Source organism: Bufo gargarizans, chromosome 1 (assembly GCF_014858855.1).
Source record: "Bufo gargarizans isolate SCDJY-AF-19 chromosome 1, ASM1485885v1, whole genome shotgun sequence".
NCBI classification, from domain to species: Eukaryota; Metazoa; Chordata; class Amphibia; order Anura; family Bufonidae; genus Bufo; species Bufo gargarizans.
This window is the reverse complement of record NC_058080.1, coordinates 731,409,264-731,481,352: the sequence shown is the minus strand read 5'-3', so window position 1 is coordinate 731,481,352 and position 72,089 is coordinate 731,409,264. Positions and strand designations below refer to the sequence as shown.

Genomic DNA, 72,089 nt, shown 5'->3' with positions numbered 1-72,089 from the left:
AAATGATTCAGATACTAATGTCGGCATCTCCCCTGAAAGTGCTAATTGAGAAAAATCAGAACACTGCAGACTATTGATGCAGAGAACACGTGTATTTTAATTGCAGCTAGGTTCTGCTTATTAAATGCCATCAGTCGCCACTAGAGGGAGCTCAGGAGATTGCAGCATGCTGTGCAAATATTAAACTGTATGATAACACATAGGTCATGATCATAGATCCGAAGTCGCTTCATTCAAAACTTTGTTTGAATGCTGTGCAGAGATCCGTCTCTGTACGGCATTTAAATGTTTAAGCTCCGGCGAGTTGAAATTCGTTATCACAAAGTCTTACGATTTTTAAATTTTAAAACCATTTTAAAACTGGGATCTGAAGTCGGCTTTGGTACTGGCTGGTACCTGCACCTTCCTCTGCACATCAGGTTGTTGAAGCAATCTGGCATGCAGCAGTGATGTCATCCCACTGAGTCATTTAAACATGCCTGACATTCTGGAAGTATATGGCAACTCCGCTTGCTAGTTCTTTCGGAAGCCACATCCTATGCTAGTCTCTTCATCAGCTCTGCTACGATAGCCACCATCAGCTCTTCTACATCTACTGTTCAGCCAGCAGCAGCTTTACTACATTTGCAGTTCGAAGTTCTGTCATAACATCAACTCTGCTACATCATCAGCCTCGCAAAATAATCAACTCCACTACATCTTCATCTTCAGCTACACCAACAGCTCTGTTACATCATCTGCTCTGCTACATCATCATCCTCGCAAAATAATCAACTCCACTACATCTTCATCTTCAGCTACACCATCAGCTCTGTTACATCATCTGCTCTGCTACATCATCTGCTACACTACGTCAACAGCTTGCTACATCCACCATTCTGCTATAGCATCTGCTATGCATCCTCATTAGCGCTGCTGCACCACCAACTCTGCTACAGCTACAGATCTACTTCACCATCGGCTATGCAACCTCGGTTCAGCTGCATCACTCTCCGACACCGGTGCATCCTGTCCATGCTGCATAAGACTTGCTCTTCCGGACCTGAGGCCTAGTGGATCATCTTTAGGACTCTTTCCAGAGGAACTGCATCATCAGCAAGAAAGGGGATGAGTAACTGGCCCAAAGATCGTGGAAAAAGCTTGCAGGGGGATCAAACTTATGGCCCTTCTGTCCTGGCTATCAAAGCCAGCAACCATAAAGAAGGGCCAATTTGATATCTAGTAGGGGACCTGTAAGGGGGTGGCCCTAAAGAGCACTGCTGAAGCACCTTCTGCCTTCTCCAACACCCTGTGGATAACAGAGAGGGCTCTGGTACCGATGGCATTAGTAACCACCAAGTACGATGCCTCAAAATCCTGTGTGTGTAATCGCCAAGCTCTGTGCCACCATAATGTGCATGACCAATAAGTTTGTGCCCCCTCTGAGAGGCTGTAACTTTATGCTCGGCGCCTCAATCTGAGTCAACCACTATTTAAGTTAACCTTTGCCGAGAGGGGTAAAGTGCAGCGGTCATAGGCCGGACCCATACGTTTCTTACCCTCCTACATGCCCCTCATGCGTCTCAGGTCTTGTTTCCCATCTTTGCCCTTTGCATTCACCTAATTCTTCTAGCTATTGTTCTAGTTCGGATACTACAACTCCCATGGGAGCCTGAGCATCTTTCATATTTGTTATTCATTATAAATCCATATTTGACCTTTCAAATGAAAAATGTAAACTTTGCATTAGCGTGAACCTCGTCGCCTTGATGTGTCTGATGGGACAGCGGGATCACCCCGAGGTGCTCGGCAAAATCTGCAAACACCCGTACCGGGGTCCCCGGTGCTAAAGGGGAACACAGTTTAATAAATGGAAAGGTTAGAGGCATTAGCGGCTCCATTGGGATCATCAGAGCTTAATCGTAATGTAAATTTACTACATTATGCGTATCACTCGCGTACACTGCCCATAGACATTTAGAGGGGTTTCTTCGAGATTAGTATGGTCTTTAACAGATCTGCTCATGCCATTGCTTACCTCATGTACAGCTTCCACGTGTTTTTTCCTTTTTCAATTTGGACTCTACTGACCCATTTTCACCATGTAGACCGATCCCTCTGGTGTGGTGTAGGCAGCACTTCCTGTTCCTGTATCCTACCAAACCCAGGATGCACTTCTCCTTTCTCTGCCACACCTCCAGCTCCGCCCCCAACAACACCCAGCTAGTTTATAACTCCTCCCACTCAGCTAGTTACATAGACACTTCCCTATCGCTACCATCACAGGAAATAAGAAGGAGCTGCATGGTCAGGTGACCACAGCCCGGATCGGCAGATAGGAGCAATAAAGGTAAAAGAAATGCATTACAAAATGATAGCGACCTTCATCAATGATTACCCCTTTAAAGTCACAACATCCTACGTCTTAAAATCCAATGTGAAAGGAGGCCTCCAACCTTTCCCCTATGGAAAGAGATGTTGCTTGAAGCTACTTCATTTTACTGAGCCTTATAGGGGTCGTCTCACTTCAGCAAATAGGATTTATTATGTAGAGAAAGTTAATACAAGCCACTTACTAATGTATTGTGATTGTCCATATTGCTTCCTTTGCTGGTTTCATTCATTTTTCCATCACATTATACATGGCTTGTTTCCATGGTTACGACCACCCTACAATCCAACAGTGGTGGTCGTGCTTGCACGCTATAGGAAAAAGCACTAGCCTATATGCAGTCCCACGATCCCGGCCACCAGAGAGGCGGGTGCTTTTCCTTATTGTGTGAAAACACGACCACCACTGATGGATTGCAGGGTGGTCGTAACCATGGAAACCAGCCGTGCATATCGTGATGGAAAAATGAATCCAGCCAGCAAAGAAGGCAATATGGACAATTACAATACATTAGTAAGTGCCTTGTATTAACTTGCTCTACATGATAAAAGCCGTTTGCTGAAGTCAGACAACCCCTTTAACGTTGTCGTGTCTAAAAAGGTTTTTTTAAGAGTATTTTTTTTACTGAGGGCCTATTCTCTGCTATACAGCTGATCGGTGGTTGTCCAATACCCAACGATCAGATACTCTCGGAAAACCCCTTTAAAGTAAAAATAGCAGAGAATGATTGTTGTGTGGTTGTGGTTGTACCTGTGAAGGTCCAATTCTTGATAACCCCTACTTGTCAGCGTTATGTCGGGTTTTTTACTAAACACAGATCCACAGCTTTCTGCAACTCCATCCAATTTAAATACGTGCGGCTAGGCTGCAATACCAAACATGAACAGTTGCAGCGCTGTTTTTTGGAAGAGAGCAGTCGTGTTTTTCAGATGCTTGACCCATTTCTTGCTATCACTGTTATAGGTCATCTAAAAAAGGGCAAACAAAAGATTAGCAGAGTTCCCCAAACATCCCATGTCCCTGGTTCTCCTAAAATTCATATTATACTGAAAAAGTATTAATCCCGGAAAAAGCACACCCGCTTTTATTACCTTGATCTATTAGCAGGACTTAAAAAAAAGTGTCGCCCCCTCTGGAGGACCCATGATTTATATAGACAACCCATTGATTTGAATGAGAACAGCTGTGTAATACTTCCTTTCTCCTGTGGTGGCAGTGCAGGGAAATTGAACACTTGCAGACGGGTTGCAGCATATGATGGCTGGGGATCTATGTTGAACTTTTTAAGAAATATCTGATTTTGATGTCAGAGGCTGGAATGCAGCAGAGTGGATTATGCGACATTGTATTTTTTTGGGTTATGGAGACTTACGTGTGAGTGAGTTCACTTTAACAGACTGAAGGCATGAGGGGCGATTCTTCCGCTTGGTCTATGTAAGCCGTAATTCAGCCATAATGGAGGACGCCCTAAGTATTTTCTAAGCTACAGATTGCAGGCCAGTGAGCTATGACGAGCCTGACGAGATAAGAGGCGCCTGCCGTTTTATCTTAAATACATTACCCCTCTGGTGCCGGCCTATTCCTGGTGAAGCGCGCTGTTATTAGATCACATCTCCTGCAAATGATTTCATTTGTAGTAAGGAAGAGGCCAAAGACTGAGATGTATCCCACCAGACCTAGACTGACAGAGCACATGGGATTCCTACCCAGGCTCCATTTTCTATGTAAACATTGTATTAAATATTTTTTAGCTTTTAGGCTACTTTCACACTAGCGTTTTTACTGGATCCGGCAGGGTTCAGCAAAAACGCTTCCATTACCGATAATATAACCGTCTCCATCCATTATGAACGGATCCGGTTGTATTATCTTTAACATACCCAAGACGGATCCGTCATGAACTCCGTTGAAAGTCAATGGGGAACGGATCAGTTTTTTATTGTGTCAGAGAAAACGGATCTGTCCGCATTGACTTGCATTGGGGGTCATGACGGATCCGTTTTGCTCCGCATTCCAGGATGGAAAGCAAACCGCAGCATGCTGCTCTCCGGTATGAGAATGGAACGGAATATGTTTTGGAGCATTCTGTTCTGTTCAGTTAAGTTTTGTCCCAATTGACAATGAATGGGGACAAAACGGAAGCGTTTTTCCAGTATTGAGCCCCTATGACGGATCTCAATACGGGAAAATATTAACGCTAGTGTGAAAGTAACCTTACTATTTGAATTTCTCTGGTTATATAGATGGATGACATTGGGAAATTTTATAGTTAACATCTGCTATAGGGTAGGCATAATGAACATAAAAATACCCATCTATAATACATATACTGTTACCTGTACTACATGTCCTGTACTGCTCTCTGCCTGTATTACATGTACTGTACTGCTCTCTGCCTGTACTACATGTACTGTACTGCTCTCTGCCTGTACTACATATACTGTACTGCACTCTGCCTGTACTACATGTACTGGACTGCTCTCTGCCTGTACTACATGTACTGTACTGCTCTCTTCCTGTACTACATGTACTGCTCTCTGCCTGTACTACATGTACTGTACTGCTCTCTTCCTGTACTACATGTACTGGACTGCTCTCTGCCTGTACTACATGTACTGTACTGCTCTCTTCCTGTACTACATATATTGTACTGCTCTCTGCCTGTACTACATATACTGTACTGCTCTCTGCCTGTACTACATGTACTGTACTGCTCTCTGCCTGTACTACATGTACTGTAATGCTCTCTACCTGTACTACATATACTGTACTGCTCTCTTCCTGTACTACATGTACTGTACTGCTCTCACCTGTGCTACATGTACTGTACTGCTCTCTTCCTGTACTACATATATTGTACTGCTCTCTGCCTGTACTACATGTACTGTAATGCTCTCTGCCTGTACTACATGTACTGTACTGCTTTCTACCTGTACTACATGTACTGTACTGCTCTCTTCCTGTACTACATGTACTGTACTGCTCTCTTCCTGTACTACATATACTGTACTGCTCTCTGCCTGTACTACATGTACTGTACTGCTCTCTTCCTGTACTACATGTACTGTACTGCTCTCTGCCTGTACTACATATACTGTACTGCTCTCTTCCTGTACTACATGTACTGTACTGCTCTCTTCCTGTACTACATGTACTGTACTGCTCTCTGCCTGTACTACATGTACTGTGCTGCTCTCTTCCTGTACTACATGTACTGTACTGCTCTCTGCCTGTACTACATGTACTGTACTGCTCTCTGCCTGTACTACATATACTGTACTGCTCTCTTCCTGTACTACATATACTGTACTGCTCTCTTCCTGTACTACATGTACTGTACTGCTCTCTTCCTGTACTACATGTACTGTACTGCTCTCTGCCTGTACTACATGTACTGTGCTGCTCTCTACCTGTACTACATGTACTGTACTGCTCTCTTCCTGTACTACATGTACTGTACTGCTCTCTGCCTGTACTACATATACTGTACTGCTCTCTTCCTGTACTACATGTACTGTACTGCTCTCTTCCTGTACTACATGTACTGTACTGCTCTCTTCCTGTACTACATGTACTGTACTGCTCTCTGCCTGTACTACATGTACTGTGCTGCTCTCTACCTGTACTACATGTACTGTACTGCTCTCTACCTGTACTACATATACTGTACTGCTCTCTACCTGTACTGTACTGCTCTCTGCCTGTACTACATGTACTGTACTGCTCTCTTCCTGTACTACATGTACTGTACTGCTCTCTACCTGTACTACATGTACTGTACTGCTCTCTCCTGTACTACATGTACTGTACTGCTCTCTACCTGTACTACATGTACTGTACTGCTCTCTCCTGTACTACATGTACTGTACTGCTCTCTGCCTGTACTACATGTACTGTACTGCTCTCTCCTGTACTACATGTACTGTACTGCTCTCTACCTGTACTACATGTACTGTACTGCTCTCTCCTGTACTACATGTACTGTACTGCTTTCTTCCTGTACTACATATACTGTACTGCTCTCTACCTGTACTACATGTACTGTACTGCTCTCTACGTGCACAGTATTGCACAGCCAATTAAATTATCCAATGTTAGGCTACTTTCACACTTGCGGCAGGACGGATCCGACAGGCTGTTCACCATGTCGGATCCGTCCTGCGTGCCGTCGGACCGCCGCTCCGTCCCCATTGACTATAATGGGGACGGGGGTTATAGTCAATGGGGAAGGAGCGGCGGTCCGGCGGCACGCAGGACGGATCCGACATGGTGAACAGCCTGTCGTAACTGTCCTGCCGCAAGTGTGAAAGTAGCCTTAGACATTCCCATCAGTCTTTACTTACCTCCCCACCACTCCCTGCTGGTGCCCCCGACTCTGGCGGTCATCAGATATATACACCCTATCACATCAAGCTTTCTACCATCAAGCAGTCTTATTCCAGAGCACTTCTGCTATGATTGATCCACGGGCTTTACTAGGACAAAGTGGAAGGATTTTCTGGTCTGAACTGAAGTCCATATTTTGTACTTACACAGAGAAAACCTCTCTATGTAAGTACAGTATGATGAATACAGATGAATGTTGGAGAAAAGAGCTCCACCATTACAAGCGTGACCTTCACTCCGACTACGCCATGAAGAAATCTGAGCCATTGAACTTTGGATTTGGAGCAGTGATTCCTCTTATCCTCCGTGAGCCTGCATACCTGACGGCAATCTGATTGAAGAGGAGCTGCCATTATCATCAGCAGTAGGTGGCCTCGAGAATAACATAACCTGATGTCTGGGAACTTCTGAGCCACTCATCACCACCTCACACGACTGGAGAGGATGACATAGGGTTGTCTAACCTGATTTTTCGAGATTTTCACTTTATTTTTTTTTATCTCATAGAGGAGTGTCTAAACTGGAAACAATTGCAGCAAACCCTCAGCTGTGAGTAGAATTAGCTCTGTACAGGTTTTCAGTGGCTACATGTAAATAGGAATAGTTCTATTCACCTAAAGCAAGCAAGGAACTTAAATCTTTATATACTGTGTAAAACATGGAGCACCTATACCACCTATGTTTAATTGCATGGGGTCCTACCAGTGGTGTACATAGAGAAGTAAGGACCCCATAGCAAGGATCAAACCAAGCCCCCCACACAGGACAGAAGGGGTTCTGCCTAAACCCTTTTCCATGACCCTTGTCCAATATTTCCACTGCCTCATTTGCTAATAGTTGTTCCTTTAGAGCAGGATGGGGAACCTTTTTGCTGCTGAGAGCCATTTGGATATTTGTAACATCGTTTGGGGGCCATACAAAATTCTCAACTTAATAATTTGACAGCTGTATTTGATCAAACATATAACTGACTTAGGGGTAAGTTACATAAATTGCGCTTCATTTAAAAAAATCTAAAGCTCTGTATTTTTGCAGGACAAAATGGCGTCTGCACTATATATATTACATGTAGTACAGGCGCCATTTTGTCCACACATCTAATTTGTAAGTTCAGAGTGTTACTTATTTAGTGATTTATTTGGCATTAATGGCAGAAAGCTCATCAGCTTTCACTCTCCCTGCCTCTTTCTTCGCAACTGTCCCTGCCTTTGTCCCTTTCTCAGCCACAGATCTGCCCCCCACCTCCATCAGCCTCAAATCAGCCTCCTATCAGACCCCCAGCCTACATCAGCCTCAGATCATACTCCCATCAGACCTCCCAGCCTCAGATAAGACACCAAATGCACTCTCCCTAGCTTCAGATCAGATTCCCATCAGACCCCCAGCCATAGATCAGCCCCCATCAGCCCCTCTCTAGCCTCAGATCAGCCCCATCAGACCCCCAGCCTCAGATGAGACCCCATCAGACCCCCAGCCTCAGATCAGACCCCCAGCCTCAGATGAGACCCCATCAGACCCCCAGCCTCAGATCAGACCCCCAGCCTCAGATCAGACCCCCAGCCTCAGATCAGACCCCCAGCCTCAGATCAGACCCCATCAGACCCCCAGCCTCAGATCAGACCCCATCAGACGCCCAGCCATAGATCAGCCCCCATCAGCCCCTCTCTAGCCTCAGATCAGCCCCATCAGACCCCCAGCCTCAGATGAGACCCCAATAGGTTCCCCAGCCTCAGCTCAGACCCCTATCAGACCCCCAGCCTCAGATCAGCCACCATCAGCCCCCCAGCCTTAGATCAGATCCCTATTAGACACTCCCCAGCCTCAGATTAGACCCTTCCCACCTTTCATTAGCCTCAGATCAGACATTTAAAATAAGTAAATAAATAAATAAACTTACCTCTCCAGCTCTGGACGGCGCTGCCCCTTGGCAGATTCACTTACCCTCCCTGGTCTTCTTCCTGCTGCGCTGTACTCTGACCTGACAGCGCACATCGTCCTGGCGCTGTATGTGTCAGGACACAGTGCAAGGCTGGAAGACCAGGCAAGGTAAGGACAGCCCAGGACCTTCCCAAACCTACCACATGCCATAATGAAAGCGATCATTAGCATTCTCACAATATGTTCTGGCAGGGGGCCTGGGGCCACATGAAATGATCCTGCGGTCCGCATACGGCCCTCGGGCCACAGGTTCCCCACCCCTGCTTTAGAGAGTAGAATCCTGACCAAGTTTTCACCTCCAGTAGAAGAGTAGATAATCCTAACTAAGACTGGGCCCCCTCTTGCCCTGGGACCCATAGCAGTCACATGGTCTGCCGCTATGGTAGTTACGCCCCTGGGTCCCACATTTGAGAACCTTTGCCAACAGTTTGTTCAAATCCCCTAGTGGAGGTAAAATAACAAGTAAATGTGTATCAAAAAAAGTATAAATATATAATTTATATATGTATATAAATATATTATATATAATTGTCAAAAAGTAGAAAGAAAAACAATAAATATTTTTATAAAAAATTTGCACATTAAAGTATGTAAAGACATTCGTAAAGACCAGAACTATAAAATGATTGTGTTATTTAACCCACATGGTAAATACTGTGAAGATACACAAAATAAAAAACAATGCCAGAATTTTTTTTGTTCAGCCTGCCACCCATAATACAGGAAAAAGAGAGGAAAAACTTTAACTCACACAAAGCCCTCACACTACTCCTTTGGAGAAAAAATTAAAAAGTTATAGGTCTCTGAATGAGGTGGTGCAAAAAGTTTTTATTTTTTTATTTTTTACTGTAGTAGAACCTAAAAACGTATTCATATTTGGTGTCACCGTAATCGTATTAACCCATAATATGGACTCCAGACTGATACATTGTAACAAACTAGCACAGTTGTATCCAGTCTAGACAATGCTCTGTGAGCTAAACAGCCCGGACTCCAGACTGATACATTGTAACAAACTAGCAGAGATGTGAGATGGGGACACAGCTCTCCTTGTCTGAACACGGTTTGTATAGATTAAATTAAATGATCTGGACTGACATTCTGCCGTTTGGCCACAAGATGCCGCTGTTCCTATACACAGCTAACAGACTGCATATATTTCCATATTCATGAGAGGGGGATTTAAACAGAGCCTGGAGAGGAAGAGAAAGGAAGCAGCCATATGAGAGGGAGCTGAGACTGAGGAACTGTGTCAGCAGAGGATCCGATGGCATCCAGGTTTGAAAGCATCCCTCAGTGACCAGAGCTGCAGCTAAGTGAAGCTGATCGTGTCCAAGACCCTGATCCTGACCAGAGGAAACATGATTGCTTCCAGGAACGCTGGAGGCAGAGCAGATCTGGGTCGGTAAGATCGTGCACGCACCTCATTACAGTGTTGGTGCCTAGAGACTGAGACTAGGCCTGTAGTTAGATAGGGTCTCTGTTTGTGTCAGGCCACAAGTGTTGCTATTGTTCATTGCAAGGACTCTATAATTTAAAGGGACATTTTACACTGGAGAGCTGATAAACTTCCCACAAACTCACGCTAGGCTGGCGTTTTGCTCAGGAGGAATACTCAGGCACGTGCTACAGGACCTGTTATGGGAGGGGGAATTCTGTAGAGCTTTGTAAGTTTGTAAGCTGTTGTGCTGCACCGCAGGCTAGCCCGCACCACGCACCCATACAGTTCTTCTTGTTTTTTTAGGGTAATAACAGGTAAGGTGTGGCAGTTTAGTTGTGCCCGCCAGTAGGTAAATTACCACGCTTTCCTCCTGCATCCATCGGAGGGCGCCGTGCTGTGCAGCACAAGGGTCTCATCCTTCGGGCTGGGTGTATGTTACCAACATTTGTGGTTGTGTTCATTACCTGTCACAGCCTCAGAGTTGTCCGCTGTGACACTTTGCCGTGCATGCTGGTTGCCGGGGGCAACGCCTTGTTGTTGCAGCATGTATGTGCTTTGCTCCCCTTCTCCTGGTTCCTCCCCTGTCCGATGCTGGAGGGGTTAACTTCCTGGCTGGGTGTGGCTACTTGGTTTTTATCACCTGTGGCTTCCAGGCTGGAGTCAGTTGTACTCCAGCCTTTGTTGGTGACGGATCCGTCTTGTTCATTTGGGATATAATACAACTGGATCCGTTCTGAATGGATGCAAACGGCTGTATTATATACTGGATGCGTTTTTGCTGGATCCGGCAGGGTCGGGCAAAAACGCTTCCGTTACTGATAATACAACCATCTACATCCGTTATGAACGGATCCGGTTGTATTATCTTTAACATTGCCAAGACGGATCAGTCATTAACTCCATTGAAAGTCAATGGGGGACGGATCAATTTTCTATTGTGGCAGATTGTGTCAGAGAAAACGGATCCGTCCCCATTGACTTGCATTGGGGGTCATGCCGTATCCGCCTTGCTCCGCATCCCAGTACGGAAAGCAAAATACAACATGTTGCGGTTTGCTCTCCGGTATGGGAACACAACTAAATGGTACAGAATGCATTTTATAGCATTACGTTCTGTTCAGTTCAGTTTTGTCCCCATTGACAATGAATGGGGACAAAACGGAAGCGTTTTTTTCTGGTATTGAGCCCCTATGACGGAACTCAAAACCGGAAAACTTAAACGCTAGTGTGAAAGTAGCCTTATCTAGACCGGATACAACTCTACTAGTTTGTTACAATGTATCGGTCTGGAGTCCGGGCTGTTTAGCTCACAGAGCATTGTCTAGACTGGATACAACTGTGCTAGTTTGTTACAATGTATCAGTCTGAAGTCCGGGCTGTTTAGCTCACAGAGCACTGACTAGACTGGATACAACTCTGCTAGTTTGTTACAATGTATCAGTCTGGAGTCCGGGCTGTTTAGCTCACAGAGCATTGCCTAGACTGGATACAACTCTGCTAGTTTGTTACAATGTATCAGTCTTGAGTCCAGGCTGTTTAGCTCACAGAGCATTGTCTAGACTGGATATAACTGTGCTAGTTTGCTACAATGTATCAGCCTGGAGTCCAGGCTGTTGAGCTCACAGAGCATTATCTAGACTGGATACAACTGTACTAGTTTGCTACAATGTATCAGTCTGGAGTCCGGGCTGTTTAGCGCACAGAGCATTATCTAGACTGGATACAACTGTGCTAGTTTGTTACAATGTATCAGCCTGGAGTCCAGGCTGTTTAGCTCACAGAGCATTATCTAGACTGGATACAACTGTCCTAGTTTGCTACAATGTATCAGTCTGGAGTCTGGGCTGTTTAGTGCACAGAGCATTATCTAGACTGGATACAACTGTACTAGTTTGCTACAATGTATCGGTCTGGAGTCCGGGCTGTTTAGCTCACAGAGCATTGTCTAGACTGGATACAACTGTGCTAGTTTGTTACAATGTATCAGTCTGAAGTCCGGGCTGTTTAGCTCACAGAGCACTGACTAGACTGGATACAACTCTGCTAGTTTGTTACAATGTATCAGTCTGGAGTCCGGGCTGTTTAGCTCACAGAACATTGTCTAGACTGGATATAACTGTGCTAGTTTGCTACAATGTATCGGTCTGGAGTCCGGGCTGTTTAGCTCACAGAGCATTGTCTAGACTGGATACAACTGTACTAGTTTGCTACAATGTATCAGTCTGGAGTCCGGGCTGTTTAGCGCACAGAGCATTATCTAGACTGGATACAACTGTGCTAGTTTGTTACAATGTATCAGTCTGGAGTCCAGGCTGTTTAGCGCACAGAGCATTATCTAGACTGGATACAACTGTGCTAGTTTGTTACAATGTATCAGTCTGGAGTCCAGGCTGTTTAGCGCACAGAGCATTGTCTAGACTGGATACAACTGTGCTAGTTTGTTACAATGTATCAGTCTGGAGTCCAGGCTGTTTAGCTCTCAGAGCATTGTCTAGACTGGATACAACTGCTGGTTTGTTACAATGTATCAGTCTGGAGTCCAGGCTGTTTAGCGCACAGAGCATTGTCTAGACTGGATACAACTACTAGTTTGTTACAATGTATCAGTCTGGAGTCCGAGCTGTTTAGCTCACAGAGCATTGTCTAGACTGGTTACAGTTGCATCCACTTCTCAGCGGAGAGCAGGACTGGCTATGGACAGGATTGCTGCCTCTGAATCAAAACAAGGGTGTTCTTATTCACTGACAGATATATAAAAAATGGTGAACAATTGAAACATAAAGTACTGTATATTAGAAAGTTGTAGAATTTTTCATTCACATGGAGATTTATTTAAAGGGGTTGTCCAAGATTTTGATATTGATGAACTATCCTCAGGATAAGGTCATCACTATCTGATCAGTGGGGGTCTGACACCTGCACCCCGCTGATCAGCTGTTTGAAGAGGCCGTGGCACTCTGGTGAACACCATGGCCTCTTCTTAGGTCAGTGACGTCACATTCATCAGTCACGTGGCCTACGCACAGCTCAGTCCTTAAGATAGGTCATCAGTATTAAACACATTCGGAAAATCGATTTAAAGGGGTTGTCCGACCTTAGAGCTTTAAACTCCTATGCTATGGACCTAAGCCCCTGAACATAAAAAAAAAAAAAGAAGACTCACCTGTCCATGGTCCTGCAGGGTTATTTTATTCCATTTTCCACTGGTAATGGTGGAGAAGTGTGGTTTTATTATGGGCAGGAGTCAGATCTTTCTCCGACACCAGGAACCCCTTTTCATATGTGAAGGCAGGGTGCACGGATTAAAATAGACTCACTTGTCACCGGTTCCAGCTCCGATTTCCCTTTCTCCTTTCCTACCGGTTTCCACTGCACAGTGGCCTCAGCGGTGGCAGCGGCCATGTGGCACCCCTGCATCCGCCATTGATTGGCCAGTAGTGGTGACTTGCATGTAGACGGGACATCACATATCTAGTCTAGAGGGGAACGGAAGTGGAGGAAAAAGGGACCTCGGAGGTGATCGGAACTAGAGGAAGATGGAGCTGGTGCTGGTGACAAGCGAGTCTTTCTAACCCCTGCACATATGAAAATGGGTCCTTGGTATTGGAGAACCCCTTTAGCTAACTTGCCCTACTGGAGACAGGGCAGAGGCTTGTGCTGCAGACCGTTGCCTTACAGCCAGGCACAGGATGGTGAGGCAGAGGGGCTGATCTCTTGCGACACAGAGAGAAGATTTCTTATACGTTTTCCTTTGTGACATTACAGAGAGTAAAGTAACTCTTTGTTACAATCCGCACAATATGTTGCGTTATGCACGGATTTATTTGAAGATTTCTTGCTCAGTAATGTCGCCATCTGTAGGATCTGCTTTTTTTTTTGCCTCCAGCCGCTCAGATTTCCTGACACAGTCCAAACACAGCTCGGTGAATTGGCCGGCGCGTGCCTTTGACTTAGTTCCAGGGAAGCAGAAATTGTGAATGAATGCATTTTAGTCAATGAATACATTTTCTAGGAAGCGAGAAGGACGTGATAATAGAAATCATCGGGGATACTGTATTCTGAAGAGGAGCCAAAGGCTCTGCTGCATAAGAAGCACTAGTATTACTAATGGGACATGGCAGGTGGGGGCCCCTCTTACAGATTTGGCAAGAGCTTGACTTTATGGACATCCTTCTCCAGTTCATGTCCACTAGCTGCGATATAAATATACTGTAGAGCGGCTGTCCCAAGATTCAACCTATCCGCAGGGTAGGTGATACATATCTGATCTGTTGGGGTCTGACTGCTGGGAGCCCCACTGATCACAAGAATGGGGTCCCCCCCCCCCATAGAAATGGTGTAGAGGATGAGCCTGCACACTACAGCTCCACTGACCTCTATGGGACTAATGGAGATATTCAAGTGCTGCGCTCGGCTTCTCTTCGCAGTGTGCATGCTTTCCCTTTAATACTTGCTATAGTTGCCTTTTTAAGTGGCTGCTATACAGTAAGTGCCAGGGGTGAAACTACCGAGGTAGCAGCTATAGTGGCTGCTCTGGTGCCCATAGTAGCAAGGGGGCTTGGGCAGTCAGGCCTGGGCCTCCTCAGTCAGTACACACAGAAATGTGCATGTGGCCCTAATGGATGACAGACACAAAAGCCTGATTGGGCCCAAGCCCATCCATTATGGTCTAGGCCTTATTCCCTGGCCTGTGCTCTCCTCAGCAGACGGCACGATGCAGTGACATCATCGTACTTGCTGCACTGATTACAAGAGCAAACATCCTCCGGCCTGTGCACTCTCCTGCCCAGCTCAGCAGGTGTGATGATGTCATGTGCCTGCTGCTGGGGAGAGCAGGATGTGCTTAGTTCACTGGTGGAATGGGGCTAGGTGAGTGATATTTTAATTTTATTTTATAAACACTACTCAGGCTTCACTACTGTAATTGAATTACTAAGGTGCAGCACTACTGTAAGAGGGTACTAAGGGGCAGTACTACTGTAAGGGGGGGACTAAAGGGCAGCATTACTGTAAGGGGGGACTAAAGGGCAGCACTACTGTAAGAGGGGACTAAAGGGCAGCATTACTGTAAAGGGGGACTAAAGGGCAGCACTACTGTAAGGGGAATCACTTGTGCAAGGGGAGAACTAAAGGGCAGCACTACAGGGCATCACTACTACAAGGAGACAATAAAAGGGCAGCACTACTGTAAAGGGGCACTAAGGGGCTTCTCTACTGTAAGAGGGGCACAAATGGACAGCAGTACTGTGTAAGGGAGGACTAATCGGCAGCACTACGTTACTGGGCAAAACGTTACTGGGGCACTAAAGGGCAGCACTACTGTAAGAGGATTACTAAGGGGGCAGCACAACTGCAAGGTGGGCACTAATGGGGCAGCACTATGAAAAGGGGTCATAACTACTGTGTGGGGGCACCAAGATGCATTCTACTATGTGGGGGCAGTAAAGGGCATCACTACTATGAAGGGGGCACTAAGTCTCCATATACTGCAATACAGTCTCCATATATTGCTGCACAGTCTCCATACACTGCCGTACAGTCTCTATATACTGCTGTACAGTATCCATATACTCCCATACAGTCTTTATACACTGCCGTACAGTCTCCATATACTGCTCTACAGTCTCAATACACTGCCGTACAGTATTTATACACTGCTGTACAATCTCCATATACTGCCATCAGGGGTGCACCTAGCCTTCCTGCAGCGCGCCCCTTCCTCCCCATACCAAATTCTCAACCAAACCCCGGGCCTCCTAACATTGCATATATCACTACAGAACATACAGGGTAATACAGCGCCACATATCTCTTACATCCAGTGACGTCTCCTTTGATGTAGATGTTCTCTTTCCTCATCTTCTCCTTTCAGTACAGACCACCATGATGATTTCTTTCAGCCATCTCTCGTCTCTGCAGGTTGACAAAAAACATCTTAGTTTACTACTTTTCCATCATCCTCCCATCTTCTGGACAAATCATCCTACCGCCCCAAATACTGTGCTGCTGTGCTCCCCAATATTATACTGCAGAAACAGATAAACCCAGTGCCCCCATGGTAATAGTGCTCCCAAAAGTCCCAACTAATAATTCTCTGCCAGAGCACACTTGGTAGTAATACTGCCCCTACAGTGCACCCAACATGTCTCCACTGTGCTACAGAAGTAATAATGCTCCCATAGTGCCCATACTAGTAATTATGGTCCCCACAGTCCACCAGTAGTAATAAAGCCCACCAAAATGCCCCCCAGTAGTAATAATTCTCCTTATAATGTGACAGTAGAAAAATGCCACCTTATAATGTGTGCCAGTGCAAAAAATACCCCCTTTTAATGACCCCAGTTGAGCTAATGTCCCCATAGTGCCCCCATAATGTGTGCCAGTATAAAATACCTTATATAATGACCCCAATTAAATGCCCCCATAGTGCTCCTCTCCCCCTTCCCAATAGTGCCCCCATAATGTACCAATATAAAATGCCCCAGTAGATGCCCTCAGTGTCCCCCATAATTTGCCAGTATAAAATATCCCTTCTTAGTGCCCCCAGTAGATGCCTCCATAGTGCTCCTATTTCCCCATAGTACCCCCCCCATAATGTGTCCCAGTATAAAATGCCCCTGTACAGAGCCCCTCATATAAAATACCCCTTTGTGCCCTCAGTAGATGCCCCCTAATAATGTGCCAGTAAGAAGTGCCCCTAGATGCCCCCATAATGTTCCTCTCCCCCTTCCCCATAGTGGCCACCATATAAAATACCACTTTTGTGCACCCCAATAATGTGCCTAGTAAGAAGTGCCCCTAGATACCCCCATAGTGCCCCCCATATAAAATACCACTTTTATGCCTGCAAAGTGCCCCCCAATAATGTGCCCAGTAAGGAGTGCCCCTTGATGCCCTCATAGTGCCCCCATATTAAATACCAGTTTTGTGCCCCCCATAGTGCCACCCAATAATGTACCAGTAAAAAGTGCCCCTAGAAGCCCCCATAGTGCCCCCCAATAAGTTGCCAGTAAGGAGTGCCTTAGATGTCCCCATAGTGCCCCCCATATAAAATGAAGCTGAAAAGTGTGCCCATCAGAGGGGGGTGACAATGGCACCTCCTACAATCTACCGCAGTAGTGAAAACTTGTATATTGAAAGGGAGCAGTTGCAATTTCTAAAATGTAACTTTTAATCTATATCAGATAAGAATTTGGAAAAAAAAGTACAAAAAATCCCCTAAGGCTGGGTTCACACCTGAGCGTTTTACAGCGCGTTCCTACGCGCTGTAAAACGCTCAACAGGCAAGAACCAATGATTCCCTATGGGAATGGTTTTCACCTGAGCGTTTTACAGCGCGTACAATCGCGCTGTAAAACGCCGGACGCCCCAAGAAGTACAGGAGCTTCTTTGGGGCATCTTGTCGCGGGTTCCCGTACATAGACTTCCGGGAACGCACGACAATGGGCGTTCGCTTGTTCCAGAGCCGCGATTGTAAACGCGCATACAGAGCGCTCCATCCCGTACGCTCAGGTGTGAACGCAGCGTTAAACAAACCCCCAATCCAAAGCAAAAAAAACAAAAAACACAATAAATATTACAATCAATCCCCCCCCCCCCCAGGGGTGATTGTAGAACGGACTGGTAGAAAAATGGATAGATCTTACTGGTCCAATGGTTCTGCAGGGTAGGCGTAGATCAAGGCCCGGTTCTATGTGCAGTGGCTCCGTCCTGTTGATGCAATCGACGTTGTTTTCATATAGCATCACCTCTGGCAGAAATAAGCAAGGGAGCTGGGTCCTACGTTCACCCTAATGTACCCTAATCAAACTAGTATGCCCTAAAGACCTCCTAATACGGAGTCACCCTGAAAAGAGCGGCCCCGTCCGGAACCTTGCCTTATTAGCAAGGCCCTAGACAGCCCTACCACTACACGTAAACACGCTATCGTGAGGGCATGAAATGCTATGGAATAGTGCAAAAAAAAAGCAAAAACAAAACAAAAGTGTATAGTGTCCCACTGCGTTTCATCCAATTATTATAAGTCCCAGAGTCATCAGGGGACACGGGGCTAAAGTAGGTCCTATGTAGGTTAAGATAGGACATCGATACCTGATAACTCACACATGCAGTCCCATATAAGTAACCCAGATCAAAAAGCAAAAACCGCAGAGGGGAAGTCACAGTCCCTACTCTATCTTTTTAAAGGTAATGGCGTGCGTATGGCAGGGCTAACCTAATCATAGGCCCGGTTTCTAGTGTCCCTGCTCGGCACATTGTCCGGCAATACCTGGGACCAGCGTGGAACGCTGGTTTAAATGTGTTCAAACGGCCCCCGAATCTGCCCGCTCTACATCGCCACGTTTGGGGCATGCGCATAGCGGACGGGGGAAGCCGGAGGGGGTTGTGGTCCGGGAGACCCTTGTATCCAGGTGTTAACCCGCCTACATCATAATAATGAAAAGGGAGTATAATGTTTGCGCTGTGATAGCGTAATCCCTTCTACATCATTAAGCCCTATCATTATTGTCGGCTAGAAGTCAATGAGCATGTACTCGTCTAGTTACTTCACAAGCGCTCTGGGCAACAATCGGACATTTCAAGGCTGGTCCTCTGACTGACAAGTTCCAAAAATTCGGGTGTTCAAAGTAAGTAAGCTGATAAATAGCACAAAAAGTGGTCAATATTACATGAAATAAAAATACCAAAAGTGGGGTCATATCTCAAATAAAGCAGCCAAAGTTTAGCTGCTCGTTGAGGCCACAGGGGCTAGTGGTATTTAATTTAAAAATCCACCAGCTGTCCCTCTGCAATATCGTTCTCTCCCGGTCGCGGCCACGTGGTGACTTGTAGACGCGTTCAATCCCCTTAAATTTGATAGCAGTTGCACGTCTACATAGTGCCCCCCAATAATGTGCCAGTCAGGAGTGCCCTAGATGCCCCCATAGCGCTCCTCTCTGAATTGTGTGCCATATAAAAAAAATTAACACTTACCTCCAGCGATGGGATGCAGACCTCTTCCGGCCTGTGTCCCGCACTGTACAGAGGAACGGGTAAGGGAAACGCCTCTCACCTGCCCCGCAGCACATCTGTCCTGAGGATGGCGATACTGATGAATATAGAGATGAGTGCTTCCATCTCTCCCTGCCCTGCCGCCCCCCACTTGTCTCCATAGCCGTACAGTCTCCATACACTGCCGTACAGTCTCCATACACTGCCGTACAGTCTCCATACACTGCCGTACAGTCTCCATACACTGCCGTACAGTCTCCATACACTGCCGTATGCATTCTATACACTGCTGTACAGTCTCCATACACTGCCGTACAGTCTTTATACACTGCTGTACAGTCTCCATACACTGCCGTACAGTCTTTATACACTGCTGTACAATCTCCATACACTGCCGTACAGTCTCCATACACTGCCGTACAGTCTTTATACACTGCTGTACAGTCTTTATACACTGCCATACAGTCTCCATACACTGCCGTACAGTCTTTATACACTGCCGTACAGTCTTTATACACTGCTGTACAGTCTCCATACACTGCCGTACAGTCTCCATACACTGCCGTACAGTCTCCATACACTGCCGTACATTCTCCATACACTGCCATACAATCTCTATATGTTGCCGTACAGTCTCCATACACTGCCGTACAGTCTTTATACACTGCTGTACAATCTCCATACACTGCCGTACAGTCCCCATACACTGCTGTACAGTCTCCTTACACTGCCGTACAGTCCCCATACACTGCCGTACAGTCCCCATACACTGCTGTACAGTCTCCATACACTGCTGTACAATCTCCATACACTGCCGTACAGTCTTTATACACTGCCGTACAGTCTTTATACACTGCCGTACAGTCTTTATACACTGCTGTACAGTCTCCATACACTGCCGTACAGTCTTTATACACTGCCGTACAGTCTTTATACACTGCTGTACAGTCTCCATACACTGCTGTACAGTCTCCATACACTGCCGTATGCATTCTATACACTGCTGTACAGTCTTTATACACTGCCATACAGTCTGCATACACTGCCGTACAGTCTGCATACACTGCTGTACAGTCTGCATACACTGCTGTACAGTCTTTATACACTGCCGTACAGTCTGCATACACTGCCGTACAGTCTGCATACACTGCTGTACAGTCTCCATACACTGCCGTACAGTCTTTATACACTGCTGTACAGTCTTTATACACTGCCGTACAGTCTCCATACACTGCTGTACAGTCTCCATACACTGCCGTACAGTCTCCATACACTGCCGTATGCATTCTATACACTGCCGTACAGTCTGCATACAGTGCCGTACAGTCTGCATACACTGCCGTACAGTCTGCATACACTGCCGTACAGTCTCCATACACTGCCGTACAGTCTTTATACATTGTCATACAGTCTCCATACACTGCTGTACAGTCTCCATACACTGCCGTATGCATTCTATACACTGCCATGCAGTCATCATACACTTTTATGCAGGCTCCTTGCACTACTGGATCCTTAGGAAAATCGATCGGTAATCTGGAGACATTTTTTGAAATCATCTGCAACTTCAGTTCTGGAAGATGAAGCCAGTTGGCCTAGACATCATTGCCAAATAGTAAGACCACAGGAATGGATGGCATCACACCAGAAGAATTAGACACAACTAAAGGATGGCGTAAATTATACCAGGACATCTGGAAAATGACTGAATGACAGATTAAACATTAGCAGGAAGCCTAAATATTACAAACTACCATACAATTTCCGTCCCATCACGGTCCAGTAAAATGATGCTATATACTGTAGGTAACGTGGGGGGGGGGGGGGGTTCCATCTTTGGGACCGTCAATTATTGAGGCAAAGTCCCCTGACCCCTATTTGCTAATGCACAGCAGACATCTTGCATGTGGCTTGCAAGGGAACAACAGTTCCCAACTTATTTTACATGAACAGTCGTATTAAGTTTAATAGGTTAAAATGTGGTGGGTATTTTTTCAGTTTTTCTCCCCTTTTAGTATGGCCTGTCTGGTTTGAGAAGGTTGACTGTTGGCAAAATGTTTGTTTGCTGCGGTTTTTAAAATGTGATGGCGCCTGTTCTCTAATTACATGATGGATTTGACACGTAGGGGAGGAGGAGGGACTCCTAGTGACCATGAAGTATAACAGTGATGTCACTAGGAGATGGAGCTGCAAGCGCGGCTGGTAGTGGTAGTGGAAAGGAGTCAGTCTGTGCCACAGCTCCTGAAGAAAAGGTCCAGAAAGGGAACAAGTCTGTTACGGATCAATGGTTGTGGAACCACTGTGCCAACTAACCAGTTTGGCCTAGGGCCAGGGCCGTTTCTAGGGACGGGCGGCCGCCCGGGGCGCTGTCAGAAGCAGGGGGCGCCCGTTGAGGTAAAAAAAAAAATAAAAAAAAAATTGGGTTATGAAAGTAAAGGATCGGGCGGCCGGCCGGCGGAGCCCCTCATGCTGAGCCTCCTGAGCGGCCGGCTCAGTGCTGCGCAGCCTGCCTGCGCTGCAGACTGAGTTGTTAATGTAGCGTGGCCGAGCTCTGTTCGGTCCGGCCCGGGGTACAGGAGCATTTGTTTCCTGTACCCGGCCGGACTGAAAGGAAGTGCACACTAAGTGAGCACTTCCTGTCAGCCGGGTACAGGAAACAAAAGCTCCTGTACCGCGGAGCGAACAGAGCTCGGCCACGCTACATTAGAGGTGACATTGACAAGGGGGAGGAGTAGAATGAGACAGAGTGACAAGGGGGGGGGGAGTAGTAGACTGAGAGTGACAAGGGGGGGGAGTAGTAGACTGAGAGTGACAAGGGGGGGGGGGAGTAGTAGACTGAGAGTGACAAGAGGGGGGGGGAGTAGTAGACTGAGAGTGACAAGGGGGGGGGAGTAGTAGAATGAGAGTGACAAGGGGGGTGGGGGGAGTAGACTGAGAGTGACAAGGGGGGGGGAGTAGTAGACTGAGAGTGACAAGGGGGGGGAGTAGTAGAATGAGAGTGACAAGGGGGGTGGGGGGAGTAGACTGAGAGTGACAAGGGGGGGAGTAGTAGACTGAGAGTGACAAGGGGGGGGAGTAGTAGAATGAGAGTGACAAGGGGGGTGGGGGGAGTAGACTGAGAGTGACAAGGGGGGGGGGAGTAGTAGACTGAGAGTGACAAGGGGGGGGAGTAGTAGAATGAGAGTGACAAGGGGGGTGGGGGGGAGTAGTAGACTGAGAGTGACAAGGGGGGGGAGTAGTAGAAGAGAGTGACAAGGGGAGTAGAATGAGAGTGACAAGGGGGGGAGAAGAGAGTGACAAGGGAGGGGGGGAGAAGAGAGTGACAAGGGAGGGGGGGAGAAGAGAGTGACAAGGGAGGGGGGGGAGAAGAGAGTGACAAGGGAGGGGGGGGAGAAGAGAGTGACAAGGGAGGGGGGGAGAGAGAGTGACAAAGGGGGGGAGAAGAGAGTGACAAGGGAGGGGGGGGGAAGAGAGTGACAAGGGAGGGGGGGAGAAGAGAGTGACAAGGGAGGGGGGAGAAGAGAGTGACAAGGGAGGGGGGAGAAGAGAGTGACAAGGGAGGGGGGGAGAAGAGAGTGACAAGGGAGGGGGGGGAGAAGAGAGTGACAAGGGAGGGGGGGGGAGAGAGTGACAAGGGAGGGGGGGGGGAGAAGAGAGTGAAAAGGGAGGGGGGGGGAGAAGAGAGTGACAAGGGAGGGGGGGGGAGAAGAGAGTGACAAGGGAGGGGGGGGAGAAGAGAGTGACAAGGGAGTCCGCAGAGCCAGACTGCAGCCAGAGACCAGATCATCTAATTGTCCTGGTGGTAAGTAGACAATACAATATGTGTATTATTTAATTGTTTAGTTATTAATACTACATTTTGCGGACCGCACATTGCCGGCACTAAGAGAATATGCCTATTCTTGTCCGTTATTGGGGACAAGAATAGGACATGTACTATTTTTTTTAAGGATCGGAATTGCGGATCCGGGTCCGCAATTCCGGATCTGATAAGGGGGGGGCGGGGGTGCCAATTTTTATCTTGCCTAGGGCGGCAAAAATCCTTGCACCGGCCCTGGTCAGACTTACTGACGTCACGCGCCTGATCCTCCCACTAGGCGGCGCAGGCGCGTGACATACAGTGACTGAGTGAGCGCCGCACTGCCTGCCTGTTACCGCCCGCCCTGAGCCCCTGAGCAGTGCTGATGCCTGCTGTGAGGCGAGTGATGGTCTGGGGGGGCATTAATTACAATGGGGGGATGGGGGTTATTACAATGGGGGGGGGGGCATTAATTACAATGGGGGGAATTAATTACAATGGGGGGGCCACTGTGGGAGACATGAAAATGGGGGCCACTGTCACTGTGGGGGACATTAAGTTTAATAAGGATCACTATGGACATTATTTAGAATGGAGGCTGCTGTTGGTGTCATTACTCATTATAACTGTATAATGTCTGATAGGCCTAGTCCTGAGCTGAGTTATATTACCCTGCCCATGCCCTGTATAATAATGTACCCATCCCTGATACCCCTTAGTTATATTACCCCGCTGGAGTAATATAACTAAGGGGTATCAGGATACATTATTATACAGGGCAGGGTAATATAACTCAGGACTAGGCCTATCAGACATTATACAGTTATAATGACATCCACAGCAGCCTCCATTCTAAATAATGTCCATAGTGATCCTTATTAAAAATAATGTCCCCCCACAGGCAGGCAGTGCGGGCGGCAGCGCTCACTCACTGTACCTCACGCACTGCGTGACGTACAGTGAGTGAGGTGAGCACCGCCGCCCGCACTGCCTGCCTGTCTGTTACCGCCCGCCCGGAGCAGTGCTGAGAAAGAAGCCTGCTGTGAGTGAGAGCCTGAGTCTATGGGACAGTGGGTCACTGTGACCGTCCGTGCAATGTGGTTCCACATTTTTTACAATAGGGAGACACTTATTTCATCGAGCAGTTGTGAGGGGAGGGGGGGGGGAGTTTTTTTGACTCTCGCCCTGAGAGTAATTTTACCTAGAAACTGCACTGCCTAGGGTTAAACACTTAAGGCGGATTTACACGTACCACTAATCGGCCAGAGTATCGGTAACAACCGTTCACAATAATCTGGCCATCTAAATGTGCCACCAATCACCTGATGATCGAGCGAAACGCTCCTTCATCCGGTGATCCTGTCGTTCGTGCAGGCACTCCAATCATTCCTGGGCAGCAGATCGTGCGGTCTAAACCGCGATCTGCTGCCCAGAAACAAAGATTCTGTGTGGGGACGAGGGATCGCACTAGCAATCCCTCATCCTCATACTGTGCAGGAGATTGCTGTATTTAAATGCAGTGGTTTCCTTCATTGAGCGAGCAGCCGACTGTCGGGAAGGAAGCGGGAGGGAAGGAATCGGCTGTGCAATCGGCTGTCATGCCCTGCTCAGGTTATGCGCGGAGGTCTTCCAGGTTAGCAGCACGTGTGTAGCCTTTTGTTTTGGAATTGAGCTGTATCCGCCTCCCTTCAGGTGCACTGGGTGGGGTTGTTGGTATGAGTTTAAATTACGCCCACTCCCAGTGTCCTGTGCAGGTTATAGCTTCTGTCTTGCTCAGAGGAAGGAAGGAAGGAAGGATTCGCTGTTCCTGCTCAGTAACAAGATAAGTTGGTTTTGTTTTTCTTGTGGTTGTCTGTCTAGGCTGTAAGAGAGACGCCTGTCCCCTCCAGGTCCTGAGGGAGCAGGCTGCCTCTTTCCCCCTTTCGTATAATAAAAATCACAGCAGTGAGAGGTATACTTTGGTTGCAATTTATTTTTTGCAGGTTATATTCTTTCCCCCTTTCACCATCTTAGGGATTTTAGGGAATCTTCAGCCTAGGCACAGGGACACGTTTATTACCACCTTTAGGGTCTGAACGTGGGCATAGAAGTCTAGGGAGAGCTGGTAGGGATTTGTCAGGAGGTGACCTTTATCCCCAGCTTCTTGCCTAGAGACTTGTTTGGTGATCGTCTGTGTATTTTGTATCCTGTCCAGCGTGACATCGTCCTGTGTATACCTGCCTTAAGGGCATTATTCTGGAGCCTCCCAGAATTCACCCTTTAAGGATTATGTGGAATGTGGACTTCACTGCGGGTTAGCAACAAGACCGCTACCTCCTGGGACAGTCCCGGTGTATACATGGTCGCTGACACTCATGGGTCAGAGATACTAATGCAAGGCACCAGAGGCACAGACTAGGCACTAATTCAGAACCAGATAGAATACAGGCAAGAGACAAAACACGGAACACTGGCAGATGGATTGACTTCAGAAACCCAGACATATGGATTACAGGAACCAATACAGACATAGCAAATCATGTGCAGTAATTTAGCAAGACTTCAGGAACCCATACAAACACAGTGGATACTAAACAATAGTGGTCAAGAAGTCTAGGCGAAAGGAAGCACAAGGGTAATGGGATACAACACTTAGGTCAGAATTAAGATATGGACATAACCAGAATGATCCAGACACAAAATTGAAAAATAAACTTCAAACACAGGGCACAGACAGACTCTAAACAGATCAAAGCAAGACATGACAAATTGCACAACCAGGGCAAGTCACAGAACTCAAGAGAAAAATAACGCACTGATACAGAACTCAGGAACATATATAGCAGACTTAATGGACTGATTAGTCAAACGGATGCAGGCACACACAAGCAGGGAATGATTAACGCTCACAATACAGAACCTGAGGACACATTGGCACAATTCATACCCCAAGTAACTAGTGCCACGATACACGGAGTAGTGGAAACATGAACTGCCATTGACCACAATGGTTCCAGTTCAAACCCACATGCTGTTGACGCTGGCGTATGGCGCAAGTGAAACACCATTGTAACAGAGTCTGTGCCACAGCACCTGAAGAAGAGCTCAAGAGAGTGAAATAGTCTGTGCCACAGCTTCAGAAGAAAAGGTATTGAGAGGAAAAGAGTATGTGCCACATCTCCTGAAGAAGTGGTCCTGAGAGGAAAAGAGTATGTGCCACAGCTCCTGAAGAAGAGTTCAGAGAGGGAAAGAGTCTGTGCCACAGCTCCTGAATAAGACTTCAGAGAAGGAAAGAGTCTGTGCCACAGCTCCTGAAGAAGTGGTCCTGAGAGGAAAAGAGTCTGTGCCACAGCTCCTGAAGAAGAGTTCAGAGAAGTAAAGAGTCTGTGCCTCAGCTCCTGAAGACGAGTTCAGAGAAGGAAAGAGTCTGTGCCACAGCTCCTGAAGAAGTGGTCCTGAGAGGAAAAGAGTCTTTGCCACAGCTCCTGAAGAAGTGGTCCTGAGAGGAACAGAGTCTGTGCCACAGCTCCTGAAGAAATGGTCCTGAGAGGAAAAGAGTCTGTGCTACAGCTCCTGAAGAAGAGTTCAGATAGGGAAAGAGTCTGTGCCTCATCTCCTGAAGAAGTGGTCCTGAGAGGAAAAGAGTCTGTGCCTCATCTCCTGAAGAAGAGTTCAGAGAAGTAAAGAGTCTGTGCCTCAGCTCCTAAAGAAGAGGTCTGGAGAGGGAAAGAGCCAGCTCCACTGCTCCTGAAGAAGTCCAAAAATGAAACGAGTCTGTGCAATGTCTCCTGAAGAAAAGGTTTAGAGAGTGAAAGAACCTTTGCTACAGCTCCCGAAGAAGAGGTCTGGAAAGAGAAAGTGCCTCTGAACCCCAGTAACGTTGCAGAGCCAAAACCCTGATTGGGACTATAAAAAACCTACAGGGAAGGGAACTGCAGACAAGCAGATGTGGTGCCCCCAGATGAACTGCCAACATCTTGTTATATATGCTTGTACTGTTATTGTGGTACCCAAGAGCATTAAATTGACCAGTTCTTGATGGACAATTTGGCATGGGGGCCATAAAGATTCTCTCTGTTTATGTTTTTCATCAGCAAAATGAAATTGGAGAACCACTTTTCTTTTTATAAGGTTAGGGTTCCTAAAGTGGGATCCTTGCAATAGATGTTTTATATTTTTTAATGTCTTGTTAGGTTTTTGGTTTATTTAGGACCTAATTAGCTGGAATGACTCAGGGTTCAGTGTGTAGTCTCCCCAATTATGTTTACTGTTGCTTAGTAGATCACATGACAAGCCAGTCCTCTATGGCAAGGATTAGCGACCTCTGGCATTCCATCTGCTCTGAAACTACAGCTCCCAGAATGCTGAGTTATAAGAACAGCAAAGCAAGTGTTCATGCTGGGAGTCGTAGTTTCTCAGCAGCTGGAGTTCCAAAGGTTGCTGACCTCTAATCTATGGGAACCCAGGAGCAGGTGTTTACTTCCCCTGCAAAAGGAGAAAAAAAGAATTAAGCTTTTACAATCAGGGTCGGATTAAAGAAGTATTCTCATCTCAGAATTGGCCCCCAGACCCCATCTCACGTGTATGTGGTGCTTTCTGCAGGTCCGCTTATATTCACTTGTATGGGAGCTGCAGAAACCGCAGTAGTTCTGAAAGGCCAAGACTTCAGCATCCAGGTAAGATGAGGTTGGAGGACCTGAGCTAAAGATGCAGGTCCTGTGGATATGCCATAAATGAGATATTGGGGAAAGAAGGAGAGAGAGTGTGAGAGAGATTGAGAGTGAGAAAATAAAATACAAAGAAAAAGTGAGATCTTGGAGATCTTGAAGTGTCATACACAAATCTTCAGGCTAATGGGAGCACTTTCAGTCTGGGTAGAACCGATTTGGATCCGAATCATATCAGTCAAACCCAAATTGAATTTTGAGCGATTTGCTCTTCTCTAGTCACCACTTCTTCTCAGTTTGGTAGGATCATCAGGAGGGCTGGATGTTGAAGGACCCCCAAGGGCACCCACCTTATAATGCAACCCTGTTCGCCATTGAAACCCCTGACCTTTCTGATGGAACATAAAAAAATATTTACTATGTGACGTTTTAAAAATGTTACTGTAAAAAAAATGTCAATAAATTTCTCATTAGCAACGTATTAAATCTTTACAAAGAGGTTGAGCTTCGCGGTGGTTTTCTACTTAGGCTATTTTGAGAAAGCTTCTCACACTTGAGAAAAGCTTCTGAGAAAATCTTGGCCCAGCATAAAATCGGCCTTGTTCCAAGCGACAGGCTGTAAATTCATAGAATCTCCGCGTCTAACGAGGGGCAAAACCCCATTTGTTCCATGGTCACAATTTCCCATCCTATTTGTACTTTATTTCATTGAAATAAGGAGACATGAAGAATCCGGAGAGGTCTGACACCCATGAATGTCCTGAATTATAACCATGATACTGTTAAAGCTGCATAAAAATCAATTTCTCCAGTCACAGTAGAAGGATGACTAATACTTTCCCTCAGGCTTGGTCTATTTTGCAGTACTTCCCCCCCCTCCAGCTGCTTCCAGTATATAAGGCGGTAGAAACACATTTCTCAGAAACTTTTTGGCCAAGCTTGAGGCATCTGCCTGGATTCTCTACCTGAATGGCTCCAAGGCATCTTAGCATCTGGTGGCTTCTGGCTGTTTTTGCTTTGCCGTATTGCCTTGGTCAGGATGAAAACATGGAGGTGAGGAGAAGAGCTATTAAACCATTGGCCAAAGTAGTTGGGAGTCATCACCAACGGACGGGCTTTATATCCAGCAGGGAAGTAGTAGGAGAGCGGAATCTCCACATTGAGACATTTACCATTAATACTGCTACTCAAAAAGAGTTGGGGAACCCCGAGGTAGATGAGCTAGAGCAACCCACCCACAGAGTCCAGGTACTCTGCCTTCATCTTCTTCTGCTTCTCTAGAATATCTCTAACCAGTCCTGTTTTCTTTTATGCAGAGGTACAGATGTAGCAGTGCTGAATGTGTCATGGGGCTACCTTATTGGGTCAACCTTCTGACTCCTTACCTTCAGTCAACACATTGGGAGATCACCAAAGTCATGGGAAATGCTAAACTCGTCTCTAACCACCTCTGACAAACTCAGCTCTGCTACATCTTCAGTTCTTTGTCTCGTATATGTCATTTTCTTGCAGTAATTAATTGCATTTCTTTATTATGATGTTTAAAGTTTGGAAAGTTTTTTTTACTTTTTTCTTAGGCAGTCCTAGGTCTAATGTTGGAAATCTCTCACATTTTTGGTGATGATGGATGATAGCAGCCCTTACACATTTTTGTTACATTTGGCAATTTTTATGACTTTTTTTTTGTAGTTAGTATTTTTTATACTTTATGATTTTTTGGTTAGTTTTTTTTATTTTTATAAATAAGATGCCATTCCTAGCCCTGTGCTCCTCTACATTGTGATGGTTTTATATGGGTTTGATGACTGTCACATCATTTGTTCCGCCATCATGATTATCATGGAAGTTCTTAGAAAGACCCTTTTGAGGGCCAAAGGGGCCACATTTGCCCATTGACCTTCACCATTAAAGTTAAGCAACCTGTACAGTCCCGCATGGTGTATCCCGCGACCACAGACCACCTTACTATATGGTATATGGCAGCATTATTTGGTTATTGTATGGCACTATTATAAGTTTACTTTGGGTCAGTGGCGCTGTCACTGTCAGTGTATGATGCCATTATCTGAGCACTGTTTGGTGGGATTAACTGTGTGCTATATTATTTTTGCACTGAATTGTAATGGCGGCACTATATTGCACAATTGGTTATTGCACCCTCTATGACAATACATGGCATGCGGTGGGGCCACCCTGGCCCACCACCACCCAGACCTCAGTCCAGTTTGTCTCAGAATCTCCCATCCCTGCGCTGCCATCTATCTAGAAGAAATATAGTGGGCTGGCTTGGATGTTAATTGCCATAGGTAGATGGGGATAAGTGGCTGCAAGATGCTTCTGATAACGCTTATCTCAACAGCTGCCACCAGGGGGCCCTGGGGGCATATAGCAAACTGTTGAAAGTGCCCGTCACAGATCATTCCCATGTAAGGGTGAACTTTATATAACATTGCCACATAGTGGTTAAATAATACTGCGACAGAGTGCTCAAAGAATAGCGCCCTACAGAGGTTTAATACATCTGCACCACAGAACATAAATGTAACAATAGTACTTATACACGCACACTCACTACATACTAGCACACATGCATCTGCCTAATCCTTATATGCATAGGATAAAACAATCAATGCATTCCTAAAGGGGCTATCCGACTTGTGCTGACGCATGCGCTGTGGGTTCTAGCCAGGCTAGGATCATGAGCCCAATGCACCAAATGTGTTCCCAGCAGTGGCCAGTGCAAGGGAGCGCATCGCAAGTCGGATAACCCCTTTAACGTTCTCTAGCGCCACCTTTAGGTGACTACCTGTACGTCAATGTTTGATATTTCAGCTCATCACCAGTGACATGAATGGGGCAAATCTGCAAAACCATTCACCTCCCAGTGACACTTGAAATATGACTTGATTAATCAGCCAGACCAAATGTGTCCATCTTTAGACTGCTGTATCACTGTCTGTAGTGATCCTGATTTACACCTTGCATTATACTCCAGAGCTGCCCTCACTATTCTGCTGGTGGAATAGTGAGTACAGCTCTGGAGTATAATACAGGATGTAACTCAGGATCAGTACAGAATAAGTAATGTATGTACACAGTGACTGCACCAGCAGAATAGTGAGTGGAGCTCTGGAGTATAATACAGGGTGTAACTCAGGATCAGTACAGGATAAGTAATGTAATGTATGTACACAGTGACTGCACCAGCAGAATAGTGAGTGCTGCTCTGGAGTATAATACAGGATGTAACTCGGGATCAGTACAGAATAAGTAATGTATGTACACAGTGACTCCAACCAGCAGAATAGTGAGTGCAGCTCTGGAGTATAACACAGGATGTAACTCAGGATCAGTACAGGATAAGTAATGTATGTACACAGTGACTCCACCAGCAGAATAGTGAGTGCAGCTCTGGAGTATAATACAGGATGTAACTCTGGATCAGTACAGGATAAATAATGTAATAATGTATGTACACAGTGACTGCACCAGCAGAATAGTGAGTGCAGCTCTGGAGTATAATACAGGATGTAACTCAGGATCAGTACAGGATAAGTAATGTATGTACACAGTGACTCCACCAGCAGAATAGCGAGTGCAGCTCTGGAGTATAATACAGGATGTAACTCGGGATCAGTACAGGATAAATAATGTAATAATGTATGTACACAGTGACTCCACCAGCAGAATAGTGAGTGCAGCTCTGGAGTATAATACAGGATGTAACTCGGGATCAGTACAGGATAAGTAATGTAATAATGTATGTACACTTTGTGTTGCAGAAATATTGCAGTTGTACTGAGGACACAGCTGCCAATGTATGAAGCTCTTGTAACGTTTCAGGTTGTAATAATGTGTCTTTGTGGTTTTTAGACCCCACAGCAACCAGAGTGTAATAGCTGCTGTCGGGGAGACTTTGGGTACAGATTTCAGCAACCAGTTGCCGGACCACCAGGACTACCTGGACCGCCTGGTATCCCAGGTAATTGTGACAGAATATATCTGATGGGCTCTAACACTAAAGAAGCCACTGGACAAGGAGTAAGGGGGAGATTTATCAAGACATGTTTGTGATAGTACAGCCCAGTTCCATTCATCTCAACAAAACCAAGCTGCAGTACCACACACAGCCTGTCATGTTATTAGTTTTTTTTTTTATTCTGTAGCAAATGGTCATTTACAGTCTCTCAAATGACAGTGGCAGATACCACAGATTTTAGCTGCATGTCTTTTATATTAAAGCCATAGACAATTATTATAGTTCCAGGGGATACAGGACTCTTCATTGTAAAGGCTATAGCCATTAAAATTTGGTTTCAATTTATACAGAGCTCCAAATGCCTTGCATAAATAGAGGTAAATTACAACATTTTGCCTTCTTAACCACTAGAGGGAGCTCAGAAGATTACTGCATACAGATATATACAGCCTCCACTAGAGGGAGCTCAGGAGAATACTGCATACAGATATATACAGTCACCACTAGAGGGAGCTCAGGAGATTACTGCATACAGATATATACAGCCACCACTAGAGGGAGCTCAGGAGATTACTGCATACAGATATATACAGCCACCACTAGAGGGAGCTCAGGAGATTACTGCATACAGATATATACAGCCTCCACTAGAGTGCGCTGAGGAGATTACTACATACAGATATATACAGCCACCATTAGAGGGAGCTCAGGAGAGTACTGCATACAGATATATACAGCCACCACTAGAGGGAGCTCAGGAGATTACTGCATACAGATATATACAGCCACCACTAGAGGGAGCTCAGGGGATTACTGCATACAAATATATACAGCCACCACTAGAGGGAGCTCAGGAGATTACTGCATACAGATATACAGCCACCACTAGAGGGAGCTCAGGAGATTACTGCATACAGATATATACAGCCACCACTAGAGGGAGCTCAGGAGATTACTGCATACAGATATATATATAGCCACCACTAGAGGGAGCTCAGGAGATTACTGCATACAGATATATATACAGCAATCACTAGAGGGAGCTCAGGAGATTACTGCATACAGATATATACAGCCACCACTAGAGGGAGCTCAGGAGATTACTGCATACAGATATATACAGCCACCACTAGAGGGAGCTCAGGAGATTACTGCATACAGATATATATACAGCAATCACTAGAGGGAACTCAGGAGATTACTGCATACAGATATATACAGCCACCACTAGAGGGGGCTCAGGAGATTACTGCATACAGATATATATACAGCAATCACTAGAGGGAGCTCTGGAGATTACTACATACAGATATATACAGACACCACTAGAGGGAGCTCAGGAGATTACTACATACAGATATATACAGCCACCACTAGAGGGAGCTCAGGAGATTACTGCATACAGATATATATACAGCAATCACTAGAGGGAGCTCAGGAGATTACTGCATACAGATATATACAGCCACCACTAGAGGGAGCTCAGGAGATTACTGCATACAGATATATACAGCCACCACTAGAGGGAGCTCAGGAGATTACTGCATACAGATATATATACAGCAATCACTAGAGGGAGCTCAGGAGATTACTGCATACAGATATATACAGCCACCACTAGAGGGAGCTCAGGAGATTACTGCATACAGATATATACAGCCACCACTAGAGGGAGCTCAGGAGATTACTGCATACAGATATATATACAGCAATCACTAGAGGGAGCTCAGGAGATTGCTGCATACACTTAAGATTGCGCTGAGAAGCGAGATAAATTTTGCTGAAAAGCAGTTATAGATCAAAGCATAGCCTGTGCGATCCAGTTCTGTTTTTCTCCTTTTGGTATATGTATATACAGACCCCACTACCTGCAGCAGTAGTTGTTACTTCCTGTGGTGCATGGACCTATAGTGTACAGAGCAGATTGGGATCTTGTATGTGATGGACAAAAGTAAAGGAATTAACAGCCCTGGTGTGATTCTACCTTCCTTTTACTAATTATGAAAATTTGCCTTGAGTTTCACTGTCTAAAATTAAATTTCTTGTTACAATGTTCAGGAAATCATGGAAATAATGGGAACAATGGGGCACAGGGGCATGAAGGAGTGAAGGGTGACAAAGGCGACAAAGGAGACATGGGCCCAAGAGGAGAACGTGGTCATGTAGGCGTGAAAGGTGAAAAAGGATACCCAGGTGTCCCACCGGAGCTTCAGGTAAGAGTATTACATGTGACTGAACTCTGGATATTGCTATATAACTATAATAATATGACTCTCATATTATGGCTCTGCACAACCTCTGGTTTCAATGTACGTGTAATACAGCAAGTATAGACTTCTATATCCCTATGTCATCATGTGCATGAGGCACGAGGTCCGAGCTGGCACATCTCCCATGGAATGGAGGCAAATGATAAATGCAACACCTGAGGTCAGTCATACAGGTCACTCCGTGCTTAAAGGTCATGGATACCTTTGATATAAAATTTTTTTTTTTTGCATTAGTTAGTGGTTACCTTAGTAATAAGCACTAAGGTGCAGTCTTATTTCCTTTATTTTCGGCCTCTGATTTCCAGGTTGCACCCTGCTCCTAGTTTCAGACTTCTCCTATGTCGATGTGTCCCTCCCAGTAACAGATCCTGGATCTGTGTGTCCAGGATGCTGTTGTCCTCTCCTGCACACTGACTTGTGTGTCCGTCCCTCCCTATCCACAGCCTGTGTGATCTGCCCTCCTTGGATGCTTCCTCCTCCTTTGCACACTCTGATCTGCTATGTACAACCTCCTTCCCCTCCCTGCTGCAATGTCTAAGGCTAGTTTCCCATCAGTGTTTAATATCCAGCAGGCTGTTCCAGTAGGGAGCAGACTGCCGGATCTCACTGCATTTCGGCATTGCCGGAAGTTAAAGCACAGCCATCCGACCCCATGAACTATAATGGGGACCGGCGGAGATCCGCAACCTCGCAAATACAGTGCCGGAACAGCCAGCCAGATATTAAGTGCTAGTGTGAAGCTAGCCTAATACTGAGAGAATTGAGGTGGAGAGAAGAGACAGCCATCAGCTCTGATAGATTTATGTCAGATTCAGCTGCACCAGAAAGTCTTTCACAGAAAACATTTACGTGTCTTTAGGTTTCTGGGAAAGACATTCAAATTGACTTTCCTTCCAAAAGAAAATGAAACCTAAGCCTCTCTGATGCTAGCAGAAGTAATTTAGCATATATTTTTCCCAGAAACCCAGAGCAATGTTGCCTTGCTTACAATACTCTTCAACCATACAAGGCATACTCCATAATAAGAAAGAGTACACCCCTAAACCTGAAACAAAGGCCTCTCAGCTAGCTAATGGGGTTGTGTCATCTTAAACGTTGATGTCATATCAATAGGATATCCCATCACAGATAGGTGCAGAGGAGGGACCCAACCTATCTCCAGAATGGGCCGTGGAAAGTGAAGGAGAGCCTATGCACGGCGTGCTCACTGTTCTTTTCAATGGGAGTTCTGAAAATAGCTGCTTCATTAGCTTCTATGGTACTGCCAAGATATCCAAGCCAGCACCACATAGAAATGAACCGAGGGTGGCTGCTCTCCGCTCACTTTGGAGGTCATTTTCTGGATATAGGTATGGGTCCCACCTCTGGGGGATCTCCTAGCAATATGCCACCAATGTCTAAGATGAGACAACCACTTGTTGGCAATTGTCTCTGCTCTGCTTTGGTATATTGTCCAGAAATAACTATTTTCAGATGAGATGCTGACTTAGCTATTAGCGAAGTTATGCCTTACAGCCTACTTAAAAGGCTAAGCATTGACTTTGGATAGCGATTTTCCATCTGCAGGTGTTAGACAGTTTTCTTTTCCTTTTGAGAGGAGGACTGATTTGCATTTCTCTTTTCTATTTCTTGAAATTTGGGCTTGTTAGAATCTGAATTTTGTGAAAATTTTGGGATGAATTGCAAACTGATATGGTTATTTCTCTACTATAATTGTATACAGTCTAAACCATTCTCTTTCAAGAAAGACCCCACACCAATAACATATTGATGGTCATCAGTATTAAACACTCTGACAACCTGACAACTCTGACAACACTCTGAACTAGTCCACATCCTTTAGGGGTTAAAAGGAGGTTTTTGAGAGTCATCTAAAAAATCTTTTATGGTATAACTAAAATGATGCAAATACGGCATCTTCTGCTGGACTTTTGGGGCCATTATTGGGTCAACCCCAGGCCCATTGGTGGTTCCTCTGGTACTATGATGGGTCAATTCAACCCAAGTCCAGGTGTCTGAGACATGACTTTATGACAGAATCTCATATTCCTGGGATGGAGTCAGTGTTCTACCATTATTTGGACTGTCTTTTGATTGAGCGTTGACATTAGAAGTGATTGTCTTACTGCACATCAGGCATCACAAAGTGATCCAAAGTTGCGAGCGATACAAAGTTGCAGGTTGGTGTTTGCTTTCTGTAATTACTGAGATGCTGCTAGCTGAGATACCACGGTGGCCACGTTCGCCGCCTCCAATCTGCGTATTTGTCACGCACATTTCCAGGCCACATCGGTTCATCCTCGCAGTAAAGAACTCTTCTTAATGTGACATTTGCTTGTTTGATTCCATGAACGCGCTGACTTTTCATGTTATCTCCGCGCACGCAATGACTTTAATAAGAGGCACAAGTTCCTTGAATATTTGAACGATTTCCAGACCCAATAATTAAGTTCTGGAGGAAGAGGAGCGTTTCCATGGCAATGTATCCGAGTTTCTTTTTTGTATCTTGTCTGTATCCAGTCTGTCCCCTGTTGTCAGGGAGATTATTGTCTTGTAGTTTGCAAGGAAGTTACAGCATAAATCAACTACAGGTGAAACTCGAAAAATTTCAATATTGTGCAGAAGTTCATTTATTTCAGTAATGCAACTTAAAATGTGAAACTAACATATGAGACTCATTACAGGCAAAGTGAGACATTTCAAGCCTTTATTTGTTATAATTTGGATGATTACGGCTTACAGCTTATGAAACCCCAACGTCAGAATCTCAGAAAATTAGAATATTACATGAAATCAATAAAAAAGGATGTTAAATAGACAAATGTAGGACCTCTGAAAAGTATAATCATGCATATGTACTCAGTACTTGGTTTGGGCCCCTCAGTGCGGCGTGGCATGGATGCTATCAGCCTATGGCACTGCTGAGGTCTTATGGAAGACCAGGATGCTTCAATAGCAGCCTTCAGCTCTTCTGCATTGTACGGTCTCATGTCTCTCATCTTTCTCTTGGCAATGCCCCATAGATTCTCTATGGGGTTCAGGTCAGGCGAGCTTGCTGGCCAATCAAGCACAGTAATCCCATGGTCACTGAACCAGGTTTTGGTACATTTGGCAGTGTGGGCAGGTGCCAAGTCCTGCTGGAAAATGAAGTCACCATCTCCATAAAGCTCGTCTGTGGACGGAAGGAAGCATGAAGTAAGTGCTCCAAAATCTCATGGTAGACGTCTGCGTTGACTCTGGACTTAATGAAGCGCAGTGGACCTACACCAGCAGATGACATAGATCCCCAAATCAAAACAGACTGTGAAAACTTCACACTGGACTTCAAGCATCTTGCATTGTATGCCTCAATTCTTTCTCCAGACTCTGGGTCCTTGGTTTCCAAATGAGATAAGATGCAAAAGTTGCTCTCATCAGAAAAGAGGCCTTTGGACCACTGAGCAACAGACCAGTACTTTTTTCTTTAGCCCAGGTAAGATGCTTCTGACATTGTTTGTTGTTCAGGAGAGGCTTGACAAGAGAAATACGACATTTGAAGCCCATGTCCAGGATCCGTCTGTCTGTGGTGGCTCTTGATGCGCTAACTCCAGCCTCGGTCCACTCCTTCTGAAAGTCCCCAACACTTTTGAATGGCCTTTTCCTGACAATCCTCTCCAGACTGCGGTCATCCCTGTTGCTTGTGCACCTTTGTCTTCCACACTTGTCCATTCCACATAACTTTCTATTAATTAGCTTTGATACAGCACTTTGGGAACATCCAACTTTTTTTGAAATTACCTTTTGAGGCTTTCCCTCCTTATAGAGGGCGTCAGTGATGGTTTTCTGCACAACTGTCCGGTCAGCAGTCTTTCCCATGATTGTAATTCCTACTGAACCATACTGAGAGACAATGTAAAGGCTCAGGAACCCTTTGCAGGTATTATGGATTAATTAGCTGACTAGAGTGTGACACTTTGAGCCTAGAATATTGAACCTTTTCACAATATTCTAATTTTCTGAGATTGGGAATTTGGGGTTTCATAAGCTGTAAGCCATAATCATAAAAATTATAACAAAAAAAGGCTTGAAATATCTCACTTTGCATGTAATGAGTCTCATATGTTAGTTTCACCTTTTAAGTTGCATTACTGAAATAAATGAACTTCTGCACAATATTCACATTTTTTGAGTTTCACCTGTATATGGCTGACAGGACGGCAAACTATGGAAGCTCAGGGGTGGGTGCAGAAGGGAGTTAGAGGGGTGGTCCCAAGAAATAAACTTCTCTCTTAGGGCCCTTGCACACGACCATATGCCCTCCGAGACATACGGTCTGTGAGCGGGCCATATGTCCCGGAGCGGCATTGATCGTGCGCACGGGAGTACACAGCCTCATAGATTACAATGATGCTGTTCACGTTGGCCGCCCGCGGGGCTACTGTCCAGCACTCATAAGATCATATGAGTGTGGGACAATAGCCCCGCGGGCGACCAGACATGCACAGCATCATTGTAATCTAAACCACTGAGCATGTCTGTCCACCTCTGGTTGCAGGACATGAATTTCGTCCACTTGAGAAACACCAGGGGGCGCTACCAGAGAGGAAAATTTCATGGACATAAACAAATCTTGAAATATTTTTGTTGCATGTATATTGCGATAAGTGAATGGGTCTGCATCCGTGATGCGGTGCACAAACGGCCGGTGCCCATATATTGTGGACTCATTGTTTGCGGGCTGCAATACTGGCAGCGGCCAACAACTTTCGTGTGCATGAGCCCTTAATGGAACAGTCTTTTTTCAAATTGAGTGGTGCTAAACTTTAAGGGTGCATTCACACGATCGTATGTATTTTGCGGTCCACAAAACATGGATCCACAAAAAATACAGATATCTCCGTGTGACATCTGTGTTGCATCCTTTTTTTTGGGCGGATCTATTGTAACAATACCTATTCTTGTCCTACATTCAGGAGAGCAGACCCTGCACTTAGTGTGCTGCTCCTAGTCACCTCTATGTGCATCCAGCAACTAATGCTGAATGTAAATGTCCAACGGCATAGGTAGGTTTGGAGTAGGACCTGCCTGACTGACTGAGACCACCTTGGCGTGGGTAGGCGGGCACAGATGTGTTTTGATCAAAAGATATTGGCTGAGAGTCTCAGATTTTATCATATCAGAGTGAGGGCTTAGTCAATATATAACGTTTGCATCTAATGTGTTAGTGCACTATTTTCCGTGATTTTTTTCTTATAAATGTGCATGTACATCTGCATATTTATTAATCAAATCGTGCAGGATGTTTTCTATCTTTTATTTGTGATTTGTACCCCAAAGGGAATCACTAGTGACCTCCCTATCCAACTGTTTGCATGGACGTATAGCTGTGGTTCTCCTGATTAAATCGCTGCTTTTCTTTTGTTGATCCGAGGCTCCGTTCCCGAATTATGATACTCTTTCTGAAGATCGGGCAGTGTAATACCACCCTTACCCTTTTAACAGAAAACTCTGCCCCCATTGGTGTTCGTTCTTGGGAATCCGTGGTAGGAACATACCTATAGAGGGTATGGAGAAGGCAGTCGAACCTAAGCCCAGGTCCCTAAGGGGGCTCCCCTGCCCAAACAAGACACCAGTATTATTGATGGGGGCAGCTGCAGATTTTACAGTGGGACCCAGGAGCTTCAGCTGTCCCCTCTGTAGTACCTTTCAGAACCTTAGGAACCCCAAGACATTAGGCTCAGATTCAGGAGGATAGTTTTTATCCATTTTATTCTAAATAACTCCAGCCCCGGCCTCTTCTTCCTAGGTAGCCTTCATGGCCTCTATGGCCACTCACTTCAGCAACATCAACAGCGGGATCATCTTCAGCAGCGTGGAGACAAACGTCGGCAACTTCTTTGACGTCATGACCGGAAGATTTTCAGCCCCAATAGCAGGTAGGCAATCGAAGACAAATAATACTAATTCAGCGACCGTTAAAGTTTTTTTTTGTTGTAACTCCTCAGGACAGGTCATCAATATCAGACTGGTGGGGGGTCCGACTTCCTGGACCCACATGATCAGGGACCGGGGTGCTAGAGTGAGTGCTGCAATCTCATCCTAGGCCAGTAATGTCACCTTCATTAGTCACTTGACCTGAAAGCGAAAGGTACCAAGCAGTGCCACTATACAATGTACGGCGCTGTGCTTGGTAAGTTATAAAAAGGCTGTAGCACTTGTCTAAACCTCTTCCAACAGCTGATCGGCAGGGGTGCCGAGGGTTAGACCCCCACCAATCAATAACCTGTCCTAAGGATACAGTATCAATACTGCTTATGTACCCTCAGTTGGGGACATTTAAAGGGGTTATCCAAGACTAACAAATGCCCCCCCCCATATGCCGGGCCCCTCACAATGAATATACTTACCTGGCTCCCCACTCCCTGCGCCGCTCCTGGTCCCCGCACCACCGTTGCAGCTTCTCCCCAGTGGTAAGTATTCCTATACAGCAGAAGTCTCATTTTTAAAATTTTAATTTTTTTTAACTGGCCATGTAGCTCTATAGTGTAGTGGTTAAGGTTCTTGGCTGTAATGTAGAAGGTTGTGAGTTCAAATCCCACCAGAAACTTTTCAGAAATAGAGCCTAAATTAGATTTAAATACACTGACTCGAGCATCGCGATCGAGCACACGCGATATTCAGCGATGTGCAGAGCATAGCGATGCTCGAGCCGAAGTGGTGTTCGGTCGAGCATACTCGCTCAACATTAGTACAGATATATACAGGAGTGTACTTATATGTCAAAAACAAGGTATAATAGATGCAGTGTGTACAGATATATATTATATACAGCAGTGTACTGATATGTGAGGTACGAGGTATAATAGATGCAGTGTGCACAGATATATATTATATACAGCAGTGTACTGATATGTGAGGTACGAGGTATAATAGATGTAGTGTGTACAGATATACAGTATATACAGCAGTGTACTGATATGTGAGGTACGAGGTATAATAGATGCAGTGTGTACAGATATATAGTATATGCAGCTGTGTACTGATATGTGAGGTACGAGGTATAATAGATGCAGTGTGTACAGATATATAGTATCTACAGCAGTGTACTGATATGTGAGGTACGGGGTATAATAGATGCAGTGTGTACAGATATATAGTATATACAGCAGTGTACTGATATATGAGGTACGAGGTATAATAGATGCAGTGTGTACAGATATATAGTATATACAGCAGTGTACTGATATGTGAGGTACGAGGTATAATAGATGCAGTGTGTACAGATATATAGTATATACAGCAGTGTACTGATATGTGAGGTACGAGGTATAATAGATGCAGTGTGTACAGATATATAGTATATACAGCAGTGTACTGATATGTGAGGTGCGAGGTATAATAGATGCAGTGTGTACAGATATACAGTATATACAGCAGTGTACTGATATGTGCAGTACAAGGTATAATAGATGTAGTGTGTACAGATATATAGCATATCCAGCAGTGTACTGATATGTGCAGTACAAGGTATAATAGATGCAGTGTGTACAGATATATAGTGTATAGAGCAGTGTACTGATATGTGAGGTACGAGGTATAATAGATGCAGTGTGTACAGATATATAGTATATGCAGCTGTGTACTGATATGTGAGGTACGAGGTATAATAGATGCAGTGTGTACAGATATATAGTATATACAGCAGTGTACTGATATGTGAGGTATGAGGTATAATAGATGTAGTGTGTACAGATATATATTATATACAGCAGTGTACTGATATGTGAGGTACGAGGTATAATAGATACAGTGTGTACAGATATATAGTATATACAGCAGTGTACTGATATGTGAGGTACGAGGTATAATAGATACAGTGTGTACAGATATATAGTATATACAGCAGTGTACTGATATGTGAGGTACGGGGTATAATAGATGCAGTGTGTACAGATATATAGTATATACAGCAGTGTACTGACATGTGAGGTACGAGGTATAATAGATGCAGTGTGAGGTACGAGGTATAATAGATGCAGTGTGTACAGATACAGTATATAGTATATCCAGAAGTGCACTGATATGTGAGGTACAAGCTGTAATTTGTACCTCATACCTCACATATCAGTACACTGCATCTGTTATACCTCTTTTGTGTGCCAGGGCTGTTTTCCCTGGCACACAAATCCCAGTTCAGCCCTGATGGCATATAATATAAGGCTACTTTCACACTCGCATTTTGTGCGGATCCGTCATGGACGGACCCGTTCAGATAATACATCCGTCTGCATCCGTTCAGAACAGATCCGTTTGTATTATCTGTAACATTGCCAAGACGGATCCGTCATGAACACCATTGTAAGTCAATGGAGAACGGATCCGTTTTCTATTGTGCCAGATTGTGTCGGTGAAAACAGATCCGTCCCCATTGACTTACATTGTGTGCTAGGACGGATCCATTTGGCTCAGTTTCATCAGACGGACAGCAAAACGCTGCAAGCAGCCTCCAGAGCGGAACGGAGACCGATCGGAGGCAAACTGATGCATTCTGAGCGGATCCTTTTCCATTCAGAATGCATTAGGGCAAAACTGATCCGTTTTGGACCGCGTGTGAGAGCCCTGAACGGATCTCACCAACGGAAAGCCAAAACGCCAGTGTGAAAGTAGCCTAACACGCAGCAGCAAGCGCAGTTCATGGAGCAAAGGGAGAGGCCAGGAATGGGTATTGGGATGTGCTATAAATGGGGCACGGGGCCCATATTTAGATTCTTGCTATGGGGCCCCAGTGATTTATATGTATGCCCCTGGCTGTCAGCATCTTATCTCTGACCTCTGAAACACTCATCACAGCTCAGTTCTCATCTTACTGATAAGAATGTGGATTCAATAAGTGTTTATGACCTTTTAGTAATTTTTAGATAAGGGTTATTAGATGACCCTTATACAAAGTGAAGGTAAAAAGTACATTCACACAGTCAGAGAGTTAACCCTTTGTGACAGAACCGCTGAATATTTTTAATAAAGACCAATTGAAAAAAAAAATTTTTTAGCCCAAAATGAGTAAAATGCGATCATAAAAAAAATCTCCCCCAAAGGTGTACATAGCCTTTAAATTCTGTTTTCCCTTCAGCATCGAAACTTCATAAATATGACTATTAGGTGTAATATATTCCGGGATGAACATCCACTGTAATTATTTATTTTAAGTTTACTTTTTGAGCACTGATTTAGCGCTTCAGGCTTTGGCAGTTTGCTTTGCCTCATGCTAAATGGTTGACCCGTTGCCGCCCTCACAGCCGGAGGAACAGCTGGGTCTGTCACCTTCTGTGCCATCTCATGTCTCCTAGTCAACAATTCACAAAACACCCTTAAAATGTAATCTGCTAAAAAGCTACCGCTCGTTAACAGACGTTTACATTGGTCGCGCTTTATATCACTATTATATGGTTTCCTAATTATTTTTAGTCGGTCGAAAAATATACATCTATGTATCTGTATTATTCAGTAGTATTTCAAATACTAATATTAGATGGAACCCCGTGAGGCTCATAGGGTTAATGGGGTTCCCTGCTTTGTTTGATCACTACAAAATTTATTTTTAGGGGACTCTTCTTAAAAAAAATGGGGAGTTGTGAAATGTTGACAACCCCTTGAAGCTATCCAAAGATTAGATGTTTCTCTGTGAATCTAATAACTGCATCCCTAAAATTATAGATCCCAGACCCCCTAGATGAATACAGACTCAAGACCAGACCCCTGAACAAATGCAAACCCCCAGACCAGACCCTTCAAACAAATCCAGACTCCAGACCAGACCTCCTAAACAAATCCAGACTCCAGACCAGACCTCCTAAACAAATCAAGACTCCAGACTAGACCACATAAATAAATAGACTCCAGACCTGATCCTGCAAACAAATACAGATCCCAGACCAGACCCCCTAAACAAATCCAGACTCAAGACCAGATATCCTAAACAAATCCAGACATCTAGGCCAGACCCCCTAAATGAATACAAATTCCAGACAAGACCTCTGAACAAATGCAAACCTTAGACCAGACCCCCTAAATGCATACAAACTCAATTCCAGAATTGAATGGAGCATGCTGGGAATTGTAGTTTCACAACAGCTGGAGTGCCAAAGGTTGCTGACCCCTGCTCTAAAGAAATTCATACTCCATAAAAGACCCCATAAACAAATCCAGACTCCAGACCAGAGCCCCTAAAGAAATACAGACTCCAGATCTGACCCCTAAACAAATCCAGAGTCCAGATCTGACCCCTAAACAAATCCAGACTCCAGATCAGACCCCTAAACAAATCCAGACTCCAGATCAGACCCCTAAACAAATCCAGACTCCAGACCAGACACCCTAAACAAATCCAGACTCCAGATCAGACCCCCTAAGCTATAGAGACCCTAGACCTGACTCCAGACAAGACACCCTAAACAAATACACACACCTTAAACAAATACAGACCCCAGACAAGAACCCCGTAATGTTCAGTGGGTGCAAACCCGCTGTCCTACGCGACCAACTCCCTCAGAGGGCGATATCTAAGTACACTCTGCATTCTTCACAATACCTTTGATGGTGAGGATAGACTTTCCCGAGGGTTGTACCAGGTGCTACCTCTGAGGGGGGTTAGGACATGAGGGAACCGGGACCTGGATGGGGACCCACTGGACTGACCTCCAGATGGTACTGTACACCCAGAGGGCGCTGGGAGGCTAGAGGCAGATCAGGCGGTGGAGAGGCAAGGTTACAGCACCATGTCCGAGGTCAGTGACAGGCCGCAGTATAACAAAGTCTGTAACAGGGTCCAAGTACACAGAAATGACAAGAAACAGTAACACCTTTGCTCAAGACAGGGACTAGACAAAGCTAGGAACCTAAATGCTTAGTCACCTTCCTGTAGAAGGAAGCGCCTTTAAATACACATTGCAGACCAGCCATGAGCTGAGGAAGATAGAGGGCGTGCGCCTGCTGCCTCACAAAAGGAGGAGAGACATTTGCGCGCACACCCTATATACACTATAGAACTGTGAGCCGGAACGCAAACTCCGCTCAATGTAAGAATGGGGGATGCCGGTGGCACCAGGAACTACATAGCTGCACCCGTGCCGGCAGGGGAAGGAATAGCTGGCACAGAGCACTATTAGCATACAGTAGTTAAGATACCTGCTGCCTGCGCCTGTCAGGTGCGCGGCAGGAGGAGGGAGTGAGGAAGCCCAGCACCAGTGCCTGCATGTGGGCACAGAAGCACAGGCACGGAGTCCTGGGATCAGGGCTGCCATCAGAAATTTTGGGGCCCCTTACACAGCTCAAGGCCTGGGCCCCTCCTCCTACCCCGCACCTTTAGAATCCGTCCTGACTCCACCTCCCCTCCACCCCCAAGGACCTACCCCCAATTTCATAATTTTTTTACAACTACAAAGACAGTAAAAAGTGATAATCAGTGATTTCAGTAAGGAATTCATTTTTGACCAAATAATATGAAGCCTGCTACCACGACAAGGTAGACTCTTTTAAGCAGGACCCTCCACTAACACTAACTACACTACCTGTTCTAATCTGCCCTAGCAATCTTCCCCTGGCACATTTAAAAAAAATAAAAATAAAAAAGCACAAGGTTTACTGTTACAGTGTTATGGGGGGATCTGTGGATGACGTACTGTTATGGGGGGAATCTGTAGAGGACTTACTCTTATGGGGGGAATATGTGGATGACACACTGTTATGGGGGAATCTGTGGATGACACTGTTATGGGGGAATCTGTGGATGACACTGTTATGGGGGATCTGTGGATGACACACTGTTATGGGGGAATCTGTGGTTGACACTGTTATGGGGGAATCTGTGGATGACACAGTTATGGGGGATCTGTGGATGACACACTGTTATGGGGGATCTGTGGATGACACACTGTTATGGGGGGATCTGTGGATGACACACTGTTATGGGGGAATCTGTGGATGACACACTGTTATGGGGGATCTGTGGATGACACACTGTTATGGGGGATCTGTGGATGACACACTGTTATGGGGGAATCTGTGGATGACACACTGTTATGGGGGAATCTGTGGATGACACACTGTTATGGGGGAATCTGTGGATGACACACTGTTATGGGGGAATCTGTGGATGACACTTATGGGGGATCTGTGGATGACACACTGTTATGGGGGAATCTGTGGATGACACTGTTATGGGGGAATCTGTGGATGACACAGTTATGGGGGATCTGTGGATGACACACTGTTATGGGGGATCTGTGGATGACACAATGTTATGGGGGATCTGTGGATGACACACTGTTATGGGGGATCTGTGGATGACACACTGTTATGGGGGAATCTGTGGATGACACAATGTTATGGGGGATCTGTGGATGACACACTGTTATGGGGGATCTGTGGATGACACACTGTTATGGGGGGATCTGTGGATGACACACTGTTATGGGGGAATCTGTGGATGACACACTGTTATGGGGGAATCTGTGGATGACGCACTGTTATGGGGGATCTGTGGATGACACACTGTTATGGGGGGATCTGTGGATGACACACTGTTATGGGGGAATCTGTGGATGACACACTGTTATGGGGGATCTGTGGATGACACTGTTATGGGGGATCTGTGGATGACACTGTTATGGGGGATCTGTGGATGACACACTGTTATGGGGGAATCTGTGGATGACGCACTGTTATGGGGGATCTGTGGATGACATTGTTATGGGGGATCTGTGGATGACACACTGTTATGGGGGAATCTGTGGATGACACACTGTTATGGGGGAATCTGTGGATGACACACTGTTATGAGGAATCTGTGGATGACACACTGTTATGAGGAATCTGTGGATGACGCACTGTTATGAGGAATCTGTGGATGACACTGTTATGGGGATCTGTGGATGACACTGTTATGGGGGATCTGTGGATGACACTGTTATGGGGGATCTGTGGATGACACACTGTTATGGGGGATCTGTGGATGACACACTGTTATGGGGGATCTGTGGATGACACACTGTTATGGGGGATCTGTGGATGACACACTGTTATGGGGGATCTGTGGATGACACACTGTTATGGGGATCTGTGGATGACACTGTTATGGGGATCTGTGGATGACACTGGTCTGGGGATCTGTGGATGACACTGTTATGGGGATCTGTGGATGACACACTGTTATGGGGGATCTGTGGGTGACACACTGTTATGGGGGATCTGTGGGTGACACACTGTTATGGGGGAATCTGTGGATGACACACTGTTATGAGGAATCTGTGGATGACACACTGTTATGAGGAATCTGTGGATGACGCACTGTTATGAGGAATCTGTGGATGACACTGTTATGGGGATCTGTGGATGACACTGTTATGGGGGATCTGTGGATGACACACTGTTATGGGGGATCTGTGGATGACACACTGTTATGGGGGATCTGTGGATGACACACTGTTATGGGGGATCTGTGGATGACACACTGTTATGGGGGATCTGTGGATGACACACTGTTATGGGGGATCTGTGGATGACACACTGTTATGGGGGATCTGTGGATGACACTGTTATGGGGATCTGTGGATGACACTGTTATGGGGATCTGTGGATGACACTGTTATGGGGATCTGTGGATGACACACTGTTATGGGGGATCTGTGGGTGACACACTGTTATGGGGGATCTGTGGGTGACACACTGTTATGGGGGGGTCTGTGGGTGACACACTGTTATGGGGGGGTCTGTGGGTGACACACTGTTATGAGGGATCTGTGGATGACACTCAACCACTCTCAAACCCAACTGGTCAAACTTGTTAAATGGATCCCAAACACAATATGCACAATAACACCCCCCACCCCCTCCAACACTTAATTAACCCCTTCATGGCCTAATTTTTTTTTTCAAAGCTGAACACAAAGCTAAATAGGGCTGGGTGGGCTGGCAAGGGAGGGGTTAATAACAATGATGGAGGATCATGGCCCTGTGGGATAATCCAGAAAACAGCTTTGCATTTTACCCCTGAGCAAAGACCACACAACAAGTTGGACATGCAGTACTTTTAGTCCGGCGGCCTATCGCCATGCACTGCTGTGCTGGGCCGGAGCTCCACCCCCGTCCCCATTATAGTCAATGGGGACGGAGCGGTGGTCCGGCGAAATAACGACAGGACGCATCTGACAGGGTGAACAGCCTGTCGGATCCGTCCTGCCGCTAGTGTGAAAGTAGCCTTACAATCTCATGGCTTCTGAGCAACAGATCGCGTGGTCTTCACAGTCATCTGTCACTTCTCTTATCTCTCTGCTCCTGTCCCTTAATCTTATCACTGCTGCAACAAAAGCATCAGCCTCAGTGTAAACTGTTCTGGTGACTCACGGCTCTTTTAACTCAAAGAATCGAATGAGTCTCTAAGTCGGATCTTTAGATTCTTTTAACCTGAGACTCATTCGATTCTTTCTCAGACTCCCTGCACTTGTGTCAGTGACTCAGACTCAGAGCTGCTAGTGCTTGCCTTGCCTCAGCTCTGATTGGTTGGTGGGCGGGGAGAGGAGGGGCTGGCAGAAGCAGCTTCCACTCTAGGATCAGATTACACTCCTCCCGAGTCCCTCCCCTCCCTGCTGCCAGCGGCTCTGCTAATGTGTGCTGTGACTCACTGACTCAGCTCTGATTGGTTGGTGGGCGGGGAGGGGAGGGGCTGGCAGAAGCAGCTTCCACTCTAGGATCAGATTACACTCCTCCCGAGTCCCTCCCCTCCCTGCTGCCAGCGGCTCTGCTAATGTGTGCTGTGACTCACTGACTCAGCTCTGATTGGTTGGTGGGCGGGGAGGGGAGGGGCTGGCAGAAGCAGCTTCCACTCTAGGATCAGATTACACTCCTCCCGAGTCCCTCCCCTCCCTGCTGCCAGCGGCTCTGCTAATGTGTGCTGTGACTCACTGACTCAGCTCTGATTGGTTGGTGGGCGGGGAGGGGAGGGGCTGGCAGAAGCAGCTTCCACTCTAGGATCAGATTACACTCCTCCCGAGTCCCTCCCCTCCCTGCTGCCAGCGGCTCTGCTATTGTGTGCTGTGACTCACTGACTCAGCTCTGATTGGTTGGTGGGCGGGGAGGGGAGGGGCTGGCAGAAGCAGCTTCCACTCTAGGATCAGATTACACTCCTCCCGAGTCCCTCCCCTCCCTGCTGCCAGCGGCTCTGCTAATGTGTGCTGTGACTCACTGACTCAGCTCTGATTGGTTGGTGGGCGGGGAGGGGAGGGGCTGGCAGAAGCAGCTTCCACTCTAGGATCAGATTACACTCCTCCCGAGTCCCTCCCCTCCCTGCTGCCAGCGGCTCTGCTATTGTGTGCTGTGACTCACTGACTGAGCGGCTTCACACGGATCGGTTCAGTCAGAGGAATCGACTCCTCCGGTTCAGTGAACTGAATCCATTCAAATGAATGATTCGTTCATGAACTGGACATCACTAGCAAGGAATGATCAATTGCCCCCCTCTAGCGATGCAATAAAGTTCAACTCAAGTCAGTGACAAATGAGAGGGGGTAAAAAAAAAAAAAAAAAAAAATATATATATATATATATTTTACATTGGAACTGGCCGGGCCCCCCCCCCAGGGTCTGGGCCCCTTACTGGGGTATCGGCTGTACCCCCCTGATGGCGGCCCTGCCTGGGATTTTCACCCCCTAAGCTAATAGAGACCCAAGACCTGACGCGTAAATAAATTCAGCCTCCAGACCAGACATTCTAAACAAATACATGGCATATCTGGTAAAAAAAAGTCAACTTTTTTTATTGAAACGCTGCTTCGGTTTTTTACATTTACTTCATGGGAGCCCAAAATCAAGGTTCTGACACTGGGTGCACCTGGAGGTGATGTATGAAGGGTGGCTTACCCCCTGGGAAAGCTGTGGGCTGCTGGTTTGTGCTTTTTCTTTACTGCGGCAGAGTTGATGCAGTAGAGTTGTATAGCAGAGATGATGTTGCAGAGTTGATGCAGCAGAGTCATACAGCAAAGCTGACCAAAACAGAGTAACACAATAGTAAGAATGCTGGAAACTGCCTCTAATTATCAGGCAACCACCACCTGCCAAAGTGATGTAATCGGTGCAAGCTGGGTTGCAACTTGCTATGGCAACCTGACCCACAGGTGAGGAGGACAGGCTAGCCAGAGAAGGAGAGCAAAGCAGCCCTCGGCACTGCATCTGGAATAGGTTAGCAACACCAAAGTTGAAAGGAATCTGATACTTGACCAAACAGGGTTCCATTTAAGGGTTACTCTGGTCGCATCAGGTTATGCCCTAACCACAGTGATAAAATCACAACATTGATCTTTTTGGAACATTCACCAAATCATTGCAACTTTTTTTTCCCCACAGTTAAGCCCCTTTCGCACCGGCGAGTTTTCTGCGCGGGTGCAATGCGTGAGGTGAACGCATTGCACCCGCACTGAACCCGGACCCATTTACTTCAATGGGGCTGTGCACACGAGCGGTGAGTTTCACGCATCACTTGTGCGTTGCGTGAAAATCGCAGCATGCTCTATATGAATAAATGAATGGGTCTGCGTGAAAATCGCAAGCAAGTGCGGATGCGGTGCGATTTTAACGCATGGTTGCTAGGAGATGATAGGGATGAGGAACCCCGGGATCCCATTAAAGTCTATTCACTTTATTATTTTCCCTTATAACATGGTTATAAGGCCTTTTTCACAAGGGCGTCCCGGATTTGCTCCGGATGCGTCGCGTGTGCATTGCGGGAAACCCGCGCGAGATGAGTGCGTTGTTCAGTTTTTATGCATTTTGCACCCGCGTGATAAAAAACTGACTGTGGTACCCAGACCCGAACCCGGACTTCTTCACTGAAGTTCGGGTTTGGGTTAGGTATTCGGGACACCCATGTGAAAGATGGTGCAATCGCGGTTTCTGCCTTGACATCCAGGCGGCATTGTGTCCCAGTCTAGCTGTACCTGAAAATACTCCTGGAGACCCTAAGAGGAGATATGCTCAGTAAAAGTCTTTAGAGATTCATCCTAATTCTGATCTTTTTTTGTTTCAGGCGTCTACTTTTTTACTTTCAGCATGCTGAAGCATGAAGAAGTGGAGGATGTATACGTCTACCTTATGCATAACGGCAATACCATAGTCAGTATGTACAGGTAAGTGGCTTGGATGTGAAATGCATGGAGTGATGGCGGTAGAAGGTATGGAAAAGGTGTATATTTTTATTTCCAGAGCAATAGCGCCACTCTTGTTCATGAACTGGTACTGCAGATCAGCTTCCTTCCAGTGGGGATCCCAGTGGTTGGACTAGAATAATCCCTTAAGTTTCTTACAGACCTGATCTTCAAAAGAGGGGGAGGGGAGAAGTCTGCGGTGCCCCCCATCCTTATGTTTTCTAGTAATGTCCCCCTAGTATTTGCTCATAATGGTTACTTTACAGACAGAGTAATGTCTCCATAGACTCTTATCGCCAGCGCACAGAGGACGGTGGTGCCGCTTATCGTAACGCCACAAACATAGTTACAGACAGATGTCAATTACAGACACTCACAGCCGGCAATCAATTTGTCTCAAGGAACCCAGCAGACGTCTTATCCCGCACACAGCCGGAGGCCTGCAATACAAATCCATTCCCTGTGGGCTTCATCCTGAAGGTTTAGACAGGAGCAGCCAATTACACACCCGCGCCCATAGAGAGTCTATCATTTGTAGGTGGATATTTGGCGCGTTATTCGCCAGCACTAGGCCAGCACACTCGATGAGTACGCAGGTCAAGACAGGTTAATGCCCCATTTACAAAATGGCTGGCAAACGGGGCAGCAGAAGCACCGGGTGACCTGCAGATTGGGGGCGGTCATAGGCAAACACGAGATTCTTAAAGATGGATTGCAAAATGTGTTGGTTGTTCACAGTAAGGCCTCATGCACACGACCATTGTGTGCATCCGCGGCCGTTGTTCCGTTTTCCGTTTTTTTCCGCGGACCCATTGACTTTAAATGGGTCCGTGGAAAAATCGGAAAATGCACCGTTTTGCATCCGCGTCCGTGATCAGTGTTTCCAGTCCGTGAAAAAAATATGACCTGTCCTATTTTTTTCACGGCCAACGGTTCACGGACCCATTCAAGTCAATGGGTCCGTAAAAAATCACGGATGCACACAAGATTGTCATCCGCGTCCGTGGTCCGTGTCAGTTTTTTCCTATCATTTCAAAGGCAAACTTGACTTAGATATTTTTTTCATTTTTCATGTCCGTGGATCCTCCAAAAATCAAGGAAGACCCATGGAAGAAATAACGGACACTGATCACGGAACAACGGAAACCGTTTTTGCGGACCGCAAAAAAAAACGTCCGTGTGCATGAGGCCTAAAGAGGGCGAAATGTCATTTGATGAAAGTATGTAATCCATGTATACCTAGTGGTCTAGAGGAGTCTAAAAGTCATCATTGCTGGGGTCTAGTGAAATCCTATTGAAGTGAGTGAAGGGGTGGTCACAGATGTCAGTGAATGAGGGCACTCTTGTTTCCATGCAAAGGCAGAAACCCTGTCCACAGCTCGTCCTGCTCTTAGCTGAGAAGTTGTATCCAGTCTAGACAATGCTCTGTGAGCTAAACAGCCTGGACCCCAGACTGATACATTGTAACAAACTAGCACAGTTGTATCCAGTCTAGACAATGCTCTGTGAGCTAAACAGCCTGGACTCTAGACTGATACATTGTAACAAACTAGCTCAGTTGTATCCAGTCTAGACAATGCTCTGTGAGCTAAACAGCCTGGACTCCAGACTGATACATTGTAACAAACTAGCTCAGTTGTATCCAGTCTAGACAATGCTCTGTGAGCTAAACAGCCCGGACTCCAGACTGATACATTGTAGCAAACTAGCACAGTTGTATCCAGTCTAGACAATGCTCTGTGAGCTAAACAGCCTGGACCCCAGACTGATACATTGTAACAAACTAGTACAGTTGTATGCAGTCTAGACAATGCTCTGTGAGCTAAACAGCCTGGACCCCAGACTGATACATTGTAACAAACTAGCACAGTTGTATCCAGTCTAGACAATGCTCTGTGAGCTAAACAGCCCGGACTCCAGACTGATACATTGTAACAAACTAGCACAGTTGTATCCAGTCTAGACAATGCTCTGTGAGCTAAACAGCCTGGACTCCAGACTAATACATTGTAAGAAACTAGCACAGTTGTATCCAGTCTAGACAATGCTCTGTGAGCTAAACAGCCCGGACTCCAGACTGATACATTGTAACAAACTAGCACAGTTGTATCCAGTCTAGACAATGCTCTGTGAGCTAAACAGCCTGGACCCCAGACTGATACATTGTAACAAACTAGTACAGTTGTATTCAGTCTAGACAATGCTCTGTGAGCTAAACAGCCTGGACCCCAGACTGATACATTGTAACAAACTAGCACAGTTGTATTCAGTCTAGACAATGCTCTGTGAGCTAAACAGCCTGGACTCTAGACTGATACATTGTAACAAACTAGCTCAGTTGTATCCAGTCTAGACAATGCTCTGTGAGCTAAACAGCCCGGACTCCAGACTGATACATTGTAACAAACTAGCACAGTTGTATCCAGTCTAGACAATGCTCTGTGAGCTAAACAGCCCGGACTCCAGACTGATACATTGTAACAAACTAGCACAGTTGTATCCAGTCTAGACAATGCTCTGTGAGCTAAACAGCCTGGACCCCAGACTGATACATTGTAACAAACTAGCACAGTTGTATCCAGTCTAGACAATGCTCTGTGAGCTAAACAGCCTGGACTCCAGACTGATACATTGTAACAAACTAGCACAGTTGTATCCAGTCTAGACAATGCTCTGTGAGCTAAACAGCCCGGACTCCAGACTGATACATTGTAACAAACTAGCACAGTTGTATCCAGTCTAGACAATGCTCTGTGAGCTAAACAGCCCGGACTCCAGACTGATACATTGTAACAAACTAGCACAGTTGTATCCAGTCTAGACAATGCTCTGTGAGCTAAACAGCCCGGACTCCAGACTGATACATTGTAACAAACTAGCACAGTTGTATCCAGTCTAGACAATGCTAAACCCATCAGCATCAGCTGCACAAATCTCTCTGCTAGTTTGTTACAATGTATCAGTCTGGAGTCCGGGCTATTTGGGCTCACAGAGCATTGTCTAGACTGGATAAAACTGTATCCAATTCTGAACTGAGAGCAGGACTGGCTATGGGCAGGATTACTGCCTATTAATGGAGCAAAAGTGTTCTCATTCACTGATGGCAAGCAAATATCTTGAAAATGGTGAGGACTAGAAACATAAATTGTATCAGAACGTCGCAGTTCAGCAGACAGTGGGTTAATCTATCATTTCATTTAGCCAATAACATGTAATGCTCCGGATGAGCCGCCCGCTGTCATTTCTCCGTCTCAGCATTTATTTTAAGTTCTTCAGCAGAGAAGCATTTGTAGATGACTTCTCCCAAAGACACCAAATACTGCGACTATTGTGAAGACTAATACAGGAAATACGGAGGAAATGATAGAAAAGCAGATTAAGTATCCAGGATTATTTACCCCCCACCGGAAAGTGTATTAGAAATAGAATGTACTGATATTAGATTTTACTGAGCCCTTCGATTCCGGCTGGATGAATGGCTTCATGTCCTGGCATCCTGGAGTTACTCCTCCACCACAGGTGATGCTTTGTAGAAATTACCGTGTTCTAAGACATTTGTGAAAATAAGAAAACTACTAAAGATCTCCTTATTCCTTTATTTTATCTACAATTTGCAGGGGTGGTCCTCCGAACCCCTGAACATATGTCCTATTAGTGGGGACACTGGACTTCATGATGTACATCATCTGCAAAGGGCAGTTGACACAGTAGCCCACCTATTCCTCCTCACCATGATTCGTTCCCTTGGCCTTCAGGACATCGCTCTCCTGGTTCTCTTCCTTTCTCTCTGACCGCTCCGTCAGTGGATCATTGGCCGGCTCTTCTTCTCTTACTATTGGGGTTCCTCGCGGTTCAGTCTTCTCCTCTCCTTTCTACACAGCCCCCATTGGACAAACTGTCAGATTTGGTTTTCGGTACCAAACCCCCAAATATATACCTCTTCCTCCGACATCACCCCTGCTGCACTACAGACCACTGTGACTGTCTGTTGCTGTCTCTCACATCATGTCCTCTCTCTATGTGAAAAACTATTGGGGTCAATATATATACTGGAGGCGCTAAAGAGGGGCATTATTTATACTGGTGGCACTATGGGGGCGATTATATATCCTGGGGGCACTATGGGGGACGTTATATATACTGATGGTACTGTGAGGGGCATAATATATACTGATGGCACTGCAGGTGTTAGGGTTAAAGGAAAAGCTAACTGGTTTTAACCCTTTGCCGACCTCCATCGTAATAATACAGTGGAAGTTGAGTCTTTAAAGATGGAGCCCACTGTATTCGCCGGTGTTCTGTTGTTTCATACAGCAGACACTTGGGGCTAATGTCTGTGATCGGCAATAATGCCCATCGCAGGCATTTAACCTTTCAGATTCTGTGGTCAAATGTGACAAAGGCAGCTGAGAGCGCAAAACCCAGAAGCACTGCGCTTACCTAATACTAACCTTCTCCATAATCCAAACCTCTCATTCCCACCTCCAAGACTTCTCCTGTGCTGCCCTCGGGAATGCGCTACACCGGACAATCGGGATCATTCCCGACATCCACAGTTTTAAGCGCACCCAAAAAACAGGCGGGGTCATCGCATGATTGTCAGAACCTCATCCCCTTATCCAGCGGTATCCCCTGCACTCTATGCAAAGCAGGCACGCTTATTTCTTGTCTTTCTCCTCAGGCCTCTTTCACACGGGCGTCGCGTGTGAGGGCCGAATAGGATGCGGGTGCATCGCGGGAAAATAGTGCGATTTTGCTTGCGAGTGGGGTGAGTTTTGTATGCGATTGCGTTGTGTCCTTCAGTTTTTTCCGCGCGAGTGCAATGCATTTTGCACGCGCGTGAGACAAAACTGAAGGTGGTACCTAGACCCAAACCCGGACTTCTTCACTGAAGTTCGGGTTTGGATTAGGTATTCGGTAGATTTTAGTATTTTCCCTTATAACATGGTTATAAGGGTATTTTCCCTTATAACCATGTTATAAGGGAAAATATTAAAATCACACGGGCGAGAATAACGCGCGGGTGCAATGCGTGAGGTGAACACATTACACCCGCACTGAATCCGGACCCATTCACTTCAATTGGGCTGTGCACATGAGCAGTGATTTTCACGCATCACTTGTGCTTTGCGTGAAAATCGCAGCATGCTCTATATTGTGCGTTTTTCACGCAACGCAGGCCTCATAGAATGAATGGGGCTGCGTGAAAATCGCAAGCATCCGCAAGCAAGTGCTGATTCGGTGCGATTTTCACGCATGGTTGCTAGGAGACGATCGGGATGGGGACCTGATCTTCATTATTTTTCCTTATAACATGGTTATAAGGGAAAATATATAGCATTCTTAATACAGAATGCAAATTAAATTAGGGATGGAGGGGTAAAAAAATAAATAAAATTAACTCACCTCATCCACTTGTTGCTTGTCTTCTTTCTTCTTCTTTGAGGACCTGGGAGGAAAAGGACCTTTGGTGATGTCACTGTGCTCATCACATGGTCCATGTGATGGATTATGTGATGGACCATGTGATGAGTGCAGTGACGTCACTAAATGTCCTTTTCCTCCCAGGTCCTCAAAGAAGAAGAAAGAAGACGAGTCGGGCAGCGCGAACAAGTGGATGAGGTGAGTTTAATTATTATTATTTATTTATTTTTTAACCCCTCCATCCCTAATTTACTTAGCATTCTGTATTAAGAATGCTATTATTTTCTCTTATAACCATTTTATAAGGGAAAATAATAAAGATCATGTCCCCATCCCGATCATCTCCTAGCAACCGTGCGTGAAAATCGCACCGCATCCGCATTTGCGTGAAAATCACCGCTCATGTGAACAGCCCAATAGAAATGAATGGGTCCTGATTCAGTGCGGGTGCAATGCGTTCAACTCACGCATTGCACCCGCGCGGAAAACTCGCCCGTGTGAAAGGGGCCTAAGTCCTCGTAGATTATAAGCTCCTATGAGAAGCGCCGTCACTCCTCTTTTTTGAATGGTTAGTTAGGTTGTACATTTGGATTTTCTTTATACATTTATCCCCTGAAATGTATAAAATATGTTGGTGATATATCTAAAAAATATTTATATTATCCCTCGAGATTTAGTGTGGTTTAACCTGCACAGACCTAGAGTTAAATCATAAAATTCTGGCTGACTGCAGCCACCACTAGAGGGAGCTCACTATATACAGATTTATACAGCTCTCCTAGCTATATAAATCTGCATGTAAGGGGCTCCACCTAGTGGATGCTGCAGGTATCCAGCCCTATTAGGACCATTGGCGCTATTTCAGTTGGTTTTTGATGGTTATCATCTTAGGAATGAACTCAGAGGACATCTCTCCATTTGTGTCTCCTCTCAGTCCATGCAGCAGACCTGGGTAACTAATCAGACTGGTCCAAAGTGGAAGTCGTTGTTTTAGGAGGACTGTGGCTGCAGGTTTCTTTTGTTGAACTTTTTTACTATGACTATTATTTTGATAAGGGGCACCATTATAAAGGCTATCTATGTTGCTGTTTGTTTAGCAGCCACAGTGCCATACATTATTTAGTGGCCATGTCTGGTACTGCATGCCCATTCCCTTGAATATGGCTGAGCTGCAGTACCATGCACAGCCACCACCATTGGTACAGCACTGTCTCTCATCTGATGTTGATGGCTTCTAATCCAATTATAATCCATCAATATTATTTTCCTAGAAATCCGCTTTAGGTCAAGCAATCTGTTACAGATTACAGTGATAAATATCTACAATTTATGGGTTATTTGCATGCCATTGTTACTGAGCACTTAATCTGTAGGGAAATATACAGTATAATCCACCCTTCTGTATTCATACATGCAGTACATTAGGGTCTTAGAAAGCAATACAACGCATGCATTTTATACCTGACCTTTTAAAAATGCAGGCTTATGCTTCCTAGGCACGTCCCTGTTCTTCCATGTTATTTTTTAAATGGCACTATGGGAAATGAGAATGCCATTAAATAAATATGCACATGGATTCCTTCAAAGAGCACCCATCATGAGAAAGACAAACTTGAAACAAGGGTATCAACAAGTATTGACCTATGAGAGCCGCCACAATACAGGGCTGCATGAGAAAAGCTGAATACATAATCGATACAGTTCATTTGGCTTCCACCAGGGGGCGCTCCCTCCACATGATTTACTATTGAGCTCAATGAGAGCTGTAAAAAATCCCTATACAGTCTGCTCCCTCTAGTGGTAGCTGCAGGTAAACAGCATTTTATCATTTAACCCCTTCCCTTTTTTCATTTTTATCAATTTTTGTTTTTTTACTCAAAACATCTTATTTTTGATTTAAAAAAAAAATATTTTTAGCGAGACATGTTGTACTCTCTAAGAGGCATGTTGTACTCTCCAAGAGGCAGTATTTAATTTTCCATACAATGTTGCGGAAGTCTGTAAAATAAATCTAAATGATGCGGAGTTGAAAAAATTGCACCTCCGCCATAGTTTTTTTGGGGGTTTTGTTTTTATGTCATTCACTGTACGGTAAAAATAATGTGTTACTTGTATTCTGCAGGTCAGTACTATTACAGAAGTACCAAATTTGAGTAGTTTTTCTTATGTTTCTTATATTTCTGATATTTCTAAAGGCTAGTCATGGGGGGCTGTTCAGTCTTCGTAAGCGCTCACAGTAGATGACCACTCAGATGTTATGGTCTCAACTGACCACAGCATCTGAGGGGTAAAGAGACAACGCCGATCATGGACTCACTATGTAAAAAGCAGACATCCGCCGGCTAAGGCGCCTGCTCAGCCCCTGAACAGGCACCAACTTTAAAGACATGTATAGAGGATGTTGGCAAGGGGTTACCTAAGTCAGTGGTCCTCAACTCCAGTCCTCAGGGCCCACCTAGCAGTCATGTTTTCAGGATTTCCTTAGTCTTGGGCAGCTGATATAATTAGTGTCCATCCATCAGGATGTCCCACAGGTATTCATTCTGTGGGCCCTGAGGGCTGGAAATGGGGAACCCTGACCTAAATGATCGTGTACAGGTATTGCAATTGGAGCTCTGTATCTGGACCGTCACCATCAACCCTTTCACCATCCAAAACCGCCATCACATTGTAGCCATATTTTTACTTATTTGACCTATCGATGAACCTATGTTTTTTTTCCAGTTATGAGTCCAAGGGGAAACAGGACACGTCGGGGAACAACGCCGTGTTAAAACTGGCAAAAGAAGATGAGGTGTGGCTGAGAATGGGAACCGGAGCCCTCCACGGGGATCATCAACGTTACTGCACCTTCTGTGGGTTCCTGCTCTTTGAGACAAAATGAGGACAAATAAGAAATGAAAGGATCTAGTACCCTGAAACATAAAAAAAAAGCAAAAATAAAAAAAGTGTTTTATAAAAAATACTACACGTTAATGGACCAATTCCAAAATGTCCTATACACTCTACATGCACCTATAGGCAGGGAGCCTGTAGGTGCTAGTTAACAGGACCACATCCCTAACCAACTGGGCAGGGGCCCATGCTCTAGTACCTGAAGGGAACCAAAGACCCCGCTGCCACATATGATTTGCACTGGGGCCTAGGAGCTCCAGGTTAAGCCTCTGCACCAGTACAGAAGGAGCTGGTTTACCCCAGGATTATTTCACCACAAGTTTGTTCTTATCACCCAATGAAATAAGGGATGTGATGCAGCAATGAGTTGGGGCCCTCTGTCCAGGGACCCCATATCTGCTACGTAGTCTGCCTCTATGCTATGTATGCCCTTGGCCCTATGACAAAAATGTTGAACTGTTTGAATTGCCTTTTCGTGAAATCCACTGTGATATAATGACGAGTGTTGAGCGGCAGGGGTCATTTTCGAATTCGATATTTCGCAAATATTTTGTAGAATATTTGAATATTTGCGAATTCGAATATTCGTTATATTCTACATTTTTATACTCGAAAAATCGGCAATGTAATGATCACGTAATATGCGAATATTACGCGATCAATACAGGCGTGGGTCAAAAAGGAATATATAGCACTATATTCAATATAGTGCTATATATTCGTTTTTTAGAATATTCGTCATTTTTTTCCATATGAAGTTATGACAAGCAATTTAAGCAGGGAGGAATCGTGACTTCAGATGGAAAAAGAAGACGAATATTCTAAAAAACTTATATATAGCACTATATCGAATATAGTGCTATATATACCTTTTTGACCCACCCCTGTATTGATCGCGTAATATTTGCATATTACGTGATCGTTACATTGCCGATTTTTCGAGTAAAAAAAACCCGAATATTCGAAAAACGAATAAATAGCACTATATTCTATAAGTTGCGATATTCGCGATAAATATTCGCAATTCGAATATTCACGCTTAACACTAATAATGTTATTTACAACAGTTCATCTCGTACTGTTTCTACTTATGGAGAGCTCCAGACCTGGCAATGCTCCCTGGGAAAAAATATGCAGATTAGCTTTCTTCCACAAAAAAGAAAACGTTCTCTGTAGTGCCACCTAGTGGATGTAGTTAAATGGATTTTTTTAAGACTTTAATACTGATTAGGATGGGTTATCCATTATGTGATCGGTGGGGGTCCAACACCCTGCCAATCAGATGCTTAATAATGCAGTAGCGCTCACAGTAGCGCCACAACCTTCTCCCAGCTTTTCCTAGTCAAGTGACAACATATTAATCGGTCACGTGGCCTAGGCGCAGCTCAACCCCATAGACGTGAAAGGGGCTGAGCGCGATACCAAGCACAGCCACTATACAATGTACGGCGCTGTGCTTGATAAGCTCCTCAAACAGCTTATCGGCAGGTTTCCCAGGTGTCGGACCCCCAACGATCAGTTGTAAAGTCTTGGAAACCCTTTTAAATGTCTGACCCTTTAATTGGTCTTGCACTGTGACTAGTGGCCACAGGAAGAGCCTTCTCCAAACAGAAATGAAACCCATCCCTGGACGGATGGTTTGGGGGATGTCGCCCCTGGTCAGTGCAGGCTGCTTGGTTGGCTGGTTGAGAGGCCTTTGACGTAGGTGTCAGGGAGCCCCCCCCCCTTCCATTAGGCAGCATTACACACCAGCTTTCAGTCTTTGGAAGAGACCTAATCTGCATATCTCTGGCCTATGAAAGCCATGCTCTTAGGGTCCATTCACAACGTCCGCAAGTGTTTTGCGGTCCGCAAAACACGGACACCGGCCATGTGCGTTCTGCATTTTGCGGACCGCACATGACCGGCACTTTAAATAGAAATGCCTTTTCTTGTCCATGTCTGCGGGCAAGAATAGGACATGTTCTATTTTTTTGTGGAACGGAAGGGCGGAAGCGGACAGCGCACCTGTGTGCTGTCCACATCTTTTGCAGCCCCATTGAAAATGAATGGGTCCGGATCCGTTCCGCAACGTTGCGGAACAGATCCGGATACATTTTGCAGACGTGTGAATGGACCCTTAAGGGTATTTTAGACGGGCAGATTTTCTGCCCGATAATTGCCAATGAGTGTTCGTAGTAACGCTCGTTAGCGATCATCTGGCAGTATAATACTGCCTCCGATTACCCAATGAATGAACAAACACTCGTTCATCGGGCATGCTGGAAGATCTGGATTTAGCTGGCGGCAGATGGTGCTGTGTACTCACGATCTGCCCTCAGCGCACCGCTGTCCTGCATGAGGACGAGCTATAGCGCATGCTGCGGAGGAGGACATCGCTGCATGTAATAGCAGCGTATCCTCTGCTAGCTAAATGGCGAGTGCCAGGAAGGAACGCTTCCGTCCCGGCAATCACTTGAAGCATCGGGGTGTCTAATGCACCCTTTATTCAAGAGGTTGTCACAGCCCCACCCCTAAAATTTGCATCAATACAGGCCACTGAGTGGAAAGGGTCTGAAATATGAAATTCTAAGGAAAATGGCAGAGCTGGACTCACTCCACGTGTTTATCATGTTTACATTGTTTTTCCGATGTGGTGGAATCCTCAATTCTGTCCTCACATGACCTCAGTAATTGTAACAGAGAGGCGGAAATACTGATTGCTGAAATCACTATAATCCGAGAATAAACTCGTTACTATTTGTATACTTGTCTGACACGTCATTTTCTCTACAAGCTGTCTATTGTCTATTCTGCACACGACGGCGGACAGCCACGATGTCTAAACTGCGAACAAAAACAAACAAAAACAATTCTGGGGCAGCTTTTCTTAGAATTTTGCATTTTGCATTTCATCTATTATTTCTTTTTGAAATGAATACACTGACAATTGGGTGTCATCCTTCCCAGTATCAATCAGGTGTGTTTATACAGAGAGTGATACAAACGAGCTCTTAACAAGCTTTTGCCTCTGATGCCACCAGATGTACGACAGCTATCCTATAAATCCATGTTCAACCCCTCAAACTGGCCTTGAAACATGACTTGGATATTAAATAAGCCAGCACCTCATCTGCAGACAGCTGTTTCGGGGTTATTGCCCCTCATTAGTGCAGAGCAGAGAGTACTCGCATAACTGGGTGAGAGGCCTGTCAAGATTTGGAGGGTACTATCTCTCCTTGGGTAGGGTGCCTTAATCTGCGTGAGGAGACTGATAGGCCATACATGTTCCTCTGGGATTCTGGAAACAAGGGATACAAATGAGCTCTTAGAGAGCTCTGCCTCTAATGCCACCATATGTAAGGCAGCTATCCTATGGGTCAATGTTCGACCATTTAAATAGGCCGTGAGACATAACTCAGATAATAAATAATCCAGTGCCTCATCTGCAGACAGCTGTTTCGGGGTGATGGCCTCTTAACCAGTTAAGCAAGTACTTTCTGCTCTGCACTGATGAGGGGCAATCACCCTGAAACAGCTGTCTGCAGATGAGGGGCTGGCTTATTTATTATCCGAGTTATATCTCAAGGCCTAGTTAAAGGGTTGAATATTGACTTATAGGATAGATGCCGAAAGATCCTCTATACTACACCACACAGGAGAGCTGACAGATCCTCTATACTACACCACACAGGAGAGCTGACAGATCCTCTATATTACACCCACACAGGAGAGCTGACAGATCCTCTATACTACACCACACAGGAGAGCTGACAGATCCTCTATACTACACCACACAGGAGAGCTGACAGACCCTCTATACTACACCACACAGGAGAGCTGACAGATCCTCTGTACTACACCACACAGGAGAGCTGACAGATCCTCTATACTACACCACACAGGAGAGCTGACAGATCCTCTATACTACACCACACAGGAGAGCTGACAGATCCTCTATACTACCCCGCACAGGAGAGCCGACAGATCTTCTCTACTACACCACACAGGAGAGCTGACAGATCCTCTATACTACACCGCACAGGAGAGCTGACAGATCCTCTATACTACACCACACAGGAGAGCTGACAGATCCTCTATACTACACCACACAGGAGAGCTGACAGATCCTGTATACTACACCACACAGGAGAGCTGACAGATCCTCTATACTACACCACACAGGAGAGCTGACAGATCTTCTATACTACACCACACATGAGAGCTGACAGATCCTCAATATTACACCAGACAGGAGAGCTGACAGATCCTCTATACTACACCGCACAGCAGAGCTGACAGATCCTCTATACTACACCGCACAGGAGAGCCGACAGATCCTCTATACTACACCACACAGGAGAGCTGACAGATCCTCTATACTACACCGCACAGGAGAGCTGACAGATGCTCTATACTACACCACACAGGAGAGCCGACAGATCCTCTATACTACACCGCACAGGAGAGCCGACATATCCTCTATACTACACTACACAGGAGAGCTGACAGATCCTCTATACTACACCACACAGGAGAGCTGACAGATCCTCTATACTACACCACACAGGAGAGCCGACAGATTCTCTATACTACACCGCACAGGAGAGCCGACATATCCTCTATACTACACTACACAGGAGAGCTGACAGATCCTCTATACTACACCACACAGGAGAGCTGACAGATCCTCTATACTACACCACACAGGAGAGCTGACAGATCCTCTATACTACACCCACAGGAGAGCTGACAGATCCTCTATACTACACCGCACAGGAGAGCTGACAGATGCTCTATACTTACACCACACAGGAGAGCCGACAGATCTCTATACTACACCACACAGGAGAGCCGACAGATCCTCTATACTTACACCACACAGGAGAGCTGACAGAACCTCTATACTAAACCGCACAGGAGAGCTGACAGATCCTCTATACCACACCGCCACAGGAGAGCAGGACAGATCCTCTATACTACACCCACAGGAGAGCTGACAGATCCTCTATACTACACCACACGGAGAGCCGACAGATCCTCTATACTACACCACACAGGAGAGCTGACAGATCCTCTATACTACACCACACAGGAGAGCCGACAGATCCTCTATACTACACCACACAGGAGAGTGACAGATCCTCTATACTACACCACTCATGAGAGCTGACAGATTCTCTATACTACACCGCACAGCAGAGCGACAGATCCTCTATACTACACCGCACAGGAGAGCCGACAGATCCTCATACTACACCGCACAGGAGAGCGACGATCCTCCATTATTACACCACACAGGATCTTCTATACTACACCACACAGGCGAGCCTGACAGATCCTCTATACTACACCCACCACAGGAGAGCCGACAGATCCTCCTATACCTACACCACCCCAGGAGATAGCCTGACAGATCCTCTAACCACTGGATGACAGATGCTCCTACTACACCGCACAGCAGAGCCGACAGATCCATCTATACTACACCAGCACCAGGAGCCGACAGATTCCTCTATACTACACCGCACCAGGAGAGCCTGACAGATCCTCTATACTACACCACACAGGAGAGGCCGGACAAGATCCTCTATACTACACCACCCAGGAGAGCTGACAGATCCTCTATACTAAAACCAGCACAGGAGAGCTGACAGATCCCTCTATACTACACCAGCACAGGAGAGCGTGACCAGATCCTCTATACTACACCGCACAGGAGGCGCTGACAGTATCCTCTCTACTACACCACACAGGAGAGCTGAACAGATCCTCTATACTACACCACACAGGAGGAGCTAGACAGATCCTCTATACTACACCAGCACAGGAGAGCTGACAGATTCCTCTTATACTACACCACCCAGGAGCAAGCTGACAGATCCTCTATACTACACCCACAAGGAGAGCAGGACCAGATCCTCTATACTACACCACACAGGAGAGCTGGACATGATTCCTCTATACTACACCACACAGGAGAGCTGACAGATCCTCTATACTACACCACACAGGAGAGCTGACAGATCCTCTATACTACACCACACAGGAGAGCTGACAGATCCTCTATACTATACCACACAGGAGAGCTGACAGATCCTCTATACTACACCACACAGGAGAGCTGACAGATCCTCTATACTACACCACACAGGAGAGCGAGCCAACAGATCCTCTATACTACACCACACAGGAGAGCTGACAGATCCTCTATACTACACCACACAGGAGAGCTGACAGATCCTCTATACTACACCACACAGGAGAGCTGACAGATCCTCTATACTACACCACACAGGAGAGCTGACAGATCCTCTATACTACACCACACAGGAGAGCTGACAGATCCTCTATACTGCACCACACAGGAGAGCTGACAGATCCTCTATACTACACCACACAGGAGAGCCGACAGATCCTCTATACTACACCACACAGGAGAGCTGACAGATCCTCTATACTAGACCGCACAGGAGAGCTGACAGATCCTCTATACTACACCACACAGGAGAGCTGACAGATCATCTATACTTGTCACAACCAGACAGCTGAGAAGCTCTGACAGAGGCTTTTCAGAACCTCCTCCATGAGTTTCTGTGTTGTGGTATTCAGCTCCTCCTCTCGTTAGCCTATCTCAGCTGTCATGTGTTGGACTAATTGCTTCCCTTTAAATTCTTCCCCAGAAGGCTTTTCTGGGCGGCTTATACTACTTCCTGGAGTGTGTGTGCACGCTGACTCTGTCCTCCTGTTTGCTTCAAAGCTAAGTGTTGTACCTTTATCTGTTATTTTCTGTTTGCTGGATCCCAGGTGACCCTGACTCCCTCCGTATCTTGTGTAGGGAGCCGGTGGTCGTGTCCCCTCACTATTGTAGGGTGCTCAGGGCTTTATAGTCAAGGTTCGTGGATATGCAAACCTCCACCATTCGGATCTTTGCATAGGCTGAGCAGCCAGGGAAAGTGCCAGGTCTTCTGCAGGGGTCTCCCTTGGTTCCTTAGTTTTTGGATCCAGCGAGTCGTTTATACATGTTGCTTTGTCTTGTTTCCTGTACACCGTCCGTGACATTATAAGCCGCCATAACCGTCCGATCCGGTTTCACTTTTGGCTGAACGCTTCCAGGGTCTTTCATTGGAGGTAGCTGATCTCCGTAAGACTTTTTCTCAGCTTCAAGTGACCGGTTCAGCTTGCGTTCATGGAGTTTGTTCTGAGCATAAGATCTCGCTCCCGGATACGTTCTCCGGGGGTAGTGAGAATTTTGTGCGTTTTAGAGAGGCTTGCAAACTCCATTCTCGCCTTCTTCCCCTTTCCTCTGGTGATGAGGAACGGAGGGTGGGGATCATTATATCGCTGCTCAGAGGTAACGCTCAGTCCTGGGCCTTTTCGCTGCCGGAGAGGGCACGGCCTCTCCGTTCAGTGGATGAATTCTTTTTAGCCCTGGGTCAGATATATGATGATCCGGATCGTATTGCTCTGGCTGAGTCTAGACTACGTCTATTATGCCAGGGTAAACAATCCGCAGAGATATACTGCTCAGAATTTCGGAGATGGGCAGCTGATACTGGTTGGAATGATGCTGCGCTCCGAAGTCAATTTTGCCATGGTCTTTCAGAGGGATTGAAAGATGCATTTGCCTTTCATGAGAGGCCTATTTCTTTGGACTCTGCTATGTCTCAGGCCGTTTGTATTGACAGGCGTCTTAGAGAGAGAGGAGAGATGTCCCCTTCCTGTCATACTCAATCCCAGGACAGTGCAGCGGTCCCGTTCTGTGCGCAGGGGTCTCAGTCGCCGTCAGCCCCTTCTGAGCAGGAGTCCATGCAGCTTGGGTTGATTGCTTCTGACAATAGAAGATTCAGCTCGCATGGGAGGGTTTGTTTTTGTTGTGGAGGTATAAATCATTTGGCAAATATTTGTCCCTCTAGGAGATTCAGGCAGTTTTCTGGGAGTAATAAAGAAACAAACAGGAAAAAATCTTTTAAAAATGTTCCGTCTGTTACTATTGGCAGGGTTGAGGCGGAAATTGAAGGTTTTCCATTTGCTTGTAGTTCCCGTTTTGTCCTGCCGGCTAGGGTGGCGCTAGAGAGCAAGAACATTTTTTGTGAGATTTTTGTGGATAGTGGAGCAGCGGTCAATCTCATTGATAATCAATTTGCGATAACTCATGGTTTCCAGGTGCGCACTTTGGGAAAGGATATTCCTGTTTTTGCTATCGATTCCGCTCCACTTTATCAAAAATCATTAAAGGGCATAGTTCACAATATCCATTTAATTGTGAGTGATGCTCATGTTGAGGATGTGTCATGTTTCGTCCTTAGCGGTTTACCCACCCCTCTGGTGTTGGGGCTGCCCTGGCTCACTAAGCATAACCCCACCATTGATTGGCAAGCGAGGCAAATAAATGGTTGGAGTGACTTTTGCAGAGAGAATTGCCTCATGACATCTGTTTCTGAGGTTGCTACTAAGACTGTACCATCTTTTCTCTCTGAATTTTCGGATGTCTTCTCTGAGAGTGGAGTTCAGGATTTGCCCCCGCACAGGGAGTACGATTGCCCTATTAATCTCATCCCAGACGCCAAGCTGCCTAAATCTCGTTTATACAATCTTTCCCAACCTGAGAGGATCGCTATGCGTGCTTATATCTCTGAGAGTCTGAGAAAGGGACACATACGACCCTCAAAGTCACCTGTTGCCGCTGTTTTTTTCTTTGTTAAGAAAAAAGATGGTTCTTTAAGACCTTGTCTGGATTTCAGGGAGCTGAACAATATCACAATTCGTGACCCTTATCCGCTTCCTCTGATCCCGGACCTATTTAACCAGGTTGTTGGGGCTAAAGTCTTTTCCAAATTAGATCTAAGAGGGGCATACAACCTGGTCAGGGTCAGAGAAGGGGACGAATGGAAGACGGCCTTCAATACCCCTGAGGGCCATTTTGAAAATTTGGTTATGCCTTTTGGTTTGATGAATGCCCCAGCCGTTTTTCAGCATTTCGTGAACAGCATTTTTTATCATTTGATGGGAAAATTTGTATTAGTGTATTTGGATGACATTTTGATTTTTTCTCCCGATTTCAAAACTCATAAGGAACATTTACGTCAGGTCTTGCTCATCCTGCGGGAGAATAAATTATATGCGAAACTGGAAAAATGTGTGTTTGCGGTTCCAGAAATTCAATTTCTGGGGTTTCTTCTCTCCGCTTCTGGTTTTCGCATGGACCCCGAGAAGGTCCGCGCTGTGCTTGAGTGGGAGCTTCCTGAGAATCAAAAGGCGCTGATGCGTTTTTTGGGCTTTGCCAATTATTACAGGAAGTTCATTTTGAATTATTCCTCTATTGTTAAACCACTCACTGATATGACCAGAAAGGGGGTAGATTTTTCTTCTTGGTCAGTAGAGGCGCGTAAGGCTTTTTCTGATATCAAGGAGAGTTTTGCTTCCGCTCCTATCTTGGTGCAACCTGATGTTTCTTTACCCTTCATAGTTGAGGTTGATGCTTCTGAGGTGGGTGTGGGGGCGGTCTTGTCTCAGGGTTCCTCTCCTGCCAATTGGCGACCGTGTGCCTTTTTCTCAAGAAAACTCTCCTCCGCAGAGAGAAATTACGATGTGGGAGATAGGGAATTGTTGGCCATCAAGTTGGCTTTTGAGGAATGGCGCCATTGGCTAGAGGGAGCCAGACACCCTATTACCGTATTTACTGACCATAAAAATCTGGCCTACTTGGAGTCAGCCAAGCGTCTGAACCCGAGACAGGCCAGATGGTCGTTGTTCTTTTCTAGGTTTAATTTTGTTGTCACGTTCCGCCCTGGAGTTAAGAATGTGAAGGCAGATGCCCTGTCACGTTGTTTTCCGGGAGGCGGGAATTTTGAAGACCCGGGTCCCATTTTGGCTGAAGGTGTGGTGGTCTCTGCTCTTTTTCCTGAATTGGAGGCAGAGGTGCAGGCAGCCCAGTCAGAGGCTCCTGATCTTTGTCCTCCTGGGAGGTTGTTTGTGCCTCTCGCTTTAAGACACAAGATTTTTAAGGAACACCACGATACGGTCCTTGCTGGGCACCCGAGGGTAAGAGCCACACTGGATCTCATCGCTCGGAGATTCTGGTGGCCTGCGCTTCGTAAGTCGGTTGAGGGTTTTGTGGCAGCCTGCGAGACTTGCGCTCGTGCCAAAGTCCCTCATTCACGGCCATCAGGTCCTCTCCTTCCCTTACCCATTCCTTCCCGTCCTTGGACACATCTGTCCATGGACTTTAACACGGACCTGCCTCGTTCCTCGGGGAAGACTGTGATTCTGGTGGTGGTGGACCGTTTTAGCAAAATGGTGCATTTCATCCCTTTTCCTGGTTTGCCCAATGCTAAGACGCTGGCGCAGGCATTTGTTGATCACATTGTCAAATTGCACGGTATTCCTTCAGACATAGTCTCTGATAGGGGCACGCAGTTTGTTTCCAGATTCTGGAAGGCTTTCTGTTCTCGCTTGGGGGTTCGGTTGTCATTCTCTTCTGCTTTCCACCCGCAGTCGAATGGCCAGACAGAGCGCGTCAATCAGAATCTGGAGACATATCTGCGTTGTTTTGTGGCGGAGAATCAAGAGGATTGGTGTTCTTTTTTGTCCCTTGCTGAGTTTGCTTTAAATAACCGTCGTCAGGAGTCCTCTGATAAGTCACCATTTTTTGGTGCATATGGGTTTCATCCACAGTTTGGGACTTTCTCGGGAGAGGGGTCTTCTGGTTTACCTGATGAGGACAGATTCTCCTCGTCTTTGTCATCTATTTGGCAAAAGATTCAAGATAATCTAAAGAGCATGAGTGAGAGATATAAGCGTGTGGCTGATAAGAGACGTGTGCTTGGTCCGGACCTGAATGTTGGTGATCTGGTGTGGTTGTCTACCAAGAATATCAAATTGAAGGTTCCCTCCTGGAAGTTGGGTCCTAGGTTAATTGGGCCTTACAAAATCCTGTCTGTCATCAATCCTGTTGCATACCGTCTTGATCTTCCTCAGACTTGGAATATTCATAATGTTTTTCATAAGTCCTTATTGAAACCTTATGTTCAACCCATTGTACCCTCGCCTTTGCCTCCTCCTCCGATTATGGTTGATGGGAATCTTGAATTTCAGGTCTCTAGGATTGTGGATTCTCGTCTTGTCCGCGGTTCTCTTCAGTACCTTGTTCAGTGGGAGGGGTATGGTCCTGAGGAGAGGATGTGGGTCCCAGTGACGGACATTAAGGCCTCTCGTCTCATCAGGGCTTTCCATAGGTCCCATCCTGAGAAGGTGGGTTCTGAGTGTCCGGAGTCCACTCGTAGAGGGAGGGGTACTGTCACAACCAGACAGCTGAGAAGCTCTGACAGAGGCTTTTCAGAACCTCCTCCTTGAGTTTCTGTGTTGTGGTATTCAGCTCCTCCTCTCGTTAGCCTATCTCAGCTGTCATGTGTTGGACTAATTGCTTCCCTTTAAATTCTTCCCCAGAAGGCTTTTCTGGGCGGCTTATACTACTTCCTGGAGTGTGTGTGCACGCTGACTCTGTCCTCCTGTTTGCTTCAAAGCTAAGTGTTGTACCTTTATCTGTTATTTTCTGTTTGCTGGATCCCAGGTGACCCTGACTCCCTCCGTATCTTGTGTAGGGAGCCGGTGGTCGTGTCCCCTCACTATTGTAGGGTGCTCAGGGCTTTATAGTCAAGGTTCGTGGATATGCAAACCTCCACCATTCGGATCTTTGCATAGGCTGAGCAGCCAGGGAAAGTGCCAGGTCTTCTGCAGGGGTCTCCCTTGGTTCCTTAGTTTTTGGATCCAGCGAGTCGTTTATACATGTTGCTTTGTCTTGTTTCCTGTACACCGTCCGTGACATTACTACACCACACAGGACAGGAGATAGATCCTCTATACTACACCACACAGGAGAGCTGACAGATCCTCTATACTACACCACACAGGAGAGCTGACAGATCCTCTATACTACACCACACAGGAGAGCCGACAGATCCTCTATACTACACCACACAGGAGAGCTGACAGGTCCTCTATACTACACCACACAGGAGAGCTGACAGATCCTCTATACTACACCACACAGGAATTCTGACAGATCCTCTATACTACACCACACAGGAATTCTGACAGATCCTCTATACTACACCACACAGGAGAGCTGACAGATCCTCTATACTACACCACACAGGAGAGCTGACAGATCCTCTATACTTCACTGCACAGGAGGAGATGACAAATCAGGAATGGAATTTCAGGCTTCATAGGTTAGGAGAACATGATAGGTCACAAAACTTTACATTTTCTGGATTGGTACTTTAATCTATAAGGATTTGCTGTGCATGATGTGGGTTGAGCTGAACTGTGAGCTTAAACTAAAAGTATCTTTTTTTGAATAAAAGCAATTTATTCAACCTTTTAGTGATTTAAGCCGCTGTCAGAAAGTGTGAAGTGAACATAGACATCTGACAGAGGCTGAAGAGCTTTTGATTACTTTTTTGCCACTGAAAAGCAAGAACAGCAGTTGCAGAAAAAAATACCAATACCAGCCAAAAAAAAAAGACCGCACAGCTGTATTTGTACTCTTGATTTATTTATTTCAAGATGAAGTCCCCATCATTCACATAAAGCCTTGAACAACCCCTCATGGCCATCTTTGAAGAACTGAAAAAGCAGAAAACCTACCAACCCTATATGCCATACACCATTTTTATAAAGTTTTATGTTTTTGGGAAGAGAGCTCTTGTTGTAATCAGTGATTGGCTATACGTAACCCGGTTATAGGTTGTCACTAGGGATGAGCGAGCCCGAACTGCAAAATACCCGATTCGGG

The 72,089-nt window shown here is 45.9% G+C and overlaps 1 protein-coding gene across 2 annotated transcripts; it reads left to right on the top strand.

Moving 5' to 3' along the window:
* The first annotated feature begins 28,503 nt into the window (after nt 1-28,503).
* Nucleotides 28,504-59,930, top strand: C1QTNF3 (C1q and TNF related 3). 2 transcript variants are annotated; one of them, XM_044292682.1, is made up of 6 exons: nt 28,504-28,625; nt 31,446-31,554; nt 33,610-33,764; nt 39,607-39,736; nt 50,875-50,974; nt 59,141-59,930. In XM_044292682.1, the coding sequence occupies exons 1-6, from the start codon at nt 28,542-28,544 to the stop codon at nt 59,298-59,300; spliced, it is 738 nt and encodes a 245-aa protein (XP_044148617.1). In that variant the 5' UTR covers nt 28,504-28,541; the 3' UTR covers nt 59,301-59,930. The 2 variants fall into 2 exon arrangements, with proteins under 2 accessions (XP_044148617.1, XP_044148616.1); XM_044292681.1 differs by having other exon boundaries at nt 28,512-28,820.
* Nucleotides 59,931-72,089: the final 12,159 nt, after the last annotated feature.

Coding starts and splice junctions, on each gene's coding strand:
- C1QTNF3 (XM_044292681.1), top strand. CDS start 28,542: ATGGCTCCAAGGCATCTTAGCATCTGGTGGCTTCTGGCTGTTTTTGCT. Junction 33,765..39,606: donor GTGTCCCACCGGAGCTTCAG/GTAAGAGTATTA, acceptor TCTTCTTCCTAG/GTAGCCTTCATGGCCTCTAT. Junction 39,737..50,874: donor ATTTTCAGCCCCAATAGCAG/GTAGGCAATCGA, acceptor TTTTTGTTTCAG/GCGTCTACTTTTTTACTTTC.